Raw genomic sequence first — 72089 nt, forward strand, 5'->3', positions numbered from 1 at the left:
TGGCGTCCTTAGCACCATATGATATGCACCCCTTTATGGGTCATCAGGTCCCTTTATGGGTCATCAGAAACGTCTCTGTGCACATGAGTCATCAGAATGCCTTCAAGGCTGTCCCTCTATGGGTCATCAGATTTGTTAACGCTAATGGATGTGCCACGTATGATTATATGCAAAATCTGAATATGGAAATGATTATGAATATGTATATGAATCTGTTTATGATAAGAACTTGATTTCTAACTCTGTGACGGACATCATTCATTAAATCCTTTACTCTGTTATTATTCATTGGGTTTTAGCTCACAATTTATATTATGTATGTAGGTGAGCCGACGTGTGACCAAGGCCAGAGTTGACGGCCTTCATTTCTGTTTTTGTCAGCCAATCGTTGTGCCTCCCGAGGAGGTTCCAATCGAAGTCTAGTTGCATGGCTATTTTTGTACTTATGCTAGTTTCTGAATGTTTGTTAAGTCAGGTCTTGAGAACTTCACTTATGTATGTTTTGTAAATATTGAGGTCCTCCGACCGACACGCTTGTGTATATATCTATAAGTTTCGAAATCTTCTGTCCCATGTATGTCATCACAGCTCATTGGACCCTATATGTTTTGTATAATTGCTTCCACAGTCCCTTATCTTGTGCTTATCTGTTCAGAGGCCTTTGGTAATCCATGGATTATTGGCCGGTTACGATGCTAAACCTACAGGGGCGGGTTTGGGTCGTGACATATGGCACTTACTTAATGTGATTGAATTGCTTTTCCTTAACGCAATCCACACTCCCACTAAAAGCAATAAAATCTTTTATGCCACAAGTTTAAGGAATTTTCATTTATCAAACTATATTTACGACCAGCATAATGATGCAAGATAAATTAAATTTTTAAGAAATTATTAAACTTTAATTTATACAAATCATCATAAATAATACCAAAATTAACAAAAGAGGTATTATCAATAAATTAAACTTTTATTCTAAATTTTTGAATATAACCATCAAGATTAATTAAGTTTAGACAAATCAATAAATAATTTTGAAAATTAGAATGAACATAAAATTTTGAAATAGAGTCCAAATAATGATCAATGTTCAAAAATAAACAATAAGTCCCAATAATTTCAATCGAGATTTTAACATAATCGGTTTGAAAATAATCTTGCGTCGAATTAAAAAACATGAATAGCCATTTTTTTTCTTATGAGACTAAAAATCTTGAACAAACTCATTTTCTTTAGGTGGCTATTTTTTTATGTCCTTTTATAAGGATTCTCCCTTTCTTTTTGGCTTCTTAAATTACAAGATCAATAAATGTCATAAGCTTTGTTTGGTCTAACCCTCCAAACATAATTTTTTTTTTAAAAAAAATTTCAAAATTTTGTTTGGTTGGAAATTTTTAATTTTTTTTTCAAAATTACTTTTTCTCTCCAACACATTAATTAATCACTTTTTCTCTCTCATCTCTCATTCTCAATCACTTTTTCTCTCACACATATCTACTCAACTACAATAAAATATCAAATCATTCTAAACTCTCAAACTCCAAAACTATTTTCAAAATATACAACCAAACAACCAAAAAAATTTCTAAACTTTTTTGTCAATTTTTTTTTTTGAAAATTTATCTTGAAACACAAACCAAACACACCCATAATGTTCTGAAACATGAGCTCTGATACCACATGTAAATAATTTTATGGTGTTATGCATATAACAACCTTCGTAATCCAAAATCGTAAACTATCATGATTTTCGTAAATAATAATATAATGCAGAAAATAAATAATATATCCGAATCAGTTATGCGAAACCTTCAAGTGATCCAAAATTGATTGAACATAAACCTTATAATAATATTAGTGGAAAATGGTTTCTCCCTCTTGACCCTTTTTAGAATACATTGAATTCAAAATTAATTTGACAAGTATTCTGAATGTCCTTTTATAGGTAGAGAGAGGACCAGTTTCTTTATTCAATAATGATTTCACTTTTTCATCAAAGTAGGATATTTGAAAAATACTCTTCTTTACTTACCAATTAATTGTAGCAAAAATATGGAATCATAATCCTATCAAATCTATAATTCATATTATCATATCATGTGGGTGAATATAATGACTAAATAAATAACAGCAATGCTAGGTATCATGAAAAGTCTTTCATGAAAATGATCATGAAAGATTTGTGACCTTTGGATTACACTTAGAATAAAGCACCACACACTAATCAAGGTAATCTAAGAATCACAAATCTTTTATGATCATTTTTATAAAAAATATTTATGATTCCTAATATTTCTCAATAAATAATTTAGTCTTACACCCTTCTGGCCAAATTGCAACTATAGAAAAATTATTTTCATTTAACACGTGGTAAATACAACAAATTTACAAAATTGATCACCAAATTTATCACATAAAATAATTCTAACATATATATGGACCCATAAAAACTATTATTTTACACAAATTATTCCACCTGTTAAAAGTTAAACCAATTATTTATTCATTATGAATAAAATCTACTTGGAGTTCAATTAATTTATAAAGAGAAAATGAATGAATGAATGTAAGCACACACATTCCAAGAGAAAAAGAGGACAAAGAGAGAGGAAAGGGGCAGAAGAAAACAAAGGAGAGTTGGAAAATGGTCATTCTCGTGAAGAGGACGTTTGGCAAACTTGTGCTGACAACGAAATTGGTATGCTATCACTCTGCCATCAAACAAGCACAATATTGTGCTTTCTCTCTCTCCTTTTCTTCAAGCTTTGATAAAAAGGGAAAATTACCATTTAGTTGTACTAAGAAAATTTTATTACAAATTCATAAAAAAAAAATTATAATTATAGTTATTAATATTTAAAATATTTACCGCTTATTTGCAATTATTTTTCAAAATTTTATCTAAAATGTCAGTTCTCTTTCTAAAAATTATGACTCGTTTGAGAATGGATTATTTTAATAATTTTTTATTTTTTAAAAAAATATTTAAAAAATATAATAAAAATAATATGATACTTTATAATAATTTATAAATTTTTTTTTGACTAAAATTATTAATTGTCAAACTCTATTCGAACTCCAAGGCAACGGTTGAGAAGGGGTATATGACTTATATGATTTATCCATTTAGAGGGGTGGTGTTCATGATTTTGACACTTTTTTTTATTATTATTTTTTTCATACTTTACTAGTTTTTAGTTTTAACTTTGGATTAAAAAAGAGTCAAAATTTCACTCCAAAATTCTTAAAAAGTAGAGCAGATTAATTTTAATTGAAAAAACAATAATAATAAGACAGAGAAAAAAAAAAAAAAAAAAAAAAACTTTTGAGGTCTAAACCTGGCCTCAAGGAAATGCTTTGTTCTTGTTGAATCTATTCTCAAAAGTGATTAATAATTTTTTTTTAAAATTTTAAAAAAAGTTTAATTTCATGTCATGTCTACACTAAAAGAGCAATTAGGGTCACCAATTCATTTATGCGAAAAGAGCGATGAGAAAGAGTTGCCTCATTCATCGCCTATAAATCCTTTGGATACCAAAGCCTAATATGACATAATTTCGGTGGAATCCTAACTAATTGTTGTTCTATCCAAAATAGTAACTTACTGTTGTTCTATCCAAAATAGTATGTAACAATTTTATTTATTACAAAACTCTCGTATCTTTTAAGTTGTTTAGACGAAGATGAATTTTCATAAGTGAACTCTACCATCAGATCATGTCTACTCATATAAGGATAATTTTAAAAATAGTGCACAATCACAAAGATAAAAAAAGAAAAAAATATATATATATATTTCAATGAAAAATGAGGCAACTGTGAAGTTTATTGTATTTTTTTTTTTTAAATATCAGAAGATGTTATTGTAATTTGCCCTAATAATTATTTTGAATTTTATAAGATTACTTTGTAGAAGGACCGCATTTGCTAGACCATGAAACTACCCATGAGAGCGAGATTCCTTAAACTAACATCGCATATCACGGATCTCATACAGAGTTTATTTTGAAGTAAATTTAGGTTCATAGATTTTACTGTTGCTTTTGCAACAAACTGTAATAACAGACAACTTGATTAATCATACACCTAACAACCCAATATTAAACAAACTAGCATGTGATGAAATCTGTGGAAAATCATGATATAATTAGAAAACAAATGAAGAAGATCATATATAATATTAAATTGTGAGTTTTTTAATGTATAATTCTATGTTGGATCATGTGAAGAGACGGATTAGCTTTGGCAACATTAGTTTTTCCAAGTTAAAAATTTAATAGTGGCAAAATTAACAATTTTGAATTTTGTAGAGCCCATTAAGTGGCCACATGCATGCTTGATGTGTTCATACCTTAACTTATTATATTTTTTTTTCTCTTAAAATGTTAATTAATTAGTAGAATATATTTGCTTGGTGATTATTGTAACTATAAAATGAAGAGGTCATGCGGTGGGCAATGGGCTGTCAAATTATAATAGTTTTATTTAGAAAATGTATTGTCAAAAAATAACATTGATAAATTTTAGGTTGAATTACACCAACGGTTCCTATAGTTTGGGATTTGTGTCAGTTTGGCTCTTGACTTTTCAATTGTAACATATTTAATCATGAATTTTGAATCTTGTTCCAAATAAGGACAATTGAAGATACTATTGGATTTTTCAAGAACAAATTCGTCAATTTAATAAAATATAAATTAATTTGACAAAAATAAATGTCAAAAAATTATTTTTATTTACTAAAGATAAAATTATATAAAATTGATAAATCTTTTAGAATTTTTTTTTTACCAAATTAATTTTTATTATTTATTTAGATGATGATCATGTAAAATTAATTTTTAAAAATTAATTATAGCGATCCCGGTCTTTTCCGTTTAGATTATTATATCCGGACTTAGGTTCCGTGGATCCTGTCATTATATATTGGTGTTGTCGTCCTTTAGTCTCTTTGTATTTGAGTTATAGGATGTGTTGGACAGGTCTGTTACAGGTCGGTTGAGTTTAGATACCAAAACTAGTTGCCCAGATTTTGACCTGTCCGCTCGAGCGGGAGTTTGACGCTCGAGCGGGGATTTCTTTTGTTGCTTGTCCGCTCGAGCGGGGGTTTTGGTGCTCGAGCGGGATTATCACCCATCCAGTATTTCCTGTGCAGTATTGGACGCTCGAGCGTGGGATTGGACGCTCGAGCGGAAATGTGTGAGTGCCGCTCGAGCGTGGAGTTGGACGCTCGAGCGGGGACCTGGTTCTGCAAAAGTACTGGGAGTGCGTATTCGACGCTCGAGCGGGAGTTTGGACGCTCGAGCGGGGAGTCGACTACATCAGTCCGTGATTTCACTTTTTGGATCACTTTTTGACCTACTTCTTTTCCCTAACTCTTTAAAAACCGCCACTTGAGAGTTTCTCTCTCTACTCTCACCTTCTCTCTAAGATTTGATCTATTCCTTGTGGTCTTCTACCCTAGTTCCTTTGGAAGAAAGGTAGAGCTTTGCGAGAGCTTTCTTTTAATCTGAAAAAGAGAGGATTTGGAGCACTTTGGACTTTCGTCATCTTCTCCATTCGAGTTCTTCTCTTTAAGGTAGGGATTTCCTACTCCATCTTATAAGTTTTGTTCTAAGTTTTGGTATTTTGATAGGTTGGGGATACTTTGGTAATTTTGGGAAAAACCCTAGTTGTAATAATGAATAAATTGGTATAATTAATTTAAGGAAATTTGGGAATTTGGTTAAATGCATGAAATTGAGGAATTCATTGATTAACTGGTGTAGTTGGATAATTTAAATCACTCGCCTATTGAATTGTTGATATATTTATTTCCAGTCTAGAAATAACTGTTTTGGGCTATCGGTAGAGGATAGTCATGTTTGTTGTAGACATTGCATGTGGATTAGGGAAAATTGAAACTAATCAATTTGTTTAAGTCATAAACTTAGACTATTGAATTAATACAGAAAATACATGTATTGATTGAGCATTGCATATGCATATTGTTTTGGAGGAGATAGGGGATGTACTCCACGGTTTAGGAGAAGATAGGGGATGGACCTCTAAACCGGATTTTTGTTTGGGAGGAGATAGGGGATGGACTTCATTAGCATCACTTTTATGTGTGCTGATTATATTGAAGTGTTTTTGCATGTTATTGATACAGCACTAAAATGTGTATCAAACGGAAAGTATGAAGTGTTTTGATATGAGCCTGAGTCTCATCTGTGTTGTTGATATTGGAAGTAATGTGAATGTGATATATAGTTCACTGTTGTAAGTTTGGCCAGGTTCTGAGCCATATTGATAATAATGGGAATTTAAACATGTCATAGACATTAGTGTCATGAGACAGTATCAAGTTATAATTGGTTATCTTGGTTAACCTTCTATTGAATACTGTAGCTTTATTCAATGCTTATATTTGGTTTAGTATTTTTCTACTGGGCTGTGGCTCACCCTTTATGGGAACATCATTTTCAGGTTCAGGTGATAAGCTACCTCCAAGGACTTAGCTTGGAAGGAATTGGAGTTGAAGACTCTGTTTAGTTTAGTTGTTATTTATTTATTTGATATTACATGTAAACATTCAAGCCTAGGGCTTTACTTGTATTTGAGTTAGAACTCATATTTAGTGTCCAAGTGTTGGCTTGGAAAGATGTTAGCCCGTAGGGCATTTAATTTGATGTTACATGTAATGTTTTTATTTAGTAATACTCTGATGAATGAATTGTTTTCTTTAACTATTGCATGTCAATGATATATATAATGGGTTTATTTTGAGGGCGTTACATTAATTATGTAATTTTTATTAATTTTTACCAATTTTACATAATTTTATCTTTGGTGGGTAGAAATAATTTTTAAAAATTTTAAAATATTTTTTTGACATTTATTTTTGTCAAATTAGTTTATATTTTATCAAATTGACTATTTTGTCCTTGAAATTAAGCAATGGTATGTTCAATTGTTCTTATTTGAAACAAGATTCGAAATTCAAGGTTAAATGTGTCACAATTGAAAAGTCAGGAATTAAAGTAACACGAGTTCTAAACTATAGGGACTGTTAATGTAATTTGTCCTAAATTTTATTCCATATCTTAATTGTTGATCTCCATAATCATATTTCACCATAATCACAAAACCATTGATCACCATACAAAAGCACTTACATACTTAGGTGATATTTCAATAAAAATGGGGATTTTAAGTTTAACGTTAAGATTTTATAAGATAAAAGATCTGTAAGATTTTATAAGATAAAAGATCTGTAAGATTTTATAATAGATGGGATCTTTCAATATTTTTACAAAAATTTTTAACTCTTTATAGAAAATTTTTAATAATATTATTGAAGAATCTTAACTAATAAAAAAATATATTAAATCTCTTCTGTTACCCAAAATTGAAAAGAAATATTTCACTAATTTTTCCATAAAAATGTACAAGATGTGTACATTGGCATGACAAATTGAGTTATTAAATTGGGTCAAGTTCAGTCCAAAATTAAATTAACCCTCTCAAATAGTGGGCCTTTAAACGTAGGCCCAACCCACATGGCACCCAAATATTTATATCCAAACCCAACTTAAAAACAAAATTTTATTGGATTAAGTAGTTTTTATCGCATTTTTATTTAGACTTCACTAATAAATCTTAATATATATATATATATATATAAATTTAATATATTTTTTATATTTATTAACATTATTTTAAATTTTTTCATAGATATTTTATTTTGAAAAATTCCACAGACCCCTTTTGTTCCCCACACCACGTGAGGGGTTGGTGATGGAAAGAAAAGAATAAAAAAAAAAAAAAAAAAAAAGACTGACCAATGAAATGCCAGTGGAACCACCGTGAGTCTCTATTATTATCGTTTTATTTTTGAGTATAATTAAATTAAAAAAATATAAAAAAATAAAATAAAATAAAAAATTAATTTAAAAAATTACTAAAAAAAAATATGAATTGAAGATTAAAAAAATATTTTTTATTTCAAACCAAATATTATATATTTTTTCTATTAAATAAAACAAAAGGGTAAAATGGGTGGACTTCTACCAAACGATTGGGTCAATAAGCTGCCACGCACTCTCTCTTTTCCACCTCAGAAAAACCGAAAACCAAATCAAAAGTCCCAAAATTCAACTACCCAACCCCCGAACCAACAACAACGTTCGACTTTCACTCTCTCTCTCTCCTCCTTAACGGATAAGCCACCGCCATGGCCTCCACCACCACCTCCGCCACCGCAATCCTCTCACGCGCCACCACCTCCGCCACCCACCACCCTCCGCAACTCTTCTCCACCTTCTCCCCCAAACTCCGCTTCTCCAAATCCACCAAACCCACCACCAGCAAACTCCATGTCTCCTCCCCCACCAACAAATCCACCGCCACCACGACAAGCAAACCCACTTCCGAAATCATCTTCTTCGACGGCGGAGCCCACTACGGCGACCTCCTTGCCAACCTCATCCTCGGTTTCACTCTCCTCTGGCTTCCCCTAACCCTAGCCGCCGTTTTCAGAGCCTTCTTCCTTCGGTACCGATTCACTAACCTGAGGGTGACCGTGATTTCGGGACTGACGGGTCAAGATCGGAGTGATTTCTCCTACGAAGTGATCAGAGACGTTCAAGTTGTGCCTAGGTTTATTGGGGAGTGGGGTGATGTTATCATTACCTTGAAGGATGGTACTAAGGTGGACTTGAGAAGTGTCCCTAAATTTAGAGAAATTGCAAAGTACTGCCTCTCCATGGCTGATAAGCCTGCTGTCTTGAAGGAAAGTGGACCAAAAGGGTTTTGATGACTTGGTTTTCTTTTCCAAGAGGTATGTAAATTTTAATTTTATTTTTTATTTTAATTTTCCCATCAAAATACTAATTTTGTTGTAAAGTTGATTGGAAATTTTATTTATGATGTTGTTATTGAAATTAGTGGATTGTCTTTGTTGCTATGTCTTCCAAATGTTTGTAATGATATTACTCACTGGCAAATATGATAGAAAGTAGTATTGGATGCAAGCTGCTAAAAATGAGGCTGAAAGTGTGTTTCTTCTCAAGCTTGACCAGAATGGCTGCATTAACTTCGGCGCCATTTATTGAACAGACTCCGAAGAATGATTATAACAAGCCAAGTGTAGGTAGAAAGATTACCGTTCAACTAGTTTTACTTGCCAATTACCTTGAACATAATCCCATATTATGAATGATGTAGCGGATTGGGGAACTTTTGCTTTGCAATATATGTATATATATAAATATATCCAAGCTAGATAAATAGCTTGTACTTGATTTGTATTGACGTGGCACATTTGCTGCACAATTTCAAATGTAGGATTTTTGTGGGAAGCTTTTAGATTTGATTTGGAAAGGAGTTCTCTCATTGTCTCTTCATCATTGTGGTGGCATTCTAACTAAAGTATTCTTAATGTCGTGCTGCACGATTCGGTTGTCAGACTTTCCAGTGTTCTAAAAGTTAAAACTTGTCAAACTGGTAAAGGTGATTGCACCTTGGACTTAGGAATCATAATTTAGGAATCATATCTTGGTACAGGATATTGTTTGGGGCATTTGGGCTTGTGAATCTATTAAGAATATCAAACTTCTATTGCTGACTTGTTTCATTCATTAGTGAAGTAGATTGTAGTTTGATGGTTTTTTCTCTGGAAAACCTGCTTAATTAATGCAAAGTTGCAGAAAACCTCTAAATACAGAGCATAGCATAAATTATTAGGGGCATGGTTCTACTTGCTTATATCTAACATGCTGTAGAAAGCATTGTGAATGGTAGATGCATTGGCCTTGAAGCATTTAAAGTTAAAAGTGGCAAAAGAAATCTCCAAATGAAGCTTTTGAAGAGCTTATATAAAGTAGCAAGCAAGTAAGTTACTGAAGTCGTTGATGACAAGTAAATTCATCTTTGTGCTGTTAAGCTCCTTTGGGGGCCCGAGCTATGGTTCTCCTAAACTCGAGAAACTCATCTCTCCTGGCTCAGAAACTTAAGATTTAAGAAGCATGGATGGACACTTCTAAGAAGGTCTTGTGTCCATGTCGGACATCAATACTGGTTCGATTCGCCCTGCCCGGACATGTGTCAAACACTCGTCCAAGCATGTCCTATTATTTTTATAGTATCTTTAGAACCATACACATTTCGGACACTTTCTTAATATAAATAATACATATTTTGGACACTTTCTTAGTATTTTGTTCACTCTTAATATATAGAATATAGAATATTTATTATGATTTTAATATTATAAAATATATATGTATTTGTAGGCGGTGTTTGGTTTTTTTTTTTCACTAATAGACAAATTGGTTACAAAACCAAAAAAAAAAAATCCAAACAAAATATAATATCAAACCCCATAATCATTTCACTTTTTCTTTCACAAATATCACATCCAACCACAAAAAAACTCACCCATCTTCCCAAACACAAAAAAAAATTTCTCCAATAATATCCTATAACTAAAAAAACCTACAAAAAAATCCATTTCTCAAACACCCACGTAATATGAAAATTAAAATTTATTTTGTTTCTTTTAAAATTTATAAAAATATATCTATGTTTACTTTTTTGTTGTATCATTGTAGTGTTGTGTCCAGATATTTTAGAAGTTATCGTATCAGCGAGTTCATATTATAATTGTAGGGAAATTTAGGACTAGTTTGACAAGTTTTAAAAAATTCAAAAAGTCACTATTCAATTTAAGTCACATCATCTTATTTAAGTCACTTCACCTCTCTAACACATCATTTCAAATCCAACCCAAATCCAACCCTTATTTTATAAAAAGTCAAAAAGTGCACTTATTTAGATCATCCCAAACAACCCCTTAGTCAAAACCCCTCTATCAGACCCTTGTTTGGTGAAAAGGACAACCCAATTTATTTTTCTTCATAACCCCCTTAAGGAGAAAATACATAATTGAGTAAGGATAATATAAAATATATATATATATATATATTTCTTTCTTTGACAATATTGTCACAGTAATATGTTACTGTCAAATAAAGTAACATGTTACTATCAAATAGAGTAATTGTTAAACAGAGTAACATGTTATAATGAGACAAAATAACATATTACTGTTAAACAAAATGTTACTGTTACTGTTTATATTAATTTCAATGGTAATAATTTTTTTTAAAAGAATTTCATAGTCAACATAGATTTTATTTGATAGATCTTGATGAGAGAATTCTAAAAATATTAATTTTATTAAAAATCGGCATCTACATCAAAAGTTATATTATTTTAAAGTTTAATATTTTGATAATAGTGATATTTGTTGGGCTTTTTAAGGACATTTTTTTGTGCTTGTCCTTAATACATTAAAATTTTATTATTATGGGGTTTTGATCAAATCCCCCATAATTGTATCCATGTCTCGTTTGCTTCTCAGCCTAGGATACTTCTAAGTTGATTATCAAATAAATCAAGTATACAATTTTCCCTCTTAAAGATTTGATCCTTATAATCTTAAAATCGTGTCTCCTCTGCTTTTAGATCTTACTTTCTGAATTACACCCAATTTAGTCCTCATTAATGAGGGTTTGGGAGTTGGGCTTCCCTAAGATAACCAAATTCAAATCCACAATCTCAAGGTTATTGGGCCGAATTTTAACCATTGAACCAGTGACCCTTATTAGTTTTTTATTTTATCATCCATAAGGAATTATTGGTTCCTGTTAATTGAAGGTGCCACGAGGGGTAAGACTAAAAATAGACCTTACTCTTGAAATTATTTGCACCAAACTTCTACTTTTCATGGTCCAACCATTGACAAATTGCCCATGCCCTACAATAGAGTGTGAATAATGCTGCCCCATGGAAGATACGAACCATATATACAATGTCGTGAGCATGTAACAACGTTTTTAGGGTATACATAGAGCTATCTAATTCTTGGCTTCTTCTTGTAATATGTGGACCTGTGGCTTGATTAAGAATTGATCTCGCCATGCTTGTATAAACGTTAAATGAGGTTGGCTAAGATTAAGATGTGTTACTTTGACTCTTCTATTTCCCTAAAGTATCTGTGTCCACTGGATATGACAAAGGGTAAGGGTATGTGATATATATCCAACACCTATACTTAGTTTAGATACTTGGATTATCTAATTTTTTTACAATGTTTGAAGAATAAGAAACTTACATTTGTTAGTAAAGAAACATTTCGTGTCTCACACGTGGATGAGAGATAGAAATTTTATATTTTTTCTTAAATCTTATTTAATTTCAATTACATTTTTACATAATTTACAACATTTTATCTAAGAATAATATGCAATATATATGAGTGTCCATGGCATGTCCAGAATCCGTATCCAACTTTTGAATACATATCCTAAGTTTTAGGTTTGTAAAGGTCTGACCATTGGGCACATACTTGTACTCGATACTTGTATCGAGTATTGTATCCGAATTCATGTAACAAAGAGGTTAAAGCATGTTTAATGTCATTATAAGATATCAATGTTGCACGTTGGGACAAATACCATCCTTCTGTTCTGTTAACTCATTGTTGACCTCCCTTGGAATCTGAAGTGACAAGATATAGACCCTGCACCAAAAGTTTGAAATGTCTATACATAGTATATGGGCCTGGGCTTAATTAAGAACTGAGATTGACATCATAACCTGTGACATGCTTGTATGAACTTTTAAATCAGGTTGTTGATGTTAACTATTTTTGGACCATAGTGCAGCCCAACCTGATTACAATATAGAGGCAAGCCCTGGTTGAACCATAGGCTGAACTGACACAGGATGAGCCAGGCTTGGATACCACCCAACCATCCTGGTCCATGGGCAACCAAAAACTTTGAGTTTCCATGGTTGATTTCAGGATTGGATTAGGCGAGATAACTTATCATCAAGAAGGGTATTTTTGTCTTTTTGCAATGAAGTATTTGTTGGATAATTGGATATACATTGTTGTCGGCTCATTTCCTAACAATTTAAGCTTTTGGGAAAATTGGTAACTTAACATGGTATCAAAGCTTTTAGTTGTTGGATGCGCAAAAACAACCTATTCCCCTTTCCGACGACTTGGTGACCTTTAACACGTGACACCTGGTTGCATGTAATCTTGGCTTTAAGAGAGTCCGAGAAAAATCAGAAGAAAAGAAAGCCTATGGATATCTCTCCAGAGAAGAAATCGGGAAGGCAGGACGCCAAAGCACCATACTGTATTGAGATGCAAGACTGGAAGCACGTTTTTCTTAGGTTGAGAGAGATCTTGAGTTCAAGTCTCTCTATTGGCATTTTGGTATTCGGTCATGCTTGGTTGTTTGCTTCTCCTTGTTTTTGGTTCTCTGTTTCTCTCTCCACGTGCAAGACGGGGACATTATTAGGCTCATTTCCTAATAGCTTACGCGTTTGAAAATTGGTGACTTAACAGTCTTATATCAGGAGAAGCTGTTGCATCCATAACAAAATAATCTTGGAAATGCAGGATAAAAATGCCACTTCGGATAATTTGAACCAAACACAGGATAATTTTATCCCGGGTTAAAATATTCCTTTTCCGGCCACGTATACACGAATCAAACATGTCCCAAGTGTATATTTTGTGGACACTTTGGCTACAAATTGAAGTTATGAATGAAGGTGTAAATTGAGCTGGTGGTGGAGAAAAGTACACTGGCTTGAGCTCCCAATCTGTGCCTGTCACTTGAGTGTGAGTGGGGTCCATGGGGGACTTGGAGGGGAATCTAATATCATTAGACTGACATGAACTTCAGGACATGAAGCTTTAAAAAGTTCAATCAAAGCCACCTAGTTACTTCAATCATATATGCTATGTTTTACTGACTGTAAAATTAACTAATCATTGAAGACAGGGCATTTCCTAGTGAGTCCTGACCTGGTCTATACCATTTTCTCTCTTGTACTATTTCTATATAGACTTGCATACTTGTTTGGTGTGTGTTTGTGTCTAAGTGTCTGATTAATCTAATTCCCATGTTCAAGGACATGGAGACACAACAAAATATTCATATTTTTTAGTTCTTTTATTTCCTATGGTAAAATGATATTCACAAGGTATAGAGTATTTTCAGGCATGATGTGGATTTTATGGACAGTTTTATGATTAACTCAATTTATTAGATATGTTTGCTAGGTGAAAATCCAAAACTACATATTCCAAATCAAATATTAATGTAGTGTCATCAGGATCCTTCTCCTCATTCTGAATTTCCTTTTCAACTAGATAGAAAAAACTTATATATATATATAGTTACTGTTATGACGGAACAAATGAAAACAAGGAAGTAAAACAGAACAATCACACAATAACATAAAGATATATGTAGTTTGGCTGTAAGTCTCTGTCCACGGATGAAGAACAGCAGAGAGTTTTACTGAACTCATAACCCTAATCTCTGAAATAACCAATTATATATACTAAGATCCAAATACAACAAGGATTGGATTGAACCTAGTGCTGGTTGCCAACAGTTTATAGCTTATAAGTGCAAACAGGTAAAATACCATCATGGGGTTGCAGCTCTGGTAGGCACATACTCATTTTTAAAATCCCATACAAGGCCTTATGGGTTGTTATCATCCCTACATACTCTGCCAGAGAAAAAACTGCAAGTAAAGAAGGAAAATGGACCAACTTGAAGTCTGAAAAGGAGCTAGGGGTTATTGATTTGCATAGAGACTTTTGACCAATGCCCTGAAATTCTCTCTTTTTCTGTATTTTTTAACCCTTTTTTTTTTTTTTTTCCTTATAAAAGAATGAGTAGTATAGAATTGGAGATTTGTGATGTCTAATCAAGTCTGTGGGCAGAGCAGGTTGGTACAGTTAGGTGAGCTCTTGTATATGACATCTTTATTGAAAGATGTTAAAGATGAGAGACCCATTTTTAGAATGAAAGAGTGTTGCAGGTTCTATTATGAAAAACTTTTAAAACTTTCCTTTTTCAGGGCAACAAATATTTAACCATTTGTGTAAAAGCAACACTTAGTTTATGTCTACATGTGAATCTTGGCTTTGTTTACTGAGGGTGTGGTTGTCAATGTTTATGTATAGTGTTTTCTGTTTATGTTTTTAAAATATTTGTAGACTGTAAACAAAAATACGTTTGGCAACTGTGTTTTCATTTCTAAACAAATGTAAACGGCTTCAAAATTTACTGAAATTTAGGGGGGAAAAAAAAAAATTGTGTTTTCACTTGTGTTGAAAACAAATTTTCATTCTCTCTGCCATCCTTTTCCCTCCTTCCATCCATACGCCATACCGGCCACCTATTCTCACTAGCCACCACCTCCATCAACCCTTATCCGTTGTCTATCTTCAACCACCACCTTTGGCCACATCCTGCCGTAGGCCACCACCTCCGGCAACCTCCCAAATCTCCAACCGCCCCCTCTAGTAACTCATAGAACCTTTTTTTTTTAAATGTGTACCAAACTTGTCTTTTTGTTTTGTTTTTAAAAAAAATAAACAGAAACATGTTTCATGTTTTCTGAAAATAAAAAAATAGTGAACCTTAGTATATGCTACCAAGTGATACGTGCTTGGTATAATAACAACAGATGTTTCCCAAGTGCGATCTGCTTTTCGGAATCAATCCAAAACCTCAGAACTTTGCAATATATTTGAGAGTTCAGATTTATCTGCAGGATAGGGAAAAAGAGCCAAACGATTAGCAACCGGATGGTGAAATACATGTGATAATTATCTGTTTTAAGGTTTGCTTATCAGAGTCTCTTAGTATTTCTAGTACAGGTTGATTGTGTGTATAACTGTGTAAGTGCATAAATATATTGACATGGTAACAGTTCTTTCATCTGACATTTTCCCAACCAAATTTGTTATGTTAGTTAAACCTACAAGACACTGTTACATTGGCGGGAAATGTAGGTAATGGAGCAATAACTCCACATTTAGAGTATTTTTAAGGCTATAACAATGTCTTTTCTCTACCCTGGTGGGCCTATTTTAAAAAAAATCTTTTTAGGGTGTGAATTTTACATGAATGTGAGAGAATTGTGACAAAACTTCAGAACTGCTACGAGTTTATGTGTTTATATACATATATTAGGAACTATTATAGCTTGCTACATAGAAGTTTTCATAGCACACAAACAAGTGCATATATATATATATATATATATACGTATAGGAATCTAGTGATCTAAAGAGCCAAAGTGATGGAGGAATATGAAAGGGAAGGCATAGGATTCCCAAAACCCTTTCTCTTTTAGGAGAGCGGCCTTTGCAGAAAAAGAGAGATAGATTGGGAGAGAGAAAGTGAGTGAAGTATGTAGATCCCACACACCCTATTAACAAAGCTGTAGGAATCCCAAGAAATCTAAAACCCTACATTCACATAAAGTTAAAAATGGATACACAAATTAAATAAATCAAAAGAATAAATAACATATAAGCTCCACACGTGGGGCCTTTTATTCCCCTGTTTTCTTTACATGGGATCAACTAATATTTTCAAATAATGCTTTTGTTTTTCAAAAGAAATACACATGCTTTGTCATTTCAAATTAAATAGAAAAAAGAAATAATAATAAAAAAAAAGTAACCCAATTTAGTTCCCATTGAATAGAGTCTATTGAATAGAGTTTGGGAGGAGTAAATTAGGTACAAATCAAACATTTTTCATAATTAGTACAAAATGGTTGGCATCAAGTTCCAATCCATAAATTCGAGTAAAAGTTGCATATGATGGTGATATTGTCTAACGTTATTATAATCAACTAATGAGAAATCCCATATTGTAGCAATCGTGGGCCACGTGATTGGATTAGTGGAAAACAAAGATGTTCATCTAATCTCATTTATAGTAGTTTTTTGATTAATGATACCATGTAAGTTATATTATATTATTGATTGATGACACTATATAAGATGGAGTCACCGTTACGTTTAATATTTGTTCTACAAAATTGAGGTTAGTAGGTCAAATTAAGGGCATAGTTGCATTTTGATCACACCTCACTTAAGATGAAAAGGAGGTCATATTGATAAAATTTTGTTCTATCCTGAATAACCCCACGATCTACAATAGATTTCTTTGAGGATTATAATAGAAGATTAAACATCAATATGTTTAACTCATCTTCCTAGGTAGATAAACCAACTTTCCTTTTTCATCATAATTAACCATTTTCACTAATTGTTTCTCTCTAATATATGTAAAAGACTTGAGAAAACCAACAATAGTGTAAAAGCTTTGAAACTATGCTAATAAAAATTGCAAATTCTGTTACTTTTTCAAAATCTTTGCCTCAAAAAATTTAAGCGTTTCAACTCATCCAGTCAGCGAAGAAATATAGCGCAACCAGCATGCGATAAAATCAAATTAAAGGAGGAAAAAAAGAACAGAAAGTGGCTTGTACTCTTTTGTTTTGCGTTGTTAATGTTTTTGTTCTACATCAAACTTTATTTGGAGGGTAAAATGCTCGTCTCTTTTTCTTCCACTTTATTATCTTCTTGTCCTCCTTTTTACATGCCCGCCTAGATTTAGCTAGAAAGAAATACACAATGGGAGCACTGTTTAGACCGCTAATTTGGGCCCTATCGGAAGAAAAGAAGCGATTAAACTTTGTAAATAGCTTGTGTTTTTATATTATTGTAACATTTAGTGCACAAACAACAATAATAAAATATAATTGTACTTACTTAGGAAAGAACTAAACAGGGTTAGCCTAATAAAGTTGTCCACGACAAAAAAATAAATAAATTTCCCTTTCCAAAAAGGGTGGGACCAAGGAGAAAGGGAAAATGCATAGGTTAATTTCTCAACAATTTTTAAAACAAGATCGATATTAGATCATTTTATTTCACACAAGAAGTTGAATTTTGCAGTAAAATAGTAGTAAGATATTAGAATCATTCTATCAAGAATCAAAGGTAAGCTGTTCTTGGACAATCTTTGCCTTTGTTTCCAATTTTATTCACTACTTTCTATTTCTTTATTTTTCTTGTCTCTTTTTCTTTTCTTATGTTTTCTCTCCCCTTTTTCGCTTTGAATACTAGAGAAAGATTAGTCTTTAACCCTTTAAAGGCAAGAAGGTGGAAATAAATTTACAATAAAGGGAAGAAGGTGGAAATAAATTTACAAAAAAAAAGAAAGAAAGAAAGAAAGAAAGGAAAAAACTTTTGTACCCTACAAAGAGAGTAAAGCGATGTATGTGGATTATATTAAAATGCATTGCACTTTCTGCTTGTTAAGTTTTACTAGTTACACCAGTGATGAAATAGTGTTCAAATGCCAACAAGTTTTGCTCGTTAAGTCTATTTTGTAAATTTTTTGAGTGAGATTATCATAACTATTAAGATATAGGAAAAAATTATTATAGAGCTAGAAAAAGTAATTCGAAAAGTGGTCAAAAAATGAACTATATGGTATAGATTCAAATTTAGTGTGATGTAAACAACACCCATAATGAATTAATCAATTCACACACTTTATTTTCTAATTACTTTTCAATATGCTTTTCAGATTTTGTAATGTTTCTCGTATCATAAATGGAAATATGACCAAATTAAAATATGACCTAATATTGTAAAAAAATAATTAGAGTAGAATAATGACCTAGAGCCCAACATTCAATCCAAACTTAGACCAAATCAAATGTAGGTTATGATAAGTTCTTTGAAAATTATGTAATAAATCATCAACATTTCCTTTTTGTTTAGAATAGTAGCTCTAAAATGACCCACGTGTTTTTCTTTTAATGAGCGCAGGGACACTTGGCGGTCTCCAATTGGTGGGTGGCCGCGGTGCTTGAAATGATGAAGAGTTTATCAAAAAGATTATGCATTAAACCCCCAACACTAATGTCATCAATCTCTTTGGGAACTTGGGCCTCCCTACCAAGCGCCACTTACCACTCTTTCCTCTTCATAATCATACGTTAGGTTTTTTTTTTTTTTTTGCCTTGAATTGCACAAGGCTGATGAAAAAACAACACTCCATGTTTAGGGGTATCGCAAATGTAACAATTTTCGAGATTAGAGTTTTAAATAACAATATTGGAAAATGAATAGATATCGATTAAGTGATGTGTTAAGAATCGGGTGACATGATCGTAAAAATCATCGACCAAAAAAAAAATCCACTTTATAGCAACTGAATTAGTTCTATCAATTGTGAATAAATCATATAGAGTTGTGAATCTACAATAAATTGATACATATTGGAAATTGATAGATATGCATGCGATGTTTATTCACACTGATATATAAGAGTGTATCAATATCAAAAAGTTAAAAAATCAACGTATTAGCCAATACGATACGAATCGGCCAATAATCAAAATCACGAGATTGCATATTGGATTACTAAAGCTTGGATAATAACTCATTTTTTTTATATTTTATTTATTGAGATAGTGAAGCTAGGTATATAAATAAAATAAAATTACATTTATCATCTTATGTGGCATGAGTAAAAGTGATTGTTTATTAGACAAGACCAAGAGATGGTATATGAACACTCAAATTCATTTTATATATATATATATATATATATCTTTCTTGATTGCTTTCAATCTGTGTAATAATTATGAGTAACTTACAGATATAATAGTAAAACCTTATATAGATGCCATGATAGCATTCAAATTCATCATTAGTACATTCGGCAGAGCAATTGAATGGTTTGAATATATACCCATAACCTTTTTTTTTTTTCCTTTGAACAACGCATAGGGGTCCCAAATGAACATAACAAAGTTTGTAATTAAAACTAACCTTGACTACAGGACACCTCGTTTTGGAATGAATGACAAAAAGTCTGCTAGGAAAATTTATTGGGTATGGGTAGAAAAATTTATGGAGAAATTGCCATTTATTCATTAAGTGGAAACTGAGACAAATATTTATTAAGGAGATGGGTTGTTGGGTTTAATGGGCTCGTTTCGAAACTTATCTTGATAATTTAAACTATTTATTTTGCAGAGATCCTTGAGAAGATAATTCATGTAAAAGATTAAATTAATTGATTATTATATAAAGTGGACTTTCTAAAATTTTTGGGAATGCCTAATTTAATTTAGGGTCGAGCTGCTTTCAAGACTGCAAATTTGACATCCAATCCGAGTAGTTGATGTTCGCCACATAGCAAATTTTTTTTTTTTGGTTTGTAAATTAGTAGTTTAGATTTTGTCCACCTACTTACGAACTCAATATCAGATCCATGTAAAAAAAATCTGATGTTAATAGGTTAATGAGTAGACAATTTCAACGTTTAATTTGCAAAAAGTGTTAACATGGTTCAAATCCATTACTCAGACCATTCTCTATAGTCTAACCTTAGATTGGAGGGAATTATTGTCTTTAATTTTGGAGGCATTACATGGGTTACAATAATTTTTAGCGAGTGAGTTTTCTCAAAATTTTGGAGGGGCTAAGACCCCTGATCCCTTCCCTTTATGTTTGGGTTATGTGACATTAACTTGTAATGCTTCACATTAATCACCAATTGTCGTCAACCTATCTAATTAAATAAAATATTAAAATAAATATAATGAATTTTATTGTATAAATCAATCATATTAAAGGAAGATAACACCTGGCAATACCTTAGTGAATACCCAATACTCAATAATTGATTGGACAAGATGGATGAGCAAGGACTAATGTCTCTGATGTTGAATCAAAGTATGAAAAATGACAAAAATTAAGACATAATGAAAGGGGGGAAAAGTGGAGGAGGGGTTTTTTCTTTTTTGAAAATAAGAGCTCATGTAGGGTTAGAGAGGTGGCTATGTAGGGTTTTTTCAACTTTGAAAAGTGAAGGAAATTGTGGGGGGGCGATGTATAGCAAACAAAGCTTTGGCATAGGGTTCTCTCTCTATCAGGTTTTAGCCTTTTCTGTTGGAGGTCTTGTTTGGCTCTCCTTGATGGCTTCTTGTGGGACAAATATCACCGACTTAAATCTTCCACCATTCATACACTTCCCTTTTACATGTATATTTTGATTCCTCTACAAAAAAAAAGAAAAGAAAAAAACAATCACTTTGTTTGGTTCTCATTTTTCAAAAACAGTTTTCAAAAAATTCTACACTCTTATTTTTTGTGTTTTTTTGTTTTTACTGAATTTTTTTAATATTTTATGCAAATTTTTTACTTTTTAGACACACCTAACATAAATACACCTAAAAAGTAAAAAAATTGTAAAAAAAATCTTTTAAAAATTCACTAAATACCAAAAATACAAAAAAATACAAGAATTTAGTACATTTTTTCATATTTTTATGTATTTCTTAATTTTTTAAAATTTTTTTTCATAATTTTTTTACTTTTTAGACACATCTAAGTAAGGTGCATCTAAAAAAGTAAAAAAAAAATGTTTAAAATTTTAAAAATATTCACTAAAAACAAAAAAATACGAAAATCAAAAGTTCAATTTTCAAAAAATTTAATCCAAAAAAATCAAATCAAACACAATAACTCTTTTTGTATATGCTATCTCTCTCTCTCTTATATATATTAGCGATAAGTGTAAATGTGATATATTTGTAATTGTACATTTAACTTTTAAACGATTAATATTGATTTAAAAATTATTTAGCAGTTACGGATGTGATATATGAGTATTTTAAGAAATAAAAAATGACAAAACTTGTAAGTTATATATTTTATATAATAGGAATAGATATGTATCATTCATTCACTAATATATAGAATAGTATAGCATATTTTTGTAAGTTTTGGCGGGAGATTTCACTATCAAGAAAGAAGGGAATGAGATGACCATTCCACAAATTTATTTCCCATTTGGACATTTAAAAAAGAATGATAAGATGTTTCATTAGTTGGTTGGCAATATATGTATATATATTTAATAAAGGAATTAATTATTTTCACTTGAGCTTCGTCACGGTGAGTCACGATGAATCAAATAACATAACATTTGAGAAAATGATATGTTACTTGATCACTGAGACTGAATAAAATAAGATGTCATATTTATATGTATTTTTTTTTAAGCGAAAGATCTATAATAAGTTATATTATTTTGTATAAAAAAAATTTATATGAAATTTTCGACCCCGTTAGACTTAAAATCTTGACTTTGCCCATGTTCATAACACTTGTTATTAGGGATGTAATCGGTTCAGGACGGTTGGTGTTTAGGTGAAATTTTGCATCGAATCAATAATGTCGGTTTTATTATATTGAAAATCAATACAGACCAAAATTTTTATTAAATCGTACCAAACCGCACCAATTCAAACGGTTCGGCTTAGTGCGGTTTAATCGGTTTAAGTATTTTTAAAATTGAATCATTTCTTAAATTTGTAGTATAATAAATAATTTATATAAAAATACTAAGTTAGCCATTTGTACATAATTTTAACCATATCTAATCCAACCATTCACCAAAATACAAACAAAAAAATTAATAAATACTAAGGGTTGAAACTTTTACTGAATTAGAATTAGAAACAAAATATAATCTAAGAAACAAATTAATAAACACTAAGGTTGTGTTATTGATGTAGAGGTACCACATTGAGGCCACTTAAGTTACATTTTGTCTTTCAATTTTGTTTATTTGGTGGAAATGATGTGTTTTGTGCACTTGTACAAATTTGGCAGGAAATCTGAAAATTTAATCAAAAAGGGCGCGAAAGCAGATCCTCTGTGCGAGAAGTGAAGAATCTGAGCCAACCAGACCACCGCACGTGCGGCCAAGCTTCACCGCACGTGCGGCCCACCTAGGGACACGTGCACGGAATTTTGGTCTGTTTTGCTGAGAATAAAATAAAGAAAAATAGCCAAACCTAGGGTTCGAAAATTAATTCAGAGAAAAGGGAGCTAGGGTTCTAAAGAGGTGATTTTCTCCTAAAGCTTGAAGGACACTTCCATGGGGGTTTCTTTCTCATCTTCTTCCTCTTCTCACTTCTCTATGAGTAGCTAGTCGTCTTTTCTAGGATTTTGATGAAACCCTAGCCATGTAATAGGATTTTTCATTAGCTTTAATTGTGAATTGGTTTGAATGGATGTTTGGATGATTTAGAAGTTTTTAATATTTGTTTCTTTCATCTCTTCAAGCATTTGACTCTCTGTGATTGTTTAATGTTTTCTATATATTAGTTTTCTTTGTGTTTATATTCAAAGTACGAGACGAGTCATGCAATGAGAGACAAGTCGTGTTGCTACCATAGTTTAGAGCAAACGATTCGTACTACTCGGGATGATTCGTGCCTGTACATTGGATGCGACAATCCTCTTGATCAATAGTTCAAACTTGTAATTGTGAAATATTGGGTAGTTCAAACCGAATCGTGATTGTTGGCCAATGTTAAGTCTCATTCATGTGGTTAGTAGTGAATTCTCTGCCCTAGGATTTTTTCTTAAAATTAATATCTCAAACCCTAATTTTAATTGTCAATATAATTCTTCAATTTCATTTAATTGCTATTTAGTTATAAATCAATCTTATCTTTTTAATCAAAATTAATTTAGGAATTTAGCGATTGAATTAATCTCATTTCACATTTATCCGTGTGGATCGATACCTGGACTTGCCATTATTCTAAAAGAATTTTGTGTAGTTTAGTGATTTATTTTTGGTGTGTGTAACGACCTATCAGTTATTCATTATATATTTAATATATATTATATGTAAATATATTAGGTTGGTTTCGGTACAAATCGGTGTATAGTATATCAAAACCGATACCGAACCGAAAACCAAAAAAATTAATTTTCAAAACCAAACAGACCGATTCGTATTAAAAAACCAACCAAATATGACCGGTTTGATTCAGTTCAATCGATTTAGTCAGTTTTTTCAGTTTTTCTTAAACCTCTACTTGTTATCATTTCATATCACGACTCCTTTTATTCATGTGGCACAACAAATTAATAAAGGAAAACTATCAGGGAAGATTATGTAAAAATCTTAATCATTTGATTATGTGAAAATTCCTCAATTCTTGTCTCTTTGTTTCAAGCAGTCTTCATCATAAACATAATTCAATAATTATAAATATATTGAAACATAAGAACAAAAGAATTTGAAAACAGTTGATGAGTGAATTAGAATATAACCCATATTAATGACATGCTGGTGTAGGTTTAGTATGCTAATTATCTCTTAGGATTGATAGAATGAAAATGAATGAGATGGTGACATTTTGTTTTTTTCCAGATTAATCAAATGATCTAGTCCCTTTGATCAGCAGACAATTTTTACATTAAGCTTTTGTTATTTGACTTGTTGGATATTACTAATGTAAATAACCTAGCCGGCTAGGGTTTGGCCCACTTGAACTTTAAAATTGTACAGACATCCTTAAAATAAAATGAACTCAAATGCAAACAAAGTTAGGTTGTTGATGGTTAATTCACAAAAATGTTAGTATGTAGTCTATTAAAATATGCAAGGTTGCTTCTTAGTTTGAGTTTGTGGAAGATTATAAATAACACACTGATCTCAAGTTTGGATTAGACAAATTTTTAATGACTCCTTAAAATAATTTGAATTGAAAATTTTAATCTTATTTAAAAAAATTTACCCAAAAAACCTTCGAACAATACATTACATAGCTGTAATTTTTTTAATTATTATTATTATTTTTAATTGGGGGCATTGTTTTGAAATTTGAGTGAAGAGAGAGACTTTTATGTCCTAATCTCATAGATGTACCACCGCATGATGGGTCACGGAATTGATGGCGCAATACCAACATATTAATTGGGGTGCTTCTGGCACCCTTGAAAACAAACATATGACTGTTGTGCAAGCAGCGACTGTTATGCGATTTATGGGAGTTATTTTAGATTTTATTTTTATCATTCGAATCGATTAATTTTTAAAGAATATCGAGTAGAATATACTTGTAAAAAATTAAGTTGATCGGATATCTATAGACCCTTCATCAACTCACATTTGCATTCATCAACTCATATATTATGATGTTGTTTATTTTTTATATATAAAAATTCAAGTTGATAAAGGGTCTATCAATATCCAATCAATTTGATTTTTTACAAATATATTTTACTTGATGTTCTTTAAAAATTAAACGATTCAGATGATGAAAATAAAATTCGAAATAACTCTCATGAACCATACAACAGTCACTGCTACCTGATCCCAACATGCCATATGTATTTTAATTATAACCAACATCATAATATATGACTTTTCTTATTTTTAATTTTCATAATATTTTTTTACTACAAATAATTCGTAATATTTATTCTAAATCATTATAATATAATCATGAATGGTTTGCTTTGATTTTGGTAGTGCACACTACAACATCGTTTCTGCATAATTTTTAAACTGATTTAATTGACCTCACAAAATAGTTTTGTAATGATGATACCATGGATTCCTCCTATCGATTGATGATAAAATAAATTCATGATGAGTGTTGATTTTGATTAAAGATTTTTTTGTTCTCAAATCTTTCTGTCTTACTGTCTCAAAATACTTACAATCATTTTACTTAAAATTTTATGATGTGATACTTTCAAAACATAATTCAATAGACACGAATATTTTAAAACAAAAGGACAAAATTTTGAGTACAAAAAATCTCGTGCTTGATTTTCGGAGGGTGGATGCAATACACATTCCTAACATTAATTTCATTGTTGATTGTCAAAATCATCCTATCAAAACTGGCTATATGAAATTGTAGACTGCATTTGGCATTTTGAAATGTATATTCCTAAAAAAATCAATATCAAATTCACCAACTCCAAATGTTATGCCTTCATCATAGCATTGTGTTCATCATGGCCTTGATAATCACTACATAGTTAGAAGTAGTGGGTGCATTTCAATTATAGTTAGGGAGACCTATGAAAAAGTACATTTTTTTTCCCATAATAAGATATTCATTTGGGGATTTCTTTTTCCATATTATAATCAAACAAGTTCCCTTTATATCATGGTTTCTTAATTGGCATAGATGAAGACTTAAGACATTTCACTATTTCCATCCGCGAAAGACATAATTGTTGACTTTTTAACAATTTTTCTTTCATAATCATAATTTTATCATTAATAATAAAATTAAGTACCGAAAATTTTTATCATTTACCTAGAAAAATTATATGTGTGGCCCAAATTCAACTCGTATATGAATTTGAATCATATATTTATTTGTCTGCAAAAAATTTTCAATATATAACTTTGTTATAAATAAAATATAATTTAATTACATTAAAAGTGATTCTCACTCATAGCATAGGTGATGTTTGGCTGACTAGATTAGAAGGAAAATAATATTTCAAAATTTGAAAATATGGGTTTGAATTATTATTACTACATGGATCTTTTCTCAATTCATTGTGGGTACCCATTTAATATCTAAATATTGAGTCAGGAGCCTCTCCTTACAAGCCCCTCCTTCCGCTCCGTCCTTGTAGGCCTTCGGGCCTACTTTTAAGCCTAATTTTGATGATTCGAACTGTTCATATTTTAAGATTTATTCAGTATATTATACCTGTAAAAAATTAAGTTGATCGGATATCAGAAAGTATGTGTTCGAAAAATTGAACTAAAAACTATTTTTTTTAAAGAATTTATAAACAGTTTTCCGAACATATGCTTTCTGATATCCGATCAACTTGATTTTTTACAGATATGATATACTGAATAAATCATAAAATATGAACAGTTTTTATTATCAAAATTGGGCTTAAAAGTAGACCCAAAGGCCTGCAAGAACAGAGCGTAAAGAGGGAGTGCAAGAAGAGGATCCCAATTCCTAAATACTGGCTATTTTCTTTGCAACATGTACCAATATTTTAAATCAGAATTAGCAAGAATTTCAATGGTTTTCACCATCACCTCTTTCAATCAATGACCTGGTCCCAAGACTTGTCTCATTCACTATCAATTCCATGCTGTTGTAGTTGAGAACTGCTTTTTATTTTATTTTTTTCAATCAAAACCTCCTCCATAGAAATAAATAAATCCACATTGGTGGAGATCCGATACATTTCACATCGAAAACAAAGCAAAAACTTTGGTTATATTAGTTGAGTTTTCATTTTTTTTTTTTTTTTTGAAAAATTGAAAACTATTTTGACAAAACTAAACACAAAAAAATATTTTACAATTTTTAAAATTTATTTCTATATCAAAATCATCATGTCAGATGGTGGAAGAAAGAGTTGGGTTTTGAGAGAAGCACTCAGTGGGATCGTAAGGCCTATTTGAAGACAATAAGATTATCTATTCAGGCCTTGTTTGTCATATACTAACAAAAAATTAAAAAGTCAAAAAGTCACTATCCTATTTAAATCACATCATCTTATTTAAGTCACATCACATCTCTACCACATTACTTCAACCTCAACTCATATCTCATAAAAAATCAAATCCCAAACCACTCCTCAATTTGATTTTTTTTTTTTTTTTTTTAGTAGATAATCTACGCATTAGAAGTTATAAAATGAACGTATTGAATCATCAAAATGAGATCATTAGCCAATCAGTCCAACAAAATTATCTTGTTCAATGGGATTGAATTCTCTCAAATTGGTCTTCCAACTTAAGATTGGTAAGCTCATTTTTGGACCGACATTAGTGATCTATCTATTCACATTTTATTACTCATTCAATAGAATATTTATATAAAAAAAAATTAAAATGATCAAATATCAATAACAGTACAATTGAAACATGAAAATTGCTATATAGGACGTTGGTAGCCATTCATTTTTTTAAAATCAAAAATTGCTTCTCTCCCTCCAATAAGAGAGATGTCTAAGACAAAAATAACAATAATTCTACATTATCATAAAAACTTATGTGTTGTGTGACTCACATCTCAAATGAAATTGATCCACATATTAATATTTCAATTGTACAGTAAAAAAATAATTTATCAAGTAATGTTGGGTGACGAAGAATGTCAAGTTCTAAAAAACAGAGTAAAAGTATTCAAAACAAACAAACAGTGAGAGACATCCACACAATTCCAATTCACAGAGAGTATATAATAATAATATATATAAAATAAATACATAAATTATAAATAATAAATAAAATACATGCGCATTCATTCTCTCTCGTGGAATTCAGCGTTTTTTTTTCAAACTTCCCCTTCATACCCGCGCTCTAAAGCAAAGGATCCGTTGATTATTTTAAATACTTTCTAGAGAGAGAAAGCCAGAAAAAGAGGAGAGAGAACAGATAATTAACCAAATCAACCGATCATCATTCAACTCTCTCTCTCTCTCTCTCTCTCCCCTTCTTCCAATCTCTACAGTTTACAAAAAAGAGGTCACTTTCTCAATCTCTTTGGCAAATCACTCCCAAGCTCAAACTCTCCCAATTCGTATATACATTATACATATTAGCTGAGCTGAGCTGAGGTCCTCTGTTTCTCGAATTTCGAGGACTTGGAAATATCACTGTTTCAATACGATCATTAATAGATCGATACTGTGCAAAGCATGTCACGAGCTTCCATTTCGATTAATCTTTTGTATTTGTTGTGATTTGTTTGAATCCATCCTAATTTGGATTCTCAGTAAAAAGTTTACTATTTCAATAGGATTGTGTGTTCAAAAAAAAGTACCATCTTTCGATAGGATTGTGGGTTCAAAAAAAAGTACCATCACGAGCTTTCATTTTTTGCGATTAGTGTTTTGTTTTTGTATTTGTTTGAATCCTAATTTGGATTCTGTGAATGTTTAGATCAAAGGCAAAGGCGAGTAGAAAAGTTCGAATCCGAGGCAATTTCGTTTTGGAAGAGGGTAAAAGACGTATAGTGTTTTTGTTGATTGTGTTTTGTGTTCCGTTTTCAAGCAAAAAAGTATATCCGTAAAGAGAAAAGGGGAGAGAGAGAGAGAGAGAGAGAGAGAGAAGGAAAACGAGTTTCTTTTTGGTTTGGATTGGAGTGTTATAAAACACAACAAAAGAGTCTCTTACTTTAGTATGCGAGAGCACGATAGAGGAGTGAGGAACGCGGTTGAAGAAAAAGCAAAGAAGCAATGCAGAATATGAAGAAGAATAAGAGTACTAGTAATGAAGAAGTTCCCAAGCTAAAAGAGCGTCACATAGTTTCATGGTCCCAAGAGGTCTCTCCCTTCTTCTTTGCTTCCTCTGTTTTGTTCTCTTAATCGCTTGACTGGTCGGTTTGTCTAATATTCAATGCATGGATTACTTGACTTGCAGGAGGATGATATACTTCGTGAGCAAATTCGTATTCATGGAACTGAAAAGTATGGATTTGCTAATCAATTTTCATACTTCATTTTTGTGGTATTGATGAATGAAATTGATGGGTTTTTATTGGAATGTATGTTTGCAGTTGGACTATCATTGCATCAAAATTCAAGGACAAAACAACCAGACAATGCCGAAGAAGGTTGTTTAGAAAAGGAAGAGAAAAAAAAATTGATTTTTTTACATTTATCCTATATTATCCTATATATTGTCCTTTCAATAATTCTTGCTCTTTTGTTTTTTAGTTCATTCTGATTGGATGTAATGACACTATTGCAGATGGTACACTTATTTGAATTCTGATTTCAAGAAGGGGGGATGGTCTCCAGAGGAAGACTTGCTCTTATGTGAGGTAAATTTTTGAACTCAAAGTTGCATATCAATACAAGGTAGTCTACCTTTCAAATGCAATTATTGGGATTTTGTTTTTAGCTATGTATTCTTTGATCAACCATTTGTTAGTTGATTTGCTTGCTTTGACAGTATCAGTAAGTTCTGAGTTTAAAGGAAAACAGAGTAAATCTATACTTCGGCCAGACTTATAAAGAATTGTTTTGTTGTCTCCCAAAAGTCCAACAGAAAATACCATATTATATTTTGGATTAGATAAGCATTTAGTTGTTGTCTTATGAGGGAATCTAATACCTTAAGCTCAACTGCAGGCTCAAAAAATATTTGGTAACAGATGGACTGAAATAGCAAAGGTGGTTTCAGGGAGGTATATAAAATTTTAAATATTTGTTTTCTGTTGCAGGTGGAAAAGTTTATGGTAATTATAGTTTAATTTCTTCGTTGCCATGCTCACACAGAACTGATAATGCTGTGAAGAATAGATTCTCCACCCTGTGTAAGAAAAGAGCAAAACATGAAGCCTTAGCAAAAGAGAACAATACTTCATACATCAATCCAAACAACAAAAGGGTCATCTTTCCAAATGGGTCGAGTACAGCTGGAATATCAGAAAATGCTACACCTCTGAAGAAGTTGAGGTACAATTGATGTAGCTAGCCTTCATTTCCAAGTGAATGCCAACAAGTTGAAATGTTACAAAAATAACTCTTAGTTGTCATGATTTAGGAGGACCCATATCTCTGATCTCACAGAAAACTGCACGCGTGGAGAAAGGTTGCTTGAGGAATGTGGAACAACAAGAAGTCAGCAGCTAAGGCCTCCATTTTCAGTACTTCAGCAAAACTTGCACAATGTGGGTGACCTGCCCACTCAGAATCATATCAACACCACCAAGGAGATCTCCAATGATGGTAATCCACCAAACTCTTTGATAAATGAACTAAAGCCGTAGAAGATGTATAATCTAAGTGCATCAATTACTTTAGGCCATAAAAATGTTTGTCATTTTCATACTTTAACAATACAAGTCTGATTTTTTTTTTTTTTTTTTTTTCATCCATGATTAAAATGATGTAATAATGTGAACTTCCTTTCTTTTCCAAGAGCAGCTAGCAGTTACAAGATTCAAGGAACATTTCTTAAAAGGGATGATCCAAAGATATTTGCATTGATGCAACAAGCAGAACTGCTCAGCTCGCTTGCAGTCAAAGTTAATACAGAGAATATGGACCAGAGTTTTGCAAACACATGGAAGGTGAGGAACAGTAGGGATCACCGGCTTGGTTTCTGCTATCAATACATAATTATGAATGTCTGAGGCTGGCCCATTCAACACATCCAATGTCAGTTTAATGTGAATGATTGTGAGCAATAATACCAATGCATTTCTCTCACTTGTCTACTTATTGGATATTTCTTATAACAACAGATGCAATTATCTAGTAGGGTTTATTTTTGCTTTTCCTTCCATCATACCTTCAAGAAAGGTTGAAATGATGCTGTCAATCCATAGACATGTGCCAAAAGTAGGGTCGTACCAATTGCCACATGGTCTTATTGATTTCCTGATTAAATTGCAGATAAAGTAAATCATATATGATGCCCTTAGTGTTTGAATATTGCCTAATATAAACCAAATCTGATATTCAGGTTCTCCAAGATTTTCTCAACCAAAACAGAGGGAGTGATATGCTTGGTATTAGCATATCTGATATGGATTTTCAATTAGAAAATTTTAAAGACTTGGTAGAGGACTTAAGAAGTAGTAGTGAGGGAAGTCATCCATCTTGGAGGTAACAAACATAAGTGTATAATATTAAGATTCAAGTAGTTTTTACTCGTAATAAAAATCTAGTTGATTGTTACTGTAGGCAACCTGATTTATATGAGGAGTCCCCAGACAGCTCTGAGTACAGTACAGGATCAACCCTCCTCTCCCAGACTGCAGGTGATAAGATGGAAGAGAGTCGAGAGGAGCTGTGTGCACTACATCTTGACAGTGTAGCTGAATCACAATCAACCCATATAGGAGACCAAATTTTTATTGGTGATTGTGAAAATGGAATTCTCTCTGGTGCAATCACGAATCAAGGTAACTTTATCTTTATATTTAATGAGGACTGATAGATATTTTCAAATCATGTATTTGATAGAATCCTAAAGTATTTTTCTGGTGAATTTTCTTTTGCAGATATGTTACCGTCTTGTGAGGATCTAAAAGACCGCGATGGAGTCATTTCTGTCTTCTCAAGTACCGAGTATGGTTCTCCTCTTCAAGTAACCCCAATTTTCAGATCACTAGCTGCTGGTGTTCCCAGCCCAAAATTTTCAGAAAGTGTAAGTCATCTTATCTTACAATCTGCTGATTATTAGGCAAGTAGTAAGCTTCATGTCACCAAGCCACACACACACAAACACAGATTTAAAGTGCATTTCAAACAAGTAATATAGTGTCTACTAATAGGACCTTATTTCTGCTGATTGTCATGCCATTATCAAACGCAGCAAGAGTAGAGAAATGGTAGTAGTCCTGATTTTTATTTATCAGTAGCAGTTTTATGTTGATAGAGAAGCATCAACATTAGCAGCATACCAACAGTAGATGCAACATCACTAACTGTCCTAGTGCAAAATCTCATCTGCGGACAAAGCATTATTATTATCTTGCACTTACCCTAACTTATGCCAACTTGCTGGAATAAACTAAGCAAATGTTCAATTTTGAAAAATGAAATGATCTAATTCATGTCTAGCTGTGGAATATCATAAACTTTAATCAACTTGCACGCACCTTGCCATTGGTATCAATTAGAAATACATCTAAAAGAAGAGAGAGATGCGTATAACCTATGTATTAATTTTAAGAAAGTTCACAGCATAGGACTAAATCTGGAAAAAAAAAATTAGGAAATTTTTTGAAATGATTCCAAGATGGGTAAGTGCCATGTTATCTAGCATGAAGTCAACAAACAAAACACTTTTCTATGTGTCTCATGAACCCAACTAAGGACTTCTATCAAAATTCTGACTTGGCTACCTTGCTGCAGAGATTCATAAATTTAAACTTATGAGTAGCTTCTGCTAAGATAGGAATTAAACTAGGATAACTGAGCCGGTTCTTTTTAATCAATAGTTTAACCTTGTTGAATTGTCTTTGTAGTAGAGCCAATTGGATGAAACAGATCCGTGTAGTTATTCCCAATTAATTGCTACTAAGGGCTTGTTGAGTTGAGTTTGAAATGATCTTGTTGCAGTACTGCTAACTTCCAACTTTTATAGCTTGGTGATTTTCAGGCTAGGTGATGCACTGGTGTCTGACAAGAATATCACAAACAAAAAAAAGAAACACGTGCTTATGGATCTTCTGGACTTAATAACTAATAATTATTTAGTTAAATTTCTCTCAGTTATAAACACTTTCTATGATACCAATTAGTTTCCATGATGGATTAGTATTACACCCTTAGTTGTAAGAATATATATATATATATATATATGCAAGCCATTAAGAATTAGAAACAATACATGTAAGGCAATCACCCCTTAAATTATAGAAACAGATCATCACTCCTATATATTTACTAGTTTTTCTCATTTTCTAAGTAAACATGGTCATATGATATCCTTTGAATTATAGAGCAATTAGTTTCCAAGCGCCCACTCTAATTGTAAGGCAGCCATCACCCCTGAAATTACCTCTCTCTCTCTCTGTGTGCAAACCCTTTGTTCAATGCCCATTCCAGTTTCAGTTGTAGCTCTTGAAGAGCTTTTTATGCTCAATGCAATCAACAAACAAACAAAAAAACAAAAACACAAAAAAGAAGAAGAAAACGGTGTAGGTTAATTTGAACAGATGGCCACTCCAAAAATGCTACAAATGACTCAACACTCAACATGCTTGCTTATATATCTAACTTTTCTGTTATTAACCGGACTAAACTTATTATTATGCTTAACAAAAAATCATCTTAAAGAAGTATAAAGACTAAAGCATAACTTTTGATAGCTGACTTAAAAGATGGTCAATTGTTTCTAGCAGTGGCCTGAATGCTGTCTGGCCCATGCTCTGATTAAGCCACTGCTAAATGGTTTATATTTTACAGAGGATAGTCAAGTGTTTACATGCCGTGTCCTGCATTTTTCTAAAATTGTTGTGTTAGTGTGTTTGTGTCACATGCACTTCTTACCTACCACCACTTCAGTTTGTGAATTATGCTACTCTTTCATGCTTTCTGCTAATTGAATATACCTTCATGCCAGTTTGTATTAACTGACTACATACATTTTGATGCATTTTTTCAGGAGAGGCAATTCCTATTGAAAGCACTTGGAATGGACTCACAATCCTCAAATCCTAGTACCAATTATTCACAACCTCCATCGTGCAAACGGGCTCTCCTCCAAAGCCTATGATCAACCTTACTGATCCACCTCACAATACCGAGTTCTGCAAGGTTTGCAGCCACTATAATTACTAAATTACCCTGAAATTTTCGACATATAGAGCTTTTTCCTTCTCTTTTTTCGAATTCATTTCCCTTCGGATCGCAGTCATTTCAACCTGATTTCTTTTACAAAGAGAGGCCTACTAAGATCTGCGTTTCAAATCCAGAATGCTACGGTGTATTCTGGCATTTCCCTGACAGATCTAACAATATGTTCTGCGTTCTCTTAGAACCCTAATACTTGCGTTAATTTTTTCAGTGTGCCAGCCTTTGAAGTGTGTCATCATTCCATTTTATTCAATCTTGTTCTGGGATTCAGATGTGGGTATTCCGGGTCCCAATCAAGTTTTTGTTCTTGAGTTGTCATTTGTACAGAACCAGCATTGTTTTATTTCCTACTATTTTTCAGATTGTAATTACACATCGTCATCTCGACTATATTACCCCCTTAGGGAGGGGGTCTAGAAGAAGGAAAAACAAAAACTAAAAAAAGGAGGATCAAGAATTTGAATTGATCTCCTATTTGTGGTTCTTAGGTGTGCAGAGGGTATAGAATAATTTTACTCTTTTTTTCTTTTTCTTTTTTTTTTTTTCACACATATTTTCATGTAATGTAACTTATATTGATTGGAGTGGAGAATGTGATATGGGTTTTGTGTGCATAGAATTTATTCTTCTCTCTCTTTTTTTTTTTTGGTTTTTGATCTGAGATTAATGTAAGAAACAAATTTTGAAGATCAAGAAAGAAATCCGAAGCAGAGTAAACATAGAGAAGCATAAATGGAAGGAATAAAAGAACACTATTAGATTTGGGTAGAGGGAAATGTTAACGAATATAAGATAAATTTTTTGACAATTCCCTCTCAGTGCTTTTCTCTTGACAAATTTTTATCCAAATTCATGATGGAACACAACTGGAAACTAGTAATACTGGAAACTAAAGATAAGAGCAGGATAAAAAATATTTAAAAAAATGGCACTTACAGAGGTGAAACTTCACGTTTATGGGGTCTGGCTCTGGCAATGAGATGGGATGGGAACTTGCCCATTTCTCTGACTTTGTCTCTCATTTTTCTGAGATCTTCTTCAAGTGGGAATGTGATGTGGGGGAGGAGGGGTCTGAGGAATGTGGTGTATTTAAACCGGTCAGCGGTGGTGGTGGAGGACAAGTGTGATTATGAACAAAGCAAAAGTTACTGGTAAAAGTTGGGAGGGAACCCTCTACAAAATAAAGTGGACTCTCTCTCTCTCTCTCTCTCTCTCTCTCTCTCTCTCTCATCCTAATTGATGTTAGGCATGTATAAGATGACAAGTTTGCCCTTCCTATGATCCATTTCAATGGTTTGACTTTAGGATAAACAGGTAATTTGAGAGTCTCCATGGTCCCCTGGCTATGGCCCAACCACTCAAGAACCTTAATGCATGAACTTCTTTCAACTAAGGGCAAGGATTACCACTGGGTCCATTCTTTTGTCAATAACAGAACAAGGGAACAACACAAATTGACTTGCAAAAAAATATTACTACATATACAAAAATAATTATAGAATTAATCACAAGGTCTCATTTGGCATCAAGTTTTAAGTTGGCCCTTCTTTTTTTTCTTTTTTTTTTTTTTTGGTTTTATTGAACTTTTTCAATTTTAAATTTGGTTTTTTTACTTTTTAAGTTTATTTAGGCCAAGTTTGGGAAGACTAAATAAGTGCACTTTTTGACTTTTTATGAAATATGGGTTGAATTTGGGTTGGGTTTGAAGTGATGTGTTAGAGAGGTGATGTGACTTAAATAAGATGATGTGACTTAAATAGGATAGTGACTTTTTGACTTTTTGAATTTTTTGAAAGATGCCAAACTTGGCCTTAGACTAAATTATTCTAAAACTTATAACAATATAAAGTTTTTAAAATAGTCTACTAAAAGTAAAAACCATTATTTTATAATAAAAAAAAATCTCAAATCTAGTTTCTTTTTTCATCTTTGGTTGGACTTTTTTTCAAAAATGTATTTATTTATTTATTTTTATGATTTGCTTAACCTAGATAGATTTAAAAAGTACAATTTATTTAAGCATTCCTTTAAAAAAGCTCATTATAAATAAAAATTTGAGAAAATTGACGATCAGCCAAAGTGGAATTCACAACATGAGCCCACAGTGGAATTCATATGACTTGTGAATGGAGTTGTGGTTGGTTCTGTTGTTTTTTAATCACTAGCATTTCTCATTAAAATAATTTTATTTTTTAAAAAAAACTATGCAATAACCATTGAATTAATATTATAATTATTTTGGAGTTAGGTTAGGGCAGGAGGAATGGGAAGAGAGTTCAGCTACTAGTGTAATCTTCTTTCTTGATTTCAAGAAATTTCATACGTAGATAATACATACATTTTATTTACCAAATATTACAGAATCAGGTAGACACATTATTTCCAATACAAAAAATAACTCATACTAATGATTCAATTAAGCATATTCAATTTTCATTGCAAATAATTATAAATAAATAAAAAAATGGTGGATCAAACACAGCCTCTGCACTTCTGATTGCTATTTGTCAAGGCACAGTAAGCAATGGCAAAGATGATGAAGAAGAGGAAGATGGGGAAGCCAATGCAAAAACCGGAATCACCATGAAATTCAATCACACGAGCTGCGACATGGCCAGCCTTGCATGTACTCATAGCACAACTTGTCAATGTTGTTGCTCCATGCAACGCAGTCATGGTCCTTGGAAGCAAGACCCTTTTTCGGCACCACCCACAAGGTTTCATTCGGACGCCACTCGAAACCACATTGGGGTGGAGGCCTGCAACAACCGAACTGAGTCACAATTAAGCAATCTCTTCTTATTTTGTCATTGAAGATAATCTTTTAAAGCACTTTAGAGAACATGAAGAGATCATAGTTAGCTTCCTATATATTTGTTTAATGATGTATGAATGAAATTTTTAGAAAGATTTTTTATTATTAGATATAAAGATAATAAAATTCACATTAATAAATATGTGTGAGATTCATTATTTTTTATTTAATAGTTAAAAGATTTCATATAAAAATTGTTTATATATAACATGTTCATCACTTGCATAATATGTGACTAAAGTAAAGTAGAAAAATCATGATAGGGAAGGATGCAAGCTTTTAGCTAGCAAGCACTTAACCTCGTCCACATGCATTAAATCTCTCACCTTCTATGTTTGATGATTACAAGCATGGCCTATACAAATATATATATATATATATATAAAGTAGGGGCGGATAGTTGTTTGAAATTTTGTCACAATATTTTTTATATATATATTTTTTTTTAATTAGAGAAATTCGTTTCAAATCAAATTGTTCTAAATTTTGTAAATGTGGCCTAAGGTTCTCTTTCCTTACAAGAAAGATTGGTCCCATAAGCCTTGAGGGCTATCTTCCTTATGAGAAGGGAGACATGAATAGTCTTTATAATAAATATGACTCAACCATTAAGTTACTTAAACTGTTGTCTAAGACCCAGAAGAAAATTTCAAAAAATTCTTATTGTCCAAGATCTTAACTTTTTAAAAGTTTATATAGGGCCTCATTTTGATATTTTTGAGAGACCTCCAAAAACCTTAGGCCTACTGTACATTGTATGTAATTATGAAGACACACACAATTATAAAACACAAAATGTGAAAGAAAGAAATTAAAGAAAAGAGAAGAAAACCTGCTTGGTATATTCCACTTCATTATCCTTAGCACTGAGGAGTCTAATCTTACAAAACTGTTGTTGAATCATACATTTCTTGGCCTCAACCCATTTCTCATCATTCACCATATATTTTCTAAACAATGGCATGAATTCTTTGAGTTCATACCCTCTGCTAGCCTTCACTACATCAGCAGGGCTATTGCTCGTCACCACGAAAGTGATCGTCGTCATACAAAGGGCCATAATGATCACCATAGAAAACATCCATAGATAAGTCAACATCAAAACCCTACATTTTGCGGTTGCACCTATCAACCCCACCACCGACATGACCAGAATGAAAATTCCAAGCCCCATGGTCACTACCGGGGATTCATTGTCACACCATACAGGGCCATTAATGAAAATGTACGTAGCGCTGGCAATGGGGATGATTGATAGTAGTAATCCAAAGAAGTTGAAGCTTGTGATCACAGCGTTGCTAAATTCTACCATTTGTAACAAATACTACAATGACGGAGACCAGATGTACTTGTGACTTTTTTATTTCTTCTTCTTTTTCATAAAATTTTGTGAGTTGTTTTTAATTGGATTCACAACTATTTAATGCCATATGTTGGACCTTAACATAGATTTGCTATATGTTGTACCTTGACATAGATTTGCCAAAGATAGATTCTAGATGACAAGAAGTTGATGGTTGATTACTTATCTGTTTGATTTTTCTCTTACATTGCCACTATTTTTTTCCTTTTTCCTTTTTCCTTTTTTTGGGTAGAAATGAGCTAAAATATATTAAATAAATTTAGTGCAATAAGTTGATCTGGCATTCAAAGCCAGTTGACTACTAATACAATAAGGTACAGTGATGAAAAACTAAATTCTTAAATCCTTCCGATGCTAAAATTCAGGTTGTCGATTATTTTGAGAAGATGATTATAATCTTATAATCAACTTTTTGTGAGAGAGAAGTGGATTATAATCAGATTATAATCCACTTTCCAAAAGACCCTATTTCATATGCTAGCTAGCAAATTAGCCCATTTGTTCGCTTCCCGGTAATAGTGGTAAACAATTTTAAAATTCTCCACTAAGGACAAATCAGTCCAAATGTTAGTTAAAATTTTAAAGACATTCTTAACTTCTTTTTTTTTTTTTTTTTAAAAAAGAAAAAATTAAAAATCAACAAAGTATCTTGAGGGGATGCTTGGGAAGTAAGGTTTTTAGTTAAAAAAATCACATACAAATTGTCAAATTATTCTTTCTATTTTTTATACGTTTTTTCGTATAACAAATCATTAAAAAAATTATTTCCCAAACAATTCCTGAGTTAAAGGTAATGGGACTTAATTTACTACAAACCCCCACAAAAACTAATAATAATAATAATAATAATCTTCACTCAATTTGATTCCAATAAAACAATATTCCAATCATATAAATCACAAAATTGACACAATTATTAGTAAAACACCACATTTGGATTGAATTAAACATAAGTTTTCATTACAGAATAATTATAAAAAATGGTGGATCAAACACAGCCTCTACACTTCTGATTGCTATTTCTCAAGGCACAGTAAGCAATGCCGAAGATGATGAAGAGGAAGATGGGGAAGCCAATGCAGAAGCCGGAATCACCATGAAGTTCAATCACACGTGCAGCGACATGGCCAGCCTTGCATGACTCACAGTCATAGCACATCTTGTCGCGGTTGCTGCTCCAAGCAACGCAGTCATGGTCCTTGGAAGCAAGACCCTTTTTTGGCAGCTCCCATGAGGTTTCATTTTGACGCGGCACAAAACCACATTGGGGTGGAGGTCTGCAACAACCGAACTGTGATGGAAAACAAAGAATAATTAGAATGATAAAAAAATATATTTATTTCACAATGAAGAATGATAAAAATATTTATTACATGTCTTGCAGGAAAGTAATATTATATATGCTTCGCATAACTAATTTTTTTTCCTTTGAGTTTAGTGATGACTTCTTCTTTTTTTTCATAAATAGAACAACAAATTCAATCTCGAATAGTTATTTCATTGTGCATGTTATATTGAAATTTTTTGTAAGTTGACACTCAATATAACATTGACATTGACTCTTCTTTTGACCATGTCAAATTGGACCAAGTAACATTTAGGTTGATAGCATCATCAAAAAAAGACATGGACAAAGTCAAATTTGAATAATGCATTGAGGCTAAAATTGGGTAAAAATATCTGTAAAAAAAATATTAAAAAATTCATATGTGCCAATAATTTTTATATTATTAACAAGCCATATAACCCTATAGACTCCGTGAAATTTGAAACCTAAAAGGAAAATAAATGAAAAGGCTAAGTGTAAAGTTCAAGTTATTCAAAATTTCCATTCTGTTGATGATGAGATTCAAAAAGAAAACAAAAAATAAAGTTATTTTGTAATCTAAAACCTATCTTTATGAACTTAGGTCAATACGAAAATAAACACCAGAATCTTTTATACTTTACTACTCGTAGCAAAAATTAAAAAAATATGAAGACAGACAAACGCATAAACACATATATGAAAGTGAGAAATTAAAGAGAATAAAAAGCAAACCTGCTTAGTATATTCCACCTCATTATCAGTAGCATTAAGGAGCCTAATCTTACAGAAATGTTGTTCAATCATACAGTTCTTGGCATCAACCCATTTCCCATCATTCACCATATATTTTGTGAACAATGGCATGAATTCTTTGAGTTTGTACCCTCTGCTGGCTTTGACTACATCCGCAGGACTATTGCTTGTCACCACAAAAGTGATTGTCGTCATGCAAAGGGCCATGACAATCACCACAGAAAACATCCATAGATAAGTCAACATCAAAACCCTACATTTTGCTGTTGCACCGATCAACCCCACCACCGACATGACAAGAATGAAAACTCCGAGTGCCATGGTCACTACCGGGGATTCATCATCGCATGATACAGGGCCATTGATGAAGATGTATGTAGCACTGGCGATGGGGACGATTGATAGTAGTAGTCCGAAGAAGTTGCAACTTGTGATTACAACGTTGGTGAATTCTACCATTTTTTATAAATATTGCGACAAAATAAGAGACAACGTGCTTGTAATTTCTTTTTTAACTTTTATTTTGTTAATAAAATAAAATTTGCGAATTGTGTTTCACAACTATTTAATGCCATATTGTTGTGTACCTTAACATAGATTTTCTAAAGATAGATTTTTTATGACACAGTTAATAGTTCATTACTTTATATAGGTTATTTTTTCTTACATTGCCACTATTCTTTGCTATTATGGCTGGAGTAATTAGAGTCAAACTTGCATGCATGGCATGGACAAATCAATAAAGGTTGTGAATTTTGAAGAGGGAGAATGTTGGTTTAAGGACCGTTGGCTGGCCCAAGCTTGGCCGATCTGTTGGGTCTCGGCCCAAATTATGCTGTCTTAGAATTGGGCCACATATTAGGCCCAAATTTCCTCAAGCTGGGCCTGAGCTTAGCCCATCCCAAGGCCATAAGTTGGCCAAGGCCGAACAACCCTTAAAAGGATTGTTTAGAATGTGTAATTTTTACTTTTTAGCTAAAAAGTAGACCAAAAAAATGTATATTTGGAATAACTTTTTGAATTTTTACGAAAAGATGTATAATAAATTATTGTAGTAAAATCAAAATGAGCATTCTACCCTTGTTGACTTTTTGAATTTTAAGTTTTTGACTTTTGGGTAGTTGAATTTAAAGAGCAAACTAATAATTTTGCCCTCTAAACTTCCCCCAAACTTTTTCATTTTTTTTTAGTAACTTTTTGACTTCTGTATGTTATCCCAATTCATTTCATACACTTTTTTTCCTCAGCCATTAAAAGTTCTTAAAAAATTGGTGGTACCATTTCAAGAAATTTGTTTCACTGTCAATATATTGATGGCAACAAAAACTACCAAGCCATTTTCAGCTTAGAAAATAGTTATTTTTTTTCATGACAATGACTTGCCTAAGCCACATATGCATATCGGGATATAAATTTGATCCAGCTCGAACCACCCAGGTCTGGGCTTGGGCTGGCCCATGTCGGGCCACATGGGTTTCTGTCCAAAAAAAATTAGGGCGGGTCGGTAAAATTAGGCCCAAGCCCAAGGGTATTCAAACGTTGGCCAGCCTGATAGTCTTGGGCTTGGGCCGGGTCTAGGTAGGCCTGAACATTTTTTTTATTTTATTTTTTTCATAAAATTTTATTCTTTTTCAGTAAAAATGACATTGGGTCTCGAGCGGACCAGACCTCAATCCAGGCTTTCAGCGGGACGATAGATCGGGCCCACGGGATGGATCGGGCTTTAAAATGACGACCTAGGCCCAAGATTCCAGGTTGGACTCAGACCTAGGCCCACCCCGAACCGTGGGCAGGCTTTGGACCGCCCATAGGCTGCGGACCATTTTTACACCCTTATGTGCATATTGTGAATTGAGTGAGTTATCATTATGTGGCTTTTTATTTATTTATTTTTAATCTTCGCTCCGTCTTGAAGTGTAGAGGTTACAAGGAGGATGACAAATCATATGAGAGATATGTGACGACTTTTGGTCAAAATTTTTAAGGTATTAATAATTGAATTAATTTAACACAAAGTGATTAGTTAGACACAAATGTATCTCAATTGGAATCGCATAAGCCAAATTGAATGAAAAACTTTGTAGACCATTGTCATTTTCTATACCCATCCCACTACCAAAAGTTAGACTTTTTGCGACGGTCTTAAACGTCGTAAAAGGTCCATATACCATCGCAAAAAGTCTTTTGCTACGGAGCAACGACGAGAAATGGGGGATGGTAGAAGGAGGCGTAACAAAAAGTATTTGCGACGGTTACAAACTGTCGCATTCTTGTAGTGACGGCTAATCAATGGTTTTTGCGACGGTTAAACCTGACATAAAAAAAGGGGAAAAAACTTCACTTTTACGATATTGGTTGTCGTCTCCAAAAAAATTTTTGCGACAGTATTTGACGTCGCGAACAGTATTATTAGCGACGGTCTAAAATGTCACAAAAAAATAAAAATAAAATAAATATAGTATTTGTGATAGCTTAAATCATCGCGAAAAACATGATTCGCGACGGTATAAAACGTCGCAAAAAAGAAAAATTAAATTAATACCATATTTGCAACAGTTTAAACCGTCGCTAAAGATTTGAACTAATATGTATATGCTACAAATTAACCCGTCGCTAATAAAATGTAAGAAAATAATAATTACATTAGTGACGGTTATTATTGTTGCAATAAAATTATTTTCATAAAATTAATATATATTTTATTAATTTATTCCCTGTACAAATTATTAATATTTTCTAAAATAAAATACATCCACATCCACATTCACAAAATCATATGTAAATATGTATTTGTAACAATTATCAACTAAATATTCTTTACAAAAATATATAAAATATTCTCTAACAATACTAATAATTTTTGATATTCAAGAACTTAAATTTTTGTATCTAAAACAAAAAAAAAATATCGACAATGCAAATAAAAAAAACATATATATTATAGTTTATTTTAATATCAACAGTAAACTCCAACATTGATACGCAAAGATATCATCACGTGCTCAAAAGGAGTTGCATCTGCTAAAAAAAAACACAAAAAAAAACATCATTTACAAAGGATGAATCTAATCCGAAGTACAATCAATCCTACAAGAAAAGGCACTAACTAGTTCACTCCAACCTTAAATGTGGCACTAGCAACAGACTTGTTTGACTAGACTATATGTCAAACCCAATGGGAAAGCAGTAATTAACAGCCCACGGAGAAATTTCAATTTCAAATTTATACAAGTGGCTTTAACAAAAGAGAACCACAATTTTCACCAAAAACCACACAAAGATAGAAGCATACAAGCTAAGCATTTTTTGTCCTACTTGCCCCAGAACACAAAGCATGAACAACATAATTTAAAAATGGATTTATTACATTTTATATCCCTAAACTATCGCCAAATTATATACTTGGTCCATGAACTACCAATTGAGTCTATTAAGTCCCTAAAGTATATAAATCAAATAGTCCCTAAACTATTGATTGAATCTATTAAATCCCTAAAGTATTTAATTCAAACTTGTTTAGTCCCTAAAAGGAACACAAAAATAAAATATACGCCCATAAGTATTATAAATTAGTAAAAGACTCAATCTAGTTAAAATTTTATTTTAAAAAAAAAAAAACTTAAATTTTATTTGTCTTCGATAAGGGTAATGATAATTATCTATAATATTGATCAACTTAATACTACAAAAGAAAAAAGAAAAATGGGAAGATTTAAAATGACTTGGAAAAAAACATAATTGAGTCACAAAGTTGAAGCTCACAAGAAACTGAGCATAGTATTGCAAAACTGAGCAAGCAGAACATATATATACCTTGATATCATTGTGAGCAAGTCGGAGCTCTTTCAACTCAGTGCACGACATTAGTGAATCAATGGCTTGAAGCTGGCAATCAGATAGAGAGAGCTGGAATCATGAATAAGTTACAATCCTAGCACTAAAAGGGTAAACTGATGTTGAAGCTTGCCATTTATAAGTGCTTACCTTCGTGATTGATTTCACCTTGACCAGAGACTCTCCAAGTTTATTGATTGGATTTCTAGAAAGAACTTATACAGAGCCCAAAAAAAGAACTCAAACTCAAAAAGTAAACATTTACCTACAGTGTATATTGTAAGAACTACTCTCATAAAGAATGAGATTTTCATTATTAAATTATAATCACAACCAAGATTTGTTTAATAAAACGACCAATACATGTTCAGAAATTCTCATGCTTTTCATACTCTAGTCTAGTCACATACACCTAGAAATAACAGGACTTGACAAAGAATAAAGGTGCATCCTGTGCAAGCTTGGTTTTTAAAATTAAAAAAGAAAAGATAATTAAAAGAAAATTAGTTCCATTTCCGATTTCTCCATCACCTATACAGTTGTACCAGAATCGTGTTACAAACACATTAAACCCCATTGAGGCAAGGTTTAATCATTATATCCACATTTGGATCGTTCAGAAACCTTCCTACATGGCTGAGGTAAACATATATCATATGGATCCACAATTCAGTTTTGAGCCACGTAGAGAAAAGAAAGGTCAACTTAAATAAAATTGAGGCTCCATTTAACATTTACATGTACCCTATTATGCATAAAGTGTATTTCAGGTCATTGGCTTGAATTGAAATATTTGTACAATGTGAACATACAGGGCTGAGGTGAACATATGGACCCCCGATTCCGTTTTGAGCCATGTACAGAAAGGTCAACTTAAGAAAAAATTGAAAGTCCATTAAACATTTAACTTTACCCTATTATGCATAGAGTGTATCTCAGATCATTGGCATGAATTGAAATATTTTGTTCAATGTACAAAGGTGGTAATTGGTTGTATAAATGATGTTGCTATCAGTAAATCATCTGAAGCTTCTAAAATGTCATAATACAATTAATTTTCTCATTTATCAATAAATATACCCATCAGTTTAGAGAAACAAAAAATGACTGCTTGTTTGACACAAACCTAGAACTAGCCAAGAGTAAAGTACTGAGAAAAAATATAAAGACTGTAGATAACAATAGAAATCATGTAAGATAATATGCTTATATTATATCTACAAACGAATAGTTTAAAGCTGATTTACATACACAAGTATACAAATTCTCAGCAACTGGACTATCACAAGTGTTGGAAGAACAAATAAGTTAAGCAAGTTTACTGGCAATGAGGTGATTCTATGTCATAGGTGGCATAGCATGGGTATTGGGCAATAATATCATCCACATGATATGAAATTGATTACTGAAAACTCATACCTAAAGTGTTCAATTCTTTCAATTGATCAAGCCTGCAAATGGAAACAATCTCATTATCTGCACAAAGAGGGATTCATTAGCAGAAATAAGGAAATTTAAAATTGTATTTTTCCAACCAACAAAATTAATATATACATCAGAAATTAAAAACTGAGGTGATGCAGTTGATCAAGATGGATCCTACCATTCAAGATCAATGCACGTAAGCTCAAGAGAGATCTGACCTCATCCATTGATTTAAGCTTATTTTTGCCAGCATTCAGCAGCAAACCAACAAAACAGCAAATCAGCAGCAAATTTGCTGCATCACAGCAGCAACACAGCTCATAGCTCACAGCAGCAAATTAGCTAAATAAAACAGTAGCAAAACAGATCTCCTCTGCTCACAACTCCATCTCAGACCATGACACCTCCTCTGCTTCACCCACGCAGTCCCAGCAGAGCACTATAAGAAGTGCACAGTAATCTTAAAAATACACAAATGTGAGCTATATGTGGCTCCTTGCGAAGGAGACTACACCGTGACTATTATTTTTTATCCTTTTTTTTGCTCTGCATTGCCCTTCTGCATGCGTATATGCAGATCATTGTTCTTGGTCAATAAAGTAAATTCACAAGCATAAACTTATCCATGTTCCCGGCCCTAGATTTTGGATAGCATCCTCATCTGGCACACATGTCCAAAGTCAAAACACAACACTTGAGTTCATATCCACAAATTGTAGCTAATTTCATCATAGGAATTCTAACATTAATCAGGAAATTCACAACTAGGGAAGAGATTTCCAGGTAGCCACATCACCCTTGGCTTTAGACTTTAAAATTTGCTCCATTAACCTATTTCTTTCCAAATTTTTTACCTTGGCAGTAGTACGAGACATTTAAGCATATGTTACTGAATTCCATATCACATTTAAGCATGCATGCCATTTTGAATTCCACATCTTGAAGGTATTAATTCATATGTTACTGATAGAAAAAGGTATTAATTCATATGTTTCATGTGTAAATATGCTTTTTGGAAGGGGAATCATAAAGTCAATACTTCATGCACATCCCCAGGCTATTAGCAAATGAACATCTATGTCAATGAAGGGATCCTTTACCAGATAAAGCTACTTAATGATTTTTCTCTTAAATTTGACCCATGCATCGTGAAACTATAAGAAATTTTTAACAACTTATGCTTGGTGCACCGTCATGGGCTGAAACTAATGACACCTTAAATTTCAATTGATTAGCTTCGTAGAGCCTTATTCACCTGTCACTCTACTAGAGTTTAATTTTTTATTACATAACATGCCACCTCTTCTGACCATCATTGTCTTCATGTTCTCCTTGTAATGCCTTTAACTTGAACCAAATTATGACAAATTGCAGTCAGTGGCATTTTTGCATCAATTATCACATATGATTTTCTGTTTGTTTGTTCTCATTTTGAACTGTTTCTAGTTTGCTTGTATGATTTAGTTTACATTCCTTCAATACTTAAGTACTCATTTAACCCAATTTTCTCAATATCGTCACTCATTTTGGTTGTCGTGTCTTGCTTCTCCAATTTTTGTACTATTCGTATGACCCAATTTACAGGTGACTTTTAGAACTCTTCCTTTGTGTTGATGGGGCATTTTATAATATGACAACCATGGGGAATGCTTCTTTACTTCAATTTAATTCTAAATCTATTGAGTATCAACAATTTCATGTTCTTTCTCTCGTTAGTGGATCTTGATTATATGTTAACGGAAAAATGGACACCTTATGGTATTTGATACTTAATAATAACTTGAACCCTTTTCAATCTTATGTTGGTTGCAGCTCATGTATTCAAGATTAGTCTTGCTCATAATATTCAATTTTAAGTAATTGGAATCAAGTCTTGTCGAGTTTGAGTCACAAAGTTTCCATAATGCCCTAAATTGTATAGCATTATTTTGTTTGCATGGAAGCCATACTTTGGAGTACGTTTTGGGTTGTCTACTAAGTTCATAAATAGCCTAAATATCAACCTTTGATGGAAACGCGTGATTGAAATTTTATTTCTGATCTCTAATTGTTTCAAAGCTTGTAATTGCTCCAATATATATGTTCAATCTTGCAAGAAAATGTTAAGTTCAAGCTGCCCCTATCTTTATAGAACCTATGAAACCACTTTTTTTTTAGTTTTAAAGTAGGGAGGCTTTTATGCCAAACATTTTCATATCTTGCCTTATTTTTATTGATAACCAAATGTGTTTGATCCTTGCAAAGAAGCCAGGTCGACTTTTTCATGTTGTTTCTTCAACGGTGTAGTCTTTTCTGTCACTGACAATATGTTACAGTGCTACTCCTAAATTTGATGCCATGTTATTTAAAAAAAAAAAAAATTGATGGCATGAGAGTTGTTATAGATAGTTTTAGAGATGGAGCATGTATTACAGCTGGAGCTTGTAATACCAAGGAGGACAATTGAATTGAAAGTTGAGATGATTTGATTATGCGCCAAAAAATAAATACTACTACAAGAATAAGGACTGACGCCTTGTAGTTAAGGGGATGCAAAAACGATGAGAAAGCTCAAAATGTTGTTGTTTGAGATAAGTCATGACTTTGATGATGACCAACCAGTCGAGAGACATTTATTTAGATAGAATAATATCATAAGATTCAAAACAAATTCATGTAGCTTTCCCTATAATTTGGAAAGGTATTTCACTGTGTCACACAGCTTAGAGCTACCATAGTTTCTTGTAAGACACAAAATACTATAACCTCATTATTATTCATAATTTTTTCTTCCCTGGTTCAGGTATGGATTTTATGATAAATGCTTGAGGAAGTACGGAAGTGCTAATGTCTGGAAGTATTTTACCGATCTTTTTTATTATCTGCTCCTTACAGCACTGATTGAGAGTCAAGTTTGAGTTGTGCATTGTACAGTGACAAACGATGAAAAATATATTTTCTTTATGCCGTATACATGTCGTGTCCGTATCCTAATTTTTTCAAAATAGTTGTCTCGTGCCTGTGTCAGTGTTCATGATTGTGTCTATGTTCATGCTTCCGGTTAACAAACTAGGAACTAAAAATGAGAAATTAGAGGGTAAACCTAAAAATGAGGTCAGACAATATACAAGAAACTATTAAAAAATTGATTGGGAAACGCAATAGGAATCCTTGCAAGAAATATTTGGCAACCATAAAAAATAAAAAATAAAAAGAATTGGAAACTTATATGAATTTTTCAATAGATACTCTTATATATATGAAAAAAAAAAAAGACGAGAAGATAATTCAATTGATAATTTAATGAAACATATTGAATGCTCAATTAAAACTGAAGAAGAAACAACAAGGAAACCAATGGAAATTAATTGAGGTTCATTATAGGAGGCACGTATGAAAGGAATTAAGTATTGAGATAGCTAATTCTCATCTCTCAGTATTTAAAATTTAAGCCATAAATATGCAAATATTAAGCTTTATATAGATTTAAAACTAGGGTTCCAATCCCCTCTCTCTCAATCTCCAATCTCTGCACCACTTTCTATGGTTCCAATGAAGAGGGTTTGATTCCAATGAAGGCAAAAGAAGAGAAAAAGAGCAGAGGAGAGCAGAGGAGAGTTACCTGAATGCCGGAGGGAGAACCAGTGGGAAGTCGCCGCCGCCGCCTCTGCTACAGACAGACTGTGAGGGTAACGCAAGAGCGAGAGATTGTGAGGGTCTGTGCGAGCGAGTGTGAGAGGAAAGAAAAGGAGAGGAGAGAAGGGTATCTCACGCTGGTGCTGTTAGGGCTCCGAGATGGAAAGAGACGACTGGGAGAAGGCAGACAGTTTTTTTCCTTTTTTATTTTATTTTTTGCTTTGAGAAGAGGATACTGAAAGGGTGTATGTAAGACAAGGCAAAGATGAAGGGCGCGGGAAGCAAAAAGATTATTTTTGCAACGGAGGAATAAACAGCGTCACAAAAAAAAATAAACAATCGCAAAAAAAAAAAAAAAAAAACAAATACCGACGGGTGACAAATTGTCGCATAAAATACTATTTTTTGCCACGGTCTTGAATTTTCCGTCGCAAAAAAAATATTTCACGACAGTGCCACTTACCGTCGCAAAAATATTTTTTTGCGACAATTTTCAAACCGTCACAAAAGGCTCCGTGTCCAATAATCCCTTTTCTAGTAGTGCATATCACCATATGCATTTCAATTTCAATCATTTTTTTAAAAATATTTTTTATTAATTATCCAACATTCGGCAACTCTTTCATTTATCCATCCGTCTCTAATTTTATGTGCTACATCCAACCCTAATTCTTAACTCTATCTATAGTGTACTTACTATTGTGTACTGTTTAAGCGTAAAATAATAGTAACGGTTTGATGTTTCATTGCACTTTGATGTTTAAAAAGAAGTAAAAATTCATTTTTTTGCAGAAAGGGAACATCATCAGCCGCTCTGGAGATGTTATTAGACATTAGATACGTAGATAAACCAAAACACATAGATACACAACAAATGCTCACATAATTATCACAAATTTAATAACATCAAATTTCAGTCAGAAGCCAACTGGTACTAGTTTTAAAACTCATGACATGTCAAAACTTCCCCTAACTGCATATGTAGAGAGACTTGAAAAATAAGATCTACTCCGATACATTCGTCTATATTCAAAATGTGATATTGAACCTTACGGTTACACCAATAATATATCATGGACTTCACATGGGCTTTCTCTTCTTCTGCAATCTCTGCAATTTCCTCCATTTGAGGTAAATCTGGTATGACAACCCTGAGAAGACCATGAAAACGCTCCCCCATTGCTTTGTAGATAGCGGGTTTCCACTAAGAAGTGAAGACACCACAATGCTGACAAATTTGCGAGTTGTGGTGATGGTAGTGTTAGTGAGAGAACCAAATCGACTTATGGTTAGAAAAATGAAATTCTGACCCACTGCACCACACAGGCAGTAGAGAAAAATGTCCCACGCTGCATCTGGGTGCAACTTGCAGAATTTAACTGCCTCATATCCACTAGCGCCCGGATATCCAAACATGAAGGCTGTATTGTAAATGGTACCCCACAAGTTCATACCCAACATTATGTCCCAAGCACTTGTCTTCGGGTACCTGAGCAAGTGAAAGCAATCTGATTCAGAAAAGGTGTCCGAGCAATTATAGATTGATGACAAACAATTGAGAGTGCATCAATGAAAACACTCACCAAGCACTTTAATCAATGTGCAAAATAATATGTAGAATAAAAAAAAGGAAAAAAGGAAAAAAGTTGAAAACATTCGGGATGTGATGACATGACTAGTGTTTGGACTTGAAGCAAAGCATGGTGGTTTATCAAGAGAGTTACAATATCTTAGAGAGAGAGAGAGAGAGAGAGAGAGGGAGAGAGAAACCTAAGTATGATAATTATGTAACAACATATACAAGACTCCTTTACATAGGAGGAAAAAAACCTAAATATAGTAATTCTAAATATGACAATGAATATAATATGGTATGTATGATAGCCAGAATATATAGTTACTATATTTAACATTCTCCCTCAAACTCAAGGAGGGATACCAACTGGAGTTTCAAGGGAGAAATTAAAATATGAAATAAAATAAAATATGGATAAATTTGAGGCAAATAGGCAAAGTCCAGATGGGTGCATTGGGGTGCTTGAGATAGATCACAGGTCGAAACTAATACTGAGAGACAATTTATGATCACGCCAGACCATTGTAGATATTGGTCGGAACTAATTTCAGGACAATTTAAGGTCATGTTGGACCGTTATAGGAACTAACTGGAATCAATATCGAGATTACGGGGTCATGCCCGACGTTGTAGGAACTGACTCAAATCAATGTCGAGACAATTTAAGGGGTCATGTCAGACCGTTGTAGAGACTAACCGAAATTAATGTCGGAATAGTTTAAAGGGGTCATGCCAGACCGATGTAGAAAACTAGATGTTGAATCAGCAAGTGTACCACACACATAACTCATGACATGATGCTGAACGAGAGTGGCAATAGATGACTGAGTGAGTCAGGGGGCGACTTATTAGAAAGCGCACTAGGGGGCAGCTTGGATGGTGCGCCAGGGGACAACTTTAGTGGTGTGCCAAGGGGCGGCTTGGATGATACGCCAGAGGAGGCGACTTCGGTTGTGCGCCAGAAGGGGGTGACTTGGATTGTACACCAGAGGGGGCAACTTAGGTGGCACGCCAAGGGGGTGACTTGTGTTGTGCACCAAGGGGCGACTTGGTTTATGCACTAAGGGGCGGCTTGGATAGTGCACCAGAGAGGGGGGCTTGGGTAGTGTGCCATAGAGGGTGGTTTAGGTGGTTTACATGGTATGTCACCATGCTCACCATGATCCCCCTCTCAAACTCAAATAGGTTTGAAGATAGAAATCTATTTGAGGTTGAAACAAAAGGAAAGACAAAGTGGAGCAGAAACATGCAAAAAAATGGATTGCGAGTAAAAAAATATATAATAGAGATATTTGGGATATGAATAAACTAGTGGACAGAGAAAAAGATCACCATGAAGCAATTTTGAAAGAAAATATGGTAGTGGAATGGGTTGAGGTCCGGCAAGCGGCCAAGGCAAAGCTGCCGTCCGCCGGTGAAGTGAAAGTACTAGGTAATTAACCCAACTCTGATACCATGTTACAATATATAAGAGAAAGAGAAATATGTATCATATTAAATATTGTGTTAAATAATTATGTAACAATGTATACAAGAATCCTTTACATAGGAGGAGAGAAACTTAAGTATCGTAATCTTAAATATAGTAAAGAATATAATATGATATATATGATAGACAGAATATACAATTACCATATTTAACAAAGAGAACATTATTTCTTTGAACTATCACTAGGCTGTTATTATCTGCCTAGTATTATCTTCATGGTAAATCAAAGCTTCCTGAAATCCTGTTGTGAAAAATTCACATGACATTCAGGCTGCGTTTGGCACTAGGATTTGGATGGATTTGTGAAGGGAGAGGGAAAGTGACAAAAATAGAAGCTCATCATTTTTTCCTTTCCCTCCACAAACCCCTCTTCAGATCCTAAACCCAAACACAGCCTCAGGGTAAACAGGATATGCTTTGAGCCTGTAAGGTGTAAAGTATTTTGAATTACCAAAAGAGTTCTAAAATGCTAAGGAACAAGAAGCAGCTTCATTGGATATGTGAACAAGTTTCTAAACATGTTCCTGAAAATTTTCTGACACAACACTCTTTGTTAGTTTGAGAATAATCATACCATATTTTCCCTCAAATATGACCCTCCCTCCCCCAACACACACACACACACACACAAAATGAAGGTCAGGGTCAAAAAAAAAAAGGGAAAGTGCTTGAAGTGCATGTTCTATGATTGCTTCCTAACTAGCAGACTATTAGAAAAATCAAGACATATATATGAGAAAACCACCAGCGGAATCAATAAGAATAATTGGCAATAGCAATTTTTTTTGTTTTTTTGGACTGAAATACCTTGATGTAATTGAATCTTGAGTAGCATTTGTAAATCCATCAAAAGCAAGATTAAGGAAACACAACCCATATCCAAGTGGAGCATTTGGGTGCGCCAGCTTGCTTATTGTCTTTGAGCTAGTCTGAAACACATCAATTAAAAACAAGAGAAAAGTAAAGGATTCAATTGTTTATCCAAACTAAATTTATCAGGCACAGACCTATGTCTTTTGGCCCAGCATACTACCAAAAAATAAAAAAAAGAAAGTAAACCAAAACAATAATTGAAAAGAGGAGAACATAGTTCCAGTAGAATGACTTGTATATTCCTCACCTTTGCAAGTGCAAACATAGAAACACCACCAGCAACCAGGAGAGTGCAGACATACTCTGGAAAAGTGTATCTAATACCATAAACTAAGCTACCCATCAGCATCACTGCATAAAGAGAAAATATCACATCTGTTAACCACAGAAACCACTACAGCTATGAATTCTTGATTTGATTAACAAAGAAATTTACAATAAAAATTCCCACCCATTGAAATGAAAAAATGGTCTTCTAACTAACAAAAGAATGGACAGGGCACATAACACGTGTGCCTTCCTTTTTCCTTATTAACATGTGAATGTTTTCTCATCATCTATTTGCAAACGGAGAAAACCACAATTTCTTTATCATATTCCCACACCTACCAACAATGAATATATGTCTAGTTGATCTCACATTGCAGGTGTCAATTCCAAAGTTAGTCTATACCAAAAATTCCGTAGTTTCTCTATTACTAATAAGATGAATCTATAGAAGAAACTATCACCTGCTTGCTGAGTTTATTGAAAGAGGTCACGATAAATTCTTTGAAATGAAGAAATTCTCTTCTTTTTTTTTTTCCCCTTTGAAGTGTGTTAAGTATTACTTTTAAAGTCGTTTTGCGTAACACTAGCAAAACAGAATGTCACACAAAGGCGCTAGAGGAAGTACAAACTTATAATCAAAGTCAGAAGGAAAGTCAAAAGGATGAAACAGCCTTAATCAATTATGTTAAACAAAAACCATGCTTAAAATTATGTCAAGAACTCACCTGGTATCATTTTTGAAGATTTTGCAAGGACCTGCAAGTGATAGTAATAGAATAATAAGCATTTAAAACCACAAATGCAATTGTTGTGTTACTTTAAAAAAAATTGGTTAAAGAAAATTGAACATTTGGGGGGGGAGGGGGGGGGGGGGGGGGGGGGGGGGGGGCACTTGACGGTAGACAATTTACCTTTCACTCAACTAAATTGGTTAAATTAAAGAAATAATTGGTGCCAAGGACTGAGCACAAGCCTGACCAGATCATTATTGAGATACAAAGCAACCAAACTCATATTCAACCCATGTCTTCACACTTGACAACCTAATCTTTCACCATTGCAGAGCAAGCAACGGCCCCTCATTGGCCTGATAGGTTAACTATGGTTTGAAAATGGGTATTATCCTTGATTGTTTACATTGTAGAGAGGTTGGCTCATTGGTTCACTTGTGAGATTTTGGTATCATGGGTATAAAAATTGTATCAAAATCATAAAATTTCCCAAGTGATATTGACAATGGAGAAGGGCTAAACTCTCAACAAATAGATCAAAAGAGTTGCATAGAAAGTGTCCAATATGGAAACAAATTGAAAATACCTGGGCAGGGTAACTGATGTACTTTAAAGCTTCAATCCCCATAGCTGGGCCAATTGTATTTGTAATGCCAGCACTCCAGTAACTCCACCATGGAGCACCGCCACTACTACCACTGGACCAAAGCTTTATCACTGACCCATAACAGCACATTAAACTAATTACTTAACTGTAACATCTGAATCCAAATAAAAGGGACAACTCACACAGACAAGAAAAAAAGATTAAGATTAAAAATATAATAAAAAATAAAAAATAAAAACTTACTAATAAATGACCAAATGAAACAAACTACACTCTGTGCCAGATTCAGAAATGCTAGGCTTTCAAACCTCTCTTTGTTTGGGCCAAATCTCTTGGTGGACCTGAAGGGTATCATAACAATTACCAAAAAAAAAAAAGGGTAATCAGTTGACAATCTTCATGAATAATTTAGGAGACCACAAATATACCGGTGTAACTTAAATTTTGGGGAAAAAAATTCTTGCAATGAGGGCATCATGGTGGTAAATGCAATGCACAAGTCATGCCATTATGAATGTAGAAATCACAATTTTAAAGAGTGATATATTCACAAGATGATAATGACCAAGCCAACAACACAAATATTAATCATTATTATTAATCAACAATGAATTTTTACAGACTAAAAGCATTCAAATATGTAAGTCCTAAAATTTCTAGTCCTAGAACTCTAAAAAATCTAAAATTTCTAGTCCTAGAACTCTAAACAATTGAAATTGATATCTAGGGAATCGAAATTACAACAATTCGAAAACTACACTTGATCAGCAAGACCAAAGATCAAATTAGAGCTGAGAGAGAGAGAAAGAGAGAGAGAGGACTTACACGGTCTCTTGAAGGACTCCTTGGTAAATATAGGCCGACCAAATGCCGGCGACGCAAAAGGCGAGCACCAGAACACGGCGTAGTCCGGCGCCGTGAGACTCCATTTGCAAACGCCGCCGGAATCACCAGATCGGGAAAAGCTATGAAACTTTCTCGGCCAAGAAAGTGCGAGAAAATGCAAGATCAAATGCGACAGAGAGAAAGAGAATGCGCGCAAAACGAGAAACGAGAAAATTCGTTTAGTTTGTTTTCTCAACTGCCGATCACTTTCTCTCTCTCTCTCTTTCTCTCTATTGAGTCGATCGTTGGTGTTTGTTGGGATATATCAGCGAGGAAAGCCTGAAGCGACTTTGAATTTCCACGTGGAGGCGTTTTATTGGTTTGATGACTCAATCCTGGGTTTCTATTGGTTGGAGAAACGCGGACTCCTTCCGCAACGAAGAGTTGTATTCCTCTGCAAGCAGTTAAGATCCTCTAGAGTGTATTCTCTAGGGTGATCTCCTATCGTGATCTCCTAGAGTGATTTTATCTAAGGGTTGAGATTAAACCTCATTGAAACGATATCGCTTGGATGAGTAATTTAAAAAATAAATAAATAAATAAATAAATAATCAGATTTCAGGGATTTTGGAAGAAAATGTGACGGAGTTCTCGGAACTTAGTGAGAATGGTTTGGTTGATGAATTCAGGGGCTTTGGAAGGGAAAAGAGAAAAAAGAACAATGCAACAAAGAGAGATTTGCAGAGAAAGAGTGAGTAGGACTTACTTGGATTTGGGTAGATTGGAGATGTTAGATTTGGAATTAGAAGATGGGGTTTGTTGGATGAGTCTGGTTCCTCCATTGATGAACAGAGATAGGCTTATTGTGAGATTAGGTGTGTGAAGTGGAAAAAGGGTAAGACTTGGGAGCCAGGGAAAAAAAAAAGAAGAGAGAGAAAGAGAGAGGAGAACATTTCGACCTGCAATAAACCAGGACGCTCACACGCACCTAACAACAGTGTCTAAATCACGCTCTTGCAGAGAGCATATTGAACCTGATTTCAAATTCCAGCGATGACCCTTCATAACCGACGAAGTAGCAGACCCATGGATGGTTTCATCATAAAATTATCTGAAGAGAACCAAAAAACATGAAACTCTCACAAACCATTTGCTTTCTACTCTCTTCCTCAAACTCGTATAAACACCAGAACCACTCTCTCACTTTCCTAAACACAGTAAATCACCATTGTTACACCTACAGGGAGTTTTATCTCTCTAGATTCTAGAGAGAGAAGCTCCTACTAGTGAAGCCTTGAATGGGGGAATTTTGAAATCTGAATTTCTTTTCTTTCTTTTTTTTTTGTTTGAATTTACACACCAAAACGACGTCGTTTTGGTGAGACTTAATCTCAAAGCTTGGATGGATCACTATAGAATACACTTTAGAGGATGTTAACGCCTCTGTAAACGTCGCATCACATCTCTTCCAGTGGTTCATTTAGCCTTGGAAATGGGCCGGCTCAGCCTTAAAAGGCCCAAATCTGAGTTAGGCCTAAATTCATGACCTATTATGAGTGATCAATGAGTAGGGCTCTCAAACCTTCTTCACATGGACTCTCACCTAACTGCCCATGATATGGTAAGAAACGGGTATGGAAATAAAAATTAGGGTTAATTTAAAAAAAAAAATTAAAAATCTTAAGATTTTCGTGTATTTTTTAATTTAAATTCTAAAATTTCAATTTCGATAAATTAAATCCTAGAGTTTCATCTGTGTTTCAATTTGACCCCTCCATCCATCTCCGTCATATTAAACTAACAGAAATATGGATAGAATTTCAAATTCAAACCCACACGTTTAATCAAAAAAAAATTTGAAGGTAAATGACAAAAAAATTGTGTCAAAAGAGTTAGGGTTAGGAATTAGATAGAGAGAGAGAGTGGCCCCTTTTAATTTTGAATGGGTCTTTTAATTTTTAAATGAGTCAATTTATTTTAAGTTAGTTTAGACCTTCTTTAATTTTTTTGGAGTTAAAACATACATAATATATTACACTAAACTATAATAGAAGGGGTCTATTTTTTTGATGTATTTTGAGGGGCCTAAGCCATGGCCTGATGGGCCTATGCCTAGGGCCGGCCCTGTGCCAAAGTTTTGAAAGTTAACCAAAAATAAGATTTTTCTCTCTTTGGATAAAATCTTCATATTCAAATCAACATATTCAAACACTTCTATCTCCCTAGTGGTATTTCCATTTCACCTCATTTCGCGTTGTTAGATTCAATTCATGGCCTAATTTTTATTCTACCCTTCATATGCCTTGTTTCACCTATTTTTGCATGCCGTCGGAGCTCCAAAAGTTGGCAAAAAATAAAATTATTCCACCCTCACAACGATTTTTTTTTTTTTAAAGGAGAAAAAGCTTAATTTTGGTCAACTTTTGGAGATCTGACAGCATGCAAAAAGAGGTGAAACAAGACATATGAGGGATAGAATAAAAAGTAGGCCATGAGTTGAATCTAACGATACAAAAATGAGGTGAAATGAAGTTACGACGAGGGAGATACAAGTATTTAAATATGTGGATTTGAATCTGAAAATTTTGTCTAAAAGGAGAAAAATCTTATTTTTTGCTAACTTTCGGAGCTCCGACAGTAAGTAAAAAGATGTGGAACAAGGCGTATGAAAAATAGAATAAAAACTAGGCCATGAGGTAAATCTGATGACGTAAAAATGAGGCAAAACGAAGTTACGATGAGTCAAAATCATAAGATTTTTTTTATAATTAATCCAAAAAAGAACGATTCTATTTGCATATGGATAATGGAATCAATCTAACTTTTTTTGTATATATATATTTTTTTGAAAAGAATGATTCCTTCTTTTGACTTCTTCCCAATTAAAAAGAGCGATTGAGAATCTCAAAAATAACTTACGCATTCTAAAGTTTCTAAAACCCAATCTTCTATATGAAGGGCTCTCGGAGACTTCTATTCCCTTGTTTGCTAAAGATCTAGTGTGAAAGTGGTTAGCATATGTTGAGAAATTTTAACAAGTCTAATGGTTTTTAAAGTCTTGAAACGTTGGACTTTTGACGTATATATCTTGTTTGGTTTTTACTGGTGGGCCTAACTAGGAGGCTCACCCTCTATTCTCACTGAGATTTGCTATATCATATCACGTGTTTGAATGTTTGGATGGAGAGACTTTTGACGAGAAATGATAAGAAAATAATGTGATATATATATATATATATATATATTAGTTTATAAAAAGTATTTAAAAAAATATTGGTGGAAGTGAACTTTTTTTATTATCTCACTTTTATTTTATTTTTTTGAAATGGTACAATCTGATGAGCAACATTGAGTGGCTGTTTGTATTTTATAATAAGAGTATTCATCAAAATACGAAGGAAAGAAAACAAATTGTAATGAAATTGATTCAAGTTCTCGTTTTTCTATTTTAAAGTTCTCTAGTAGCTTCAAAGCTCAACACACTATAAAATCACAAGATGACACTACACAATTATTATGTTAAAGGAGGTGTTTACCTTTTGGACTTATTTGGCTAATTTATTATAAATTAAAAGTTAAAAATTAAAAATTAACACTCAAAATCATTTCTCCCATAGCTTCTAAGATAATTAGTATTTTAAAATTTATTTAAATCATTTATGTCTAATAAATTGTAAGTACAAATTATACCAATCAATTGAAAAATACAAAATTTATATAATTTATGTAACAATATTACTTTTTCCTAATTTATCACCCCTAAATAACGAGAAATTATAGTTTAGCAAATCTAAATGGTGCTCCACGTGTATTTTATTAGCTAAAATAGTAGGTCTCATTACTTTTTGTCTCCTATAAAGAGTTAACATGGCAAGTGTCATAATTTGTGTGGTGTGGAGTAATGATGATGGACCATTGACTTCTCCTAAATAATCTTTAATAATGTGACATTAATATTTAATATTTAACAAGTTAAAATTTGACATTTATCAGACATATTATTATAAATAATAAATTAAATGTTTTAAAGATTTTTTTGTAAGTTATGTCAGTGACGTGCAGGAGAATTTACAAGTCAACGGGTGCATATCCCGTGAACGTGGGGCTAGTTTTATTAAATTTAGGTTATAGATTCCCGATTTGTGGACTTCAATAATAGACCATAAAACTTTGCATAAAAGACTTTCTACTCTACCAACAAAAAAGATGCTATTTGTTGGTTTTGGATGTCAAAGATCTTGGAGATCTTGACTCAAGTTCTTTTATAAAATTTAAAATATATATATATGTAATATATCTTGACTATATCTTCATGGGTTTAAGCTTCAATTTAAGTTGGAATTGAATTTTTCTTAACACATAAGTCTCTTTCAATCTTTGAATAGCACCTCAATTTCAATCTTGATTTATTTAAGTTCAATTTTAATTTTAGCTCTTTAGTTTATTGAGTAAAAAACTCACAAACACTCTTATCAGATTATTTTTCCCACTTTAACCAAACAAATTCATGCTATATACAATCTCATAATACTAAAAATATAATAATAATGAGACTGGCATAGTACTTATCTCATACCCTTTAATTTTATTATGCAAACAAATCTGACTTGCTCCTAATATTGTCTCCCAAACAAATGAACATTTCTTCATGAAATACTCATCTTAACTAACCCATATGATTTAATTGTTAGTTGTTAGTAGAAAAGAGGGCAACAGACAAATGGCATCGAACTCATTTTTATAAGGAAAATAAGTGGGAGCACTAAATAGTGCCACCACTAATAATGTGGCACAATGTTGTTGTATCTGTTTTTCTTTTTTTAACAAAAAAGTGGATGCCACATCATTAGTGGTTGCTTTAGAACACCACTTTTAGTAATCTCTAACATTGCCTTTTTTTTATAAAAAGATGTACATAAAAGTAAAAAAAATAATGTGATAATTTATAATAATTTTTTAACTTTTTAACTAAAATATTTAATCCCAACCAAAGCGATAGATCAAAGCTTTTGTGTAAATTGGATAGGAAAGACTTGTGTGTTATGACATCAATCAATGACTTTGAACAGTTACATGAGGAAGACTCCATTCCCACTTGCAAAAATTAAGTCAGCCATATAAGGCAGATGTTTAAAAAGGCAATATTGGAAATTTTTAGCCTAAGAATTACGCAGAAAGTTAATATTACATTACTCTCATTTTGCCTGTACACATTAAATACATTTCATTCATGTATGAGTATTGTAAGAGAGGGTTCAAGAAAGGAGTTGGAAAATTCGAAAATCTTCAAAGATCCTTGAAGAACAATTTCGAATTCTCTAGAATATGATGAGAGGCTTAGATTCTTCAATAATCTCAACTTAGGAACACAACAACAAAGGAGATGATGGAGATAAGAGATTGGGTGAAGAAGAAGGCAAAATGGCTAGAGAATAGAATAATGGCAAGGCTCTCCCATTGATCTCCCACTTTCACTCTCAAGGTTGATAATGGAGAAGGGAAATTAGTTCTTTCCCAAGAGTTAAAAATCTCCAAAATTCATCCCTTGTAAAGCTATGGGTGGGTGCTATTTATAGGCACCTCATGATGTAGGATGGAGCCCATGTGCAAGGCACATGGGGGATATTCTCTCTAACCACCTTGTCCGAGGAGGTGACCTCTCCGAGGAGGTGACCTCTCCGAGGAGGTGACTTCTCCGAGGATGAGAAAACCCCGAAGAAGAGATCAATCCCTCGGCGAACCCTTCTTCTTAGCCACACCTAACCAATGATCCCCAATCATCCCAAAGGGTCAGGGGTAGTCCCAGAGGACGTCCTGCCGCAAAATATTGCCGAGTCTCATGGACCCCCTGGGGTCGTGCCACCTCGACCCGGGTATAGGCTAGTTTAATCGAAGAGTGAATTTGTCTCCACTCACCGTCCTCGGGATCGGGTCCTTTGTTCGAACTCCATTACGCCCATGGTTCTGGTGCGTAGATCCCGGAAAGCTCCGAGCCCGCAAGTGTTCTGGGACTCATTAACGGAGCGACTTCTAGATTGCGTCTGAATCCGTTCGAAGCCAAGTATTTCGGACCTCTAGGTTCGTGGATCCGAACCCTTTCGAGTCCGAGTGCCTCGGATCTCTAGGCTTGCCTAATACCCTTTCGAGTTCCGGGCCTGAGTAAGTCTCTAGGTTCGTGGACCCGAACCCTTTCGAGGCTTACAGCGATTCAATCCGTTTGATGGCGATAAATCTGGGCCCACCGATTCTTGGACTTGCGATAAATTCGGGCCCACTAATCTTGGGCTATTGGGCCTAAATAATTTAGTGGGCTCAAATTAGCCCCTCTTACATTTGCCCCTTGCGTGTATGAGAAATTTTAAATTTCTCAGACATGCATACTGTCATTTCTTCAACCCTGTTTCGCATCACGTTCCCCAAAAAAAAAATTTTTTGTCACGACAGAGCCTATGGATAAAGTTGATGACGCACTTCAATTTACAGAAAAAATTGACAAGCAAAATTTTTTTTTTTTTTTTTTTTTTTTTTTTTTTTTTTTAATCCAAGCAAATAATAACAAAGCATCCATTTTTTTTTTAAAAACAAATAGCACACAAGGCTCGCGTTTTGCTATTTGGCACACAGCAGACCAATTACATATACATACATGTTTAGAATATCCTGAGGGAATATTAAAAAAAAAAATAATGCTCCCTCTTTTCTATTTAAAGAAAGGGGCCAAAACCCTAAGCCTCACCAAATTTTTGCACAGCCGCCGCACCTACTCTCTCTCTGGATCGAGAGGCCATCTTCCTTCTTCTTTCTTTTTTTTTCTTTTTATTTTTTTCTAAACCGAGAGACCACACCAGGTAGCCTTGTTTCTTCAACAAACCAAAGGCTAAAAGTGTGCACATTGACTGCCATCACAGCCCCGACCAACACCACTGACCTGTCCCAGCTCCGGCTGCCGCAGACGTCGCGACCCAGTCACCGACCTATCCCAGCGTCGTGACCCAGCCACCGACCAGTCCCCGCGTCGCGATCGCCGCAGACGTGTGATCTAAGCTGCTACTCACCATTGCTGCTTCACTTCAGCTTAGCGTCCTCAGAGATTCGGGCATACTGGATCTCGGTTTTTGCTCCCACAGCCACCGAAGACCACCACTGCTTGCACGTCGCCCGTCGTCCTAGCCCAGGCACCGCCGTCGGCCTGCGAAAGAGTCACTCAAGGCACTGTCCCCCGCGCGACCACCCCAACTCGCGCGGCCTGCACGCTTCGCGTCTGACCCATGCGGTATCGCCCACTGCTCACGCCGTGACTCCGGACACCACTGGTGCTGCGACCCAAAGCGCCACCAGCTGGCGCTATCACCAGCCCAGTTCGTCACTGTCCAGCTGTTGAGTTTTCTACTATTTCATCAGTGATGAGGGAAAAAAAAACATCCCTTAATCCTGAAGTTGTGTTTGTTTGAGTGACGTGGAAATTTTGTTCTATACATTACATGGGCATTTCTGCTATTGGTTCACTGACATTTGTGTTTTGATGATTTCAGGATAGTTTCTTTGCTAGCTTTGCTCTTGGATGGGTCATTACAAATGGTGCTGGTCTGGCCTCCTACCCAATTGACACAGTCCGCAGAAGAATGATGATGACATCTGGTGAAGCTGTGAAGTACAAGAGTTCGATCGATGCTTTCTCTCAAATCCTTAAGAATGAGGGTGCCAAATCTCTGTTCAAGGGTGCCGGTGCTAACATTCTCCGTGCGATTGCTGGTGCGGGTGTGCTTGCGGGTTACGACAAGCTCCAGCTGATTGTGTTTGGAAAGAAGTATGGTTCTGGCGGAGGCTAATTTGAGATCAATAATCATCACCAGCCCAGTTCGTCACTGTCCAGCCCATTTCGAATATATATATATATAGATGGCTTATGATGTATGTATATATATATATAATATTTTATTTTATTATATATATATGTTATTTTATATATATTTTTTTATTTTTATTTTTATTTTTTTCGAATCTGCTGGTGCTTCGTTTTTTTTTTTTTACTTTGCTGCTTGACAAACTTTGGGCAAATATATATATATATATATTGATTATCATATATATATATTTTTGTTTAGAGCTCGGATTACCCACATTAGCCTTGGCTTGTGCACAATCAATTGCTGCTTCCGGCTTCAGCTTATCTGACGTCGACCACGCACGTTCGCCCTCTCAACGCAACGTGTGTGGTCTTGCCCAACCTAGCTCCACATTGCTGCTTCCGGCTTCAGCTTATCCGACGTTGACCACGCACGTTCGCCCTCTCAACGCAACGTGTGTGGTCTTGCCCAAGCTTAGCCCAGTCTTGTTGATTACAGTCTGTAAAGCCTCTCTGATTTCAGCTTAAATTTCCAGTATCGGCTTCGGACTTCACCTCTCTAACTGCCCAAATTTGTAAGTATGACATTCAACCCCCTCTTCCGAATATAAGTATATTTAAATATATATAAATATATTTTTGTGGCAATGTAGAGGGCTCAAGCAATCTGATGAAAATAAAAATAAAATAAATAAATAAAAAACTGAATCTAAATATGGACTCAATTTTTGTGGCAATCCCAATGATATTTTTTTTTTTTTTAGCTCAAACACCGTGATTTTGGCCATATGGAAACATGCACTAGCACTTGAAACCTTATTGAGGTGCTTGGCTTGAACATAATTTGTTGAACTTTATCACCGAGGAAAGGCCGAATATAACTTGTTGACTAGTATTTGAGCTCCATTTTTGACATGGAGAGAGAAAACCCTGGACTTATGAATATGGACTTTGGAAAGGACATTCTTGTAATTTGCATAATGATCCATTGAATCTTGCTACTGATAAGCAATGTAATATACTTCGGATCTCGGGCCTGAAATTTACTATTGAACTTCACTCTGTCCAAATTTTGAGCCCCGTATAAATTGGACCTTTAATATAGAACATAGTGACTTTAAGAAATTGACCCAATTGAACTTCATCATGAAGCGACCTATGACATTGCACCTCTTATTGATGATAGAAGACGAAAATCTATATGTTGATGATGCACCCATTGGTATTAAAATTTGTTGAGCTTGAGGAACACCCGAGAAAAAGAATTGTTGATGACTAGTGTAAAAAAATTCCTCGTAGAATTTGTTGAATTCATGGACTCTCAGAGAAACGAATAGTTGATGCCGAAATTTCATTCGAATGTGTTGCTTTAATTCCAATATTCTGAATTTTAATACGGTCAACTCCTTACTATTTATACCTGTTATTTCAGCCATATGTCTTCTCAAAAGAAACCCGTAGCTCCGGGGTCATCAGAACCGGCTCTCATGAAAGAGAGGGATGTACCTCCGGCATCTGAGTGGAGGAAATCTCCTTGTTTTGGTCGGAAGGACCCCTTCTGGCGGGCGGCTACCTCCACTACTTCTCTTCTATCTCCGAAGGGGGCTCCATTATGTCTCACTGAGGACACTGACTCTGGACACGAGGCCCTCATTTCTCCTTCCTCGGTGCTACGCTTTCGGATTGAGCGGAGGGACTTTCCATACTGTTATCCTCAGTTCAAGGCCTTCTCAAACCCTCCTTTTGGTTGGCAGGAGTGGGTCGATGATGTTCTCTCGGACAAGAGCTTCTGTCAGCGGCTTCAAGAGGCCCGCCTATTAATCCCAGTGAAAATATCTCGATCCCTATCCATCCGTCGCAACAATGCTAGCCTGGAAGCCATGGCTCTTCGGTGGAGCACCGAGACACACACCTTTATACTTGGCCAGCACGAGATGGGGCCCACCCTTGAGGATGTGTTCATGTTGCTGCGTCTGGAAGTGACCGGCCCTGATGCCTTCGACCCTGAGCAGACACCCCCCGAAGATGATTCTTTGATCCAATCTCTGAAGCTAAATCTTCAAACTTGTGGTCAGTGGAGTTCCGTTTTTGATGGTTCAGCGAGGAGGACTAGTCGAATAAGGACGGACCGTGCCTCCTATACTGCATGGATCCGCCACTTCTTCAAAGATCTTCAGCTCTTGGCCAGAGATGCTGACCCTAACTCTCGGGAGTATGAGGTCGGTCCGATGTACGACTCCAGGCTCTATTTCTTGGGATTTCTGGCTTGCTTCCTTTCATTCTTCATTCTTCCGAGCACGCCTCCGGATTCCCTCAATCCTTTCGTCTTTCCCTTGGCAGTCAGGCTCTTCAGAGGAGATCGGATCCCTTTGGCTCCCCTATTTCTTGGGAATCTCTATTATCGGCTGGATCTACTACATCGAGATATGGTTCATTCCGTGGGTCGATATGAGCCTGTCTCCTTTATTCACAGCCAGTTCCTGCTTTGTTTCTTCTTTGAGAGGTTCCCAAAATTTGCCCCTGCTCCAACTGTATTCAAGGCGGAGGTTCTTCGGGAGATAGTGGATAAAGATGGCATCCCCGTGCTCGATACTGATGGGTCTCGGACATTTGGGAAAGCGAAGTCTTGCCAGCCGTTGATTACACGTTGGTCACGTACCATTTCCACCTTATCCTTGAATACTCTAGTGGATGATCCCCGACGCTTTGTGGCACGGCCGTATGTATGCCCGCCTGTGGGTGTGGCCACACCGCTTATCTATTATGGTTCCTCCCGCTCGGTGTCCTTTCCTTTGCCGAAGAACATCCCTGCACCCTTTGTTGATATGCTGATTATGATCCGTCCGAGTTCATTACCGGTATGGCATGAGGAAGGCGTTGATAGTGCCGTTTATAGGCCTGACCGCGTAGCATATCAATTCGGGTTTGATCAATGTGCCCCGGGGCCAGCACCTCCTTTATTATCATTTTCAGCGAGCTACGGGCGCTTCAGTCGCGGGCTTGTACACACCGTGTTTCCCATATCCGGCTCTTTGACGATGCCAGGCTTGAGTCGAGTAGGGGGTTTCACCTCCTCTTTCAGGCGGTATTGGCAAAAGAATATCGATGCGTTTATTGCATTTGTCCAGAGCAGACCGACCATATGTTTGCCTCCGCCGATTTATAAGAAGGATTCTTCTCTTCGGCTACCCGAGAGCCGAAAATCTGACCACATGTACGAGAGTTTCTTCACCTCATCTGCTCCAACTGACCCTTCTGCTCGGGCATCTGCTTCTAGCTTGGCAATTACTTCTCCGGAGCCAGTCCCTTTGAATAAGGCCTCTGGTCCTCGGACGACCCGCCTTAAGAAGATGGCTCACAAGAGGACTTCTGATGCCAGTCCTTCCGCTCCTCGCCTTTCCAAAAGGCTTCATGAGGTACCCGAAATTTTTGATTTGAAGCTACTTTCCTTTTTGCGACTATACCTTCTAAAATGAAAACTTTTATTTGTCCATGTTGTGTAGGATCCTGCGGTTGTTGACGTTCTCAGTACCGTGGCTCCTGGCCATGCTGCCTCCCCCAGGCCGGACTCAGACTTGGACGACACCCTCCCTTTGTCTGCAAGACTTGTGAAGATGCGCACCTCTCGTATAGCAGTTATAGATGATGACGATGATGAGGCTGAGTCCTCCGACCATTTTTGTGACCTTATTCCACGCATGCGTCATCACTGCCCTACCGTAGCTGAGGAGGAGCGCTATCTTGGTGACGAGGTTATTGGGGCTCACCGTTCTGATGTTGAGATTACTGGAGGGACTGATGCCACCGAAATTGATGCCGTAGGCCATGCTTCTAGAAGCAATGTAGAGACGAGGTGCGCCTCTGGGAATGGTGTGGAGGTGGATGTGCTAGAAATCTCTGAGACTTGCTCTGGCACTTATGGTGATTCTCATCCTCCGGCCCTCCTTCCTTCTTCAGGGATGACTGCTACTGTTCAGGCTTCGTCAGACATTGAGATCGATCAAGTGCTCTCTATACGGCCAAGTGACCTTGCTGATGCTAGGAGTCCTTCAGTTGCTCCGGCTTTGCATATTGATTCTCCCTCTGGTAATCTTTCTTTCTGAAGTTTGTCATTTACTTCTATCTGTGAGAAATCTTTACTCAAATGGCTTTCCTGTTCCCTACCTCTAATAAGGCTTCCTTATCTTTTCTTCAGTGTTAGCTGCTACCGGGGTCCTGCCTTCACCTGCCTCAGACTCTGCTCCAGTGTTAGCTGCTACCGTGGTCCCGTCTTCACCTGCCCCGGACTCTACTCCGACTCTCTTTGTAACTCCTCACGGTTCTCCTTCTCAAGGGGGAACACCTGCCTTTGAGACGACTGCCAGAGGTTCTTCATCGCCAGTGCCTTCGAATATTTTGGATTTGAACCTCAGTGATTTCCACATTGATAGTGATGCTTTTGGTCTTTCCCCTTATCGTTCGGCATTCTCAGGCTCGGGACCTCTGCCGGGAGTTACCCCTCCGGGTGGTTCATCTAACCCGATAGACATTGGGGAGATTCCTGAGACTAGCAGTTTTCCGGCCCCAATTCCTCCTTCGACTTCTGGCAAAGTATCATTTCTCCATTATTGGGTAGCTCCTGAGTTTGCTTCAGTTCTACAGCTTGTGCATTCAAGTTACCCGGAGACCTTTGCTTCATTTGCTTGCCAGTGTCCACTCATTCAGACTGCTCTTCTCGAGTCTTTTGCCACTATCTTATATAACTTGGACACGCAACGGTTGTGTGACCTTAATGGAAAAGTAGTCGAGACGGCGTATCAGGGGATCTCTGACATGGAGCGTCACCAAGTGGACTTATCATGGCTTCGGAAGCGCCTGGATATAGCTTCGAACGCCAGTCATCGGCTGGAACTTATGTCTGTGCTTGCCTCTTATCGCACCTCTATAGATGAGACAAAGGCAACTCTTCGTGAACTTGAGTCGGGTTATGCTCGGGCCTTGGAGACTTTAGAGGCACACTCTACTGTTTGTCCTCCAGATGTAGATGTGACGGGCAGCTTCTTCGAGGGTGTCTTTAGGAAAGATTGAGTTTTTTTTTTTTTTTTTTTTTATATTATTACTTTCTTGCCCCTTTCGATAAAAATGTTTTATCTAGGACAATGCAATGAAATGACAAAATTTTTGTTGTTTGGATATTTTCGCATTGTTTTCTCATTCTACTTGATAAAATATTTATTTCGAATGATAGAACAATCATATGCACATGTTTATAAAAGCTGAAATATTCTCATTAGTTCTTCAACTTTCTTGACAAAAGCATAATAGATTCACTGTAAGTGATGGGATAAAACATACACCATAGAGAAAACCAGCTTCTTCATAACGCAAGGGAAATACAACCTTTAGACAAAGTAAGAAAGTGAAAATGAATTTCAACATAGATGAGTCCAACTATGGGTAGTAATGCTTGATAAACTTTGCATTGAGCGGGCCAATTCGGAAGCCGTCTTCAACCCTTACAAGTTTGTAGTACCCGCTTGAGCTTGCCTGAACCACCTTGTAGGGCCCTTCCCATTTTGGAGAAAACTTGGGTAAAGGCTGTCCTCGCATGATTGGGTCTACAATCTTCCATACTAGATCACCTTCTTCAAACTTCCTTGGTACCACAGTCTGGTTATAGGCTCGGGCGATGGACTCATGATACCTTTCCATGACTTTTGCAGCTCTGTCATGCTTTTCCTCTAATGCTTCCAATCTGGTGGTTCGAGGCTCCAATACCATCCCCGAGGCGAGAGCCATTCGAGCAGATGGCGTTTCCAACTCTATAGGTAACACTGCCTCGGACCCATACACAAGGGAGTAAGGAGTTGCTTGAGTTGGTTTTCTCTTCGAAGTGCGATACGCCCATAGGGCTACTATCAACTGTTCGGACCAAGTCCCCCCAAACTCATCCATCATCTTGCTCAGAATCCTTATCAGTGTCTTGTTTGTGGCTTCCGCCTGCCCGTTCCCTTTTGGATAGTAGGGTGTGGATTTGTGATGTTTCACTTGGTAAGTCTCTAGGAGGCTCTTCACATATTTGTTTATGAAGGGAGTGCCGTTATCCGAGAGGATGGTGTTTGGTACTCCAAATCGGCAAATGATATTCTCCTTGATGAAGTTCGCAACTGCAGGCCCCGTAGCGTTCTTCAGAGGAATTGCTTCGACCCACTTTGTACTCAATTCTGTGGCTGCGAGAATCCACTTGTACCCCTTAGAAGATGTGGAGATGGGCCCTATCAGATCAAAAGCCCAGGTATGGAGCGGCCATGGCGTTCGGATACTATGCAGGTCTACAGCTGGAGCATGGATCAAATTTCCGTGTTTCTGACGAGTCTGGCACCTCTTCACGTGATGGGATGCATCTGACTCCATGGTCGGCCAGTAATACCCAAGGTGTATAAGTTGCTCGAACAGCCGAGCCCCTCCTTGATGTTCAATCTCGTGGGCTCTTCCGAGGACTAGATCTGACTCTTCCTTGGAGAGACATCTCAGGGGAGTGCCCTCAATACTTCTTCTATACAGCTTGTCCTGATCAAGAAAGTACCGCCTCGCTCTCCTCTTGAGGTGTGCAATGTCCCTCGGGCTCTCAGGTAGTGTTCCCTCTTTGAGATAGTCAATGTAGACTTGCCTCCAGTCAGGGGTATCAATTTCAAAGCAACTCTCATCCTCCCGGATGTATGACTGACACTTGGGGCATTCCTTCTGTAATTGATTCGAGTCCTTCTCCATCTCGGGCCAATAATAACCTTGTCTTTGGATTCTTCTATACAGACTGATATCCCCATCCTCGCAAGACTTTTCATGGATCTGTTGTAGTCGGAAGCTTGCTTCTTGTTGGCCAATACACCGGGCTAGGAATCCGGTACCTCCTCGGAAGTAAAGTTCACCTTGAATAATTGTGAATTGGGCAAGCTTGGCCATAGTCATTTTTCCAACTTTGCTTCTGAGTTGTTCGAGGGCTTCTCCTCTCCAGTCCTCCGGAAGGCCTTTGTCTTCGGGTATTATTGAAGGTTCTGTTCTCTTCTTGATAACAATTGTTGCCTCTTCCTCTGGAATGTCAACTCTTGCCCCTAATGTTGCGAGGGCATCTGAAAACTTGTTGTCGGAGCGAGGCACATGCTCTGTTTCGACCTTCTGAAATTTGTCAAGAAGCCTTTGGATTGTTGTTCGATATGTGGCCAAGGCAGGCTCCTTTAAGACGAACTGTCCTGAAACTTGCTTCACTATCAGCTTTGAGTCCCCCCGGATCCGAATCTTCTTGATACTGTGCTTCTCAGCTGCTATCAAGCCTAAAATAAGAGCCTCATACTCGGCTTCGTTATTCGAACAATGGAAATCCAGTTTATAAGACAAATATAACTTTTCCCCACTTTTGCTTGTAAGGACTATCCCGGTTCCTCCCTTCCCTCCGGCTGCTGCTCCGTCAAAGCTCAATGTCCAGAAGCTTTCCTCGGAAGCCATAGCTGCGTGCACCTCTCCTCTTAATTCTTCATTCACTGGTTCATAGTCACCACTTGGAAATTGGGCAAGGAGATCAGCTAAGGCTTGGCTTTTGATCGCCTTGGGGGCTACACATGTGATCTCGAATTCACCCAGTGCTAACAACCATCTTGCCACCTTCCCGGTTAGAGCAGGCTTGCTGAGGAGGTATCGGATTGGATCACTTCTAGTAACAATCTGAATCTGATGTGCTAGGAAGTAATGTCTGAGCTTTTGGGCAGTGAATACCAAAGCTAAACAATGTCTCTCTACTGGAGTATATCGGACTTCTGCTCCTCGAATCTTCCGACTGATGTAATACACAGGGCGTTCTACTCCATCTACATCTTGGACCAATAATGCCCCTATGGACTTGGGGGTTGAAGTTAGGTACAACCTTAGAGGCACCCCGGGCTGCGGGGCTATCATGGTCTGAGGCGAGGTCAAGGCCGCCTTGATTCTCTTAAAGGCCTTTTGGTGCTCTTGGTTCCACTCGAACTTGGCATCTCCTTTTAACAAAGAGCCGAAAGGCGCAGAGATCTCTGCCAATGCTGGGATAAACCTCCGAATATAAGACACCTTCCCGAGGAACTTCTTTAACTCCTTCTGAGAATGCGGGGGAGGCATTGCCCTGATAGATTTGACCTTGTCTTCATCTGCCTCGATACCATGCCTATGTACAAGAAACCCGAGGAACTTCCCGGCCGTCACCCCGAAAGCACATTTGAGAGGATTCATCATCATTTTGAATTTCTGGCACCTCTTGAATACTTTCTCAAGGTCTCAGAGATGGTCTTCTTCTTTCTTGGATTTCACCACTAGATCATCAACATAATCTTTCATCTCATGATGGATCATGTCATGAAAGATTGCAGTCATAGCCCTTTGGTAAGTTGCACCGGCATTCTTGAGTCCGAAAGGCATGACTGTATAGAAGAAGTTTCCTATAGGTGTTCTAAAAGCGGTCTTTTCTGTGTCCTCTTCAGCCATCTTAATCTGATTGTATCCACTGAATCCATCCATGAATGAGAACATCTGGTGTCCCGAGGTAGTATCCACGAGGGTGTCGATGTGAGGAAGAGGGAATTCATCCTTCGGGCAAGATTTGTTCAAATCTCGAAAGTCTACACATACTCTGATTTGGCCATTCTTCTTCTTTACTGGCACGATGTTTGCTAACCACGTGGGGTACTGTATTGGCCGGATGAAACCAGCCTGTTGAAGT

General features: G+C 35.0%; 4 protein-coding genes, 1 long non-coding RNA gene and 1 other non-coding gene across 7 annotated transcripts; 2 read left to right on the forward strand and 4 right to left on the reverse strand.

The window, feature by feature from the left end:
• Nucleotides 1-8100: 8100 nt before the first annotated feature.
• Nucleotides 8101-9355, forward strand: LOC114308982 (uncharacterized). Its single transcript, XR_014330929.1, has 2 exons — nucleotides 8101-8821; nucleotides 8996-9355. It is a non-coding gene; the product is annotated as an uncharacterized LOC114308982 (transcript).
• Nucleotides 9356-28087: 18732 nt separating this feature from the next.
• On the forward strand, nucleotides 28088-34647 carry LOC114286673 (transcription factor MYB124). Of its 2 annotated transcripts, none has more exons than XM_082871330.1 (13): nucleotides 28088-29041; nucleotides 29139-29185; nucleotides 29275-29331; nucleotides 29469-29541; nucleotides 29852-29907; nucleotides 29999-30178; nucleotides 30267-30451; nucleotides 30650-30795; nucleotides 31191-31333; nucleotides 31412-31632; nucleotides 31732-31877; nucleotides 33843-33994; nucleotides 34245-34647. In XM_082871330.1, exons 1-12 carry the CDS (start codon nucleotides 28955-28957, stop codon nucleotides 33951-33953), a joined length of 1452 nt encoding a protein of 483 aa, XP_082727456.1. In that variant the 5' UTR covers nucleotides 28088-28954; the 3' UTR covers nucleotides 33954-33994; nucleotides 34245-34647. The 2 variants fall into 2 exon arrangements, with proteins under 2 accessions (XP_082727456.1, XP_082727455.1); XM_082871329.1 differs by having other exon boundaries at nucleotides 28225-28241; nucleotides 28659-29041; nucleotides 33843-34647.
• On the reverse strand, nucleotides 30063-35656 carry LOC114286674 (uncharacterized). Its single transcript, XR_003637624.2, has 2 exons — nucleotides 34970-35656; nucleotides 30063-30402 (listed from the first exon to the last, which is right to left on the reverse strand). It is a non-coding gene; the product is annotated as an uncharacterized LOC114286674 (long non-coding RNA).
• Nucleotides 35657-36505: 849 nt separating this feature from the next.
• On the reverse strand, nucleotides 36506-38160 carry LOC114286738 (tetraspanin-9-like). Its single transcript, XM_082872524.1, has 2 exons — nucleotides 37755-38160; nucleotides 36506-36792 (listed from the first exon to the last, which is right to left on the reverse strand). Exons 1-2 carry the CDS (start codon nucleotides 38158-38160, stop codon nucleotides 36506-36508), a joined length of 693 nt encoding a protein of 230 aa, XP_082728650.1.
• Nucleotides 38161-39127: 967 nt separating this feature from the next.
• LOC114286675 (protein TORNADO 2) lies at nucleotides 39128-49249 on the reverse strand. The gene is made up of 6 exons (XM_082871332.1): nucleotides 49134-49249; nucleotides 45711-45827; nucleotides 45527-45583; nucleotides 44258-44322; nucleotides 44087-44179; nucleotides 39128-39502 (listed from the first exon to the last, which is right to left on the reverse strand). Exons 2-6 carry the CDS (start codon nucleotides 45757-45759, stop codon nucleotides 39200-39202), a joined length of 567 nt encoding a protein of 188 aa, XP_082727458.1. The 5' UTR covers nucleotides 45760-45827; nucleotides 49134-49249; the 3' UTR covers nucleotides 39128-39199.
• A 773-nt stretch (nucleotides 49250-50022) lies between these two features.
• LOC114286739 (UDP-galactose/UDP-glucose transporter 3) lies at nucleotides 50023-55865 on the reverse strand. The gene is made up of 7 exons (XM_082871331.1): nucleotides 55519-55865; nucleotides 54937-55034; nucleotides 54673-54803; nucleotides 54081-54111; nucleotides 53333-53436; nucleotides 53020-53141; nucleotides 50023-50636 (listed from the first exon to the last, which is right to left on the reverse strand). The coding sequence occupies exons 1-7, from the start codon at nucleotides 55620-55622 to the stop codon at nucleotides 50228-50230; spliced, it is 999 nt and encodes a 332-aa protein (XP_082727457.1). The 5' UTR covers nucleotides 55623-55865; the 3' UTR covers nucleotides 50023-50227.
• Between the last annotated feature and the right edge of the window lie 16224 nt (nucleotides 55866-72089).

The sequence above is a fragment of the Camellia sinensis genome, chromosome 5, assembly GCF_055761805.1.
Source record: "Camellia sinensis isolate YWXY chromosome 5, ASM5576180v1, whole genome shotgun sequence".
Taxonomy (NCBI): domain Eukaryota; kingdom Viridiplantae; phylum Streptophyta; class Magnoliopsida; order Ericales; family Theaceae; genus Camellia; species Camellia sinensis.

Coding starts and splice junctions, on each gene's coding strand:
- LOC114286673 (XM_082871330.1), top strand. CDS start 28,955: ATGCAGAATATGAAGAAGAATAAGAGTACTAGTAATGAAGAAGTTCCC. Junction 30,452..30,649: donor CAAGGAGATCTCCAATGATG/GTAATCCACCAA, acceptor TTCCAAGAGCAG/CTAGCAGTTACAAGATTCAA. Junction 30,796..31,190: donor GTTTTGCAAACACATGGAAG/GTGAGGAACAGT, acceptor TCTGATATTCAG/GTTCTCCAAGATTTTCTCAA.
- LOC114286738 (XM_082872524.1), bottom strand. CDS start 38,160: ATGGTAGAATTTAGCAACGCTGTGATCACAAGCTTCAACTTCTTTGGA. Junction 36,793..37,754: donor ATGGGTTGAGGCCAAGAAAT/GTATGATTCAAC, acceptor CGGTTGTTGCAG/GCCTCCACCCCAATGTGGTT.
- LOC114286675 (XM_082871332.1), bottom strand. CDS start 45,759: ATGGATGAGGTCAGATCTCTCTTGAGCTTACGTGCATTGATCTTGAAT. Junction 45,584..45,710: donor ACGTGCATTGATCTTGAATG/GTAGGATCCATC, acceptor CTCTTTGTGCAG/ATAATGAGATTGTTTCCATT. Junction 39,503..44,086: donor TTGCTCACAATGATATCAAG/GTATATATATGT, acceptor TTTCCATCACAG/TTCGGTTGTTGCAGACCTCC.
- LOC114286739 (XM_082871331.1), bottom strand. CDS start 55,622: ATGGAGTCTCACGGCGCCGGACTACGCCGTGTTCTGGTGCTCGCCTTT. Junction 55,035..55,518: donor GGAGTCCTTCAAGAGACCGT/GTAAGTCCTCTC, acceptor GATACCCTTCAG/GTCCACCAAGAGATTTGGCC. Junction 54,804..54,936: donor TTTCATTTGGTCATTTATTA/GTAAGTTTTTAT, acceptor GTTATGGGTCAG/TGATAAAGCTTTGGTCCAGT.